The sequence below is a fragment of the Cherax quadricarinatus genome, chromosome 2, assembly GCF_038502225.1.
Source record: "Cherax quadricarinatus isolate ZL_2023a chromosome 2, ASM3850222v1, whole genome shotgun sequence".
NCBI lineage: Eukaryota > Metazoa > Arthropoda > Malacostraca > Decapoda > Parastacidae > Cherax > Cherax quadricarinatus.
Window position 1 is genome coordinate 14,505,728 of NC_091293.1, and position 66,137 is coordinate 14,571,864.

Below are 66,137 nucleotides of genomic sequence, written 5' to 3' on the forward strand. Positions count from 1 at the left end.
CACACACACACACACACACACACACACACACACACACACACACACACACACCATCAGTAAGGATTCGTTTAAGACTCTGTACACCATCTACGTCAGGCCCATACTGGAGTATGCAGCACCAGTTTGGAATCCACACCTAGTCAAGCACGTCAAGACATTAGAGAAAGTGCAAAGGTTTGCAACAAGACTAGTCCCAGAGCTACGGGGATTGTCCTATGAAGAAAGGTTGAGGGAAATCGGCCTGACGACACTGGAGGCCAGGAGGGTCAGGGGAGACATGATAACGACATATAAAATACTGCGCGGAATAGACGAGGTGGACAAAGACGGGATGTTCCAGAGATGGAACACAGACACAAGAGGTCACAATTGGAAGTTGAAGACTCAGATGAATCAAAGGGATGTTAGGAAGTATTTCTTCAGTCATAGAGTAGTCAGGCCATGGAATAGCCTAGAAAGTGATGTGGTGGAGGCAGGAACCATACATAGTTTTAAGGCGAGGTATGATAGAGCTCATGGGGCAGGGAGAGAGAGGACCTAGTAGCAATCAGCGAAGAGGCGGGGCCAGGAGCTGTGAATCGACCCCTGCAACCACAAATAGGTGAGTACAAATAGGTGAGTACCATACACATTAAAAAATTAGTCATCATACGGGATAAAGCATCAAGATGGGATAGTGTAACTAACAGAGTTCCACAAGGAATACTCTTGGGACTCAACTGACCTATATAACCTTGTTGACGCATGATACCTACATAACGAGGGAAACCACACACTGACTATTTGAAAGAGTCCTTCAAAAACAGTTGTATTCACGCGTCTGAACACACCTCAGAAACAGACGTATTCACTCGTCTGTACAAACTTCAGAAACAGATGTATTCACGCGTCTGAAGAGACTTCAGAAACAATCGTGCTTAGGAGTCCTTTCAAAAAAGCCTAACACCATCGTTTTACTTCTTCTAACCACATCATAACACCATCTAGCACCACAGTTTGATAGCATTTTAAAACTGCTTGGAACACGCTACCAAAATTTAACACATCTGGAGTTCGACCAGACTAATCCTAGCCTAATATCAAAATCTTCTCTCTTACAGGCACAGTGATCTTCCCTTTTGGTATCAAACGCAAATTAATTCGCTATTATAACATGTAATATTATCTTGATAACCTATATTAATTACTGTCCTGTTATGATTTAGAATGTTAGTTAATGTTCTATCTTCTTATGTAACATTATTTTTAACAGTTATGTCAATAACGTAATGTTATGTTACGTCCAGTAACCTCATGTTACCGAATCTACGAGCATCTCTCATGACACTCAGACTATGAGCATCTAACACCAGGTTACACTCTCTAACTTCTCCCCAACATTTCCGATTCTTTTCTAACACTATTCAGCTCGTCTCCGACTCTTTTTATCGCACCATCCTTCCTTTTTTCTAACACCTAATACCATGTAACATATTGTAGAACTCTCTTATACCTTTCAACACTCTATAGCATCCCTTTCTAACACATTCTAATGCAGATATACCTTATAATACATTCCAAGCCTCTTTGTAGCACCTGTTACTGCCTAAAACTTCATTACGCCACTTGAAGCCCTTTCAAACTCTTTCTAATTCCATCTCCATTTTAGGAGAAATGTAAGCTCCTTTCTAGTACCTTCCAATGTCATCTAAAACTACCTAACATGCTAAAGCATTTCTAACACCATACACTATCACTGTCTAACACCATCTAATAAAATTTTGCTTTCTAATTTCATATAACACATTACAGCATCCTCTAACCCAGGGCGTTCGTCCTTTGCAGGGAACGTGTTCGTGATAGCTGCTATACTGCTTGAGAGGAACCTTCAGTCAGTGGCCAACTACCTAATCCTGAGTCTGGCAGTGGCTGACCTCCTGGTGGCGGCGCTGGTCATGCCCCTGGGGGCTGTTTACGAGGTAAGGGAGAAGGGGAGGAGGGATGGTGAAGAGAGGAGAAGAGAGGAGAGGTGTGGAGAGGGTTAATAAGAGGAAACGAATAGAGGAGCACTTCAGTAGCCCTGGTAGATCACGCTAGCCAAGGGTTTCATATCCCACATCCCTTCTCATGTACGTAGTTGTCCAGTTTATTTGTAAAGTTAACAAGGACCTTGATCTAACTTCCCACTCTGTTCGACTTTTACTACTACCCAAGGCATTAGCTTTCTATAACTCCCAGGGTATTAGTTTTGTACATTGACCCAAGGTATTAGTATTTAAAGCTTCTCAGGGTATTAGCCTTGTAAAGCTATTCAGCGTGTTAGTTTTTCAAGCTACCAGGGGTGATAGTTTTTTTTTTTAAGTCTATCAGTGGAGCCACCTGGTAGCTTCTTCCACTCATCTACAACACTACTGACAAATCGATATTTTCCTATATCTTTTCAGAGTCTGAATATATACGCTACTTGAACCCACTATTTCGAGGTTTTTATTGCTTAGATATGCTCAGTATCTTATTTAAATCTACTTTATTTATACCTTCCCTTTAAATTCCTGAATCATATCTGCACCTATGTAACGCATGGGGAGGTATTATTTAGGAAACATTTCGCTCACCACAATTTTTTAAATCCCAAAACAAAAGCTGAGAATACATAATAGAGAGAGGGTCAGATGTGGTGAATAATGTGTATTATGATGAGTGAGGTAACCTGGCGGCTGTGTTTTTTAAGGATTATTGTGAATGGTAATGAAACGCTTCAAAGTATCGGAGTCAGTTCATTCCATTTCCTTGAAACCAGTAAAGGAATGTATAATAAAATGCGAATATGGGCAACTGGAAATAATAAAGTGGATTCGAAAAGTTTAAAACTTATTAAAATTATTATATAAATGGCTTCAATAACCGTCAAGTTGATGAATGAGAGACTTGTACGACATTTGGATATATTTACTGTGGAAACATTTCACCAGACTGTGAATTTATCAGTCCGATAGAAAGAAGAACGGTGGCAATATTGCCTAGCTATATAAGTGAAAAAGAAAAACATAAAAAGAATATGAATTAAAGCTAAGACATACAAAACATTTCTTAGGTTTCTCCAGCAAGAAGTATTGTACTGTAGTCTGATTCTGACTTATCATGGTCCAGTGTAACCTGAATAGAATCACCATGAAAACAGAAGCAAAAGATTCGGTCACCTCAAACTAAAGACTGAAATATTCACACCCATGACAGAATATGCCTCAATCCCAATGAAAAGCACACGTCAGTCAATACTGTTGTGTAGTAGAACACAAGCGCAGATCTGAGTTATGAGTTGGTGGAGCATCTGGCCGAGGTCTCAGGCATAAGCAGGTGACGAGTAGATAGACGGTCTCCAGAATGGCAGGGGCACGCGTACATGGGGGTCGATTTCCACAGATGAATATCAAGTTGAGACGAAAATGAACAAGATTCTTTTGGTAAAGTTATCACAGCTCTTTCAGTCACTTGAAATTTTCCTGGCTCGCTCAAAACATTCGAGTTCACTGTGTGGGAGAAACGTTGTCAATAAAGGATCGCATTATGTTGTATTTGTGCTTATTTTTCCAAGCTAGAGCTTTACGTCAAAAAGCTAAGGCACAAAATCAAGACTGGTAATAGCTGCAAGAAAAACAGACACTCACAATAAATACACAGAGGAATGAATACTCACCATCGTCAGAGAACCAGATAGTTAAAAAAAACTCCCTTTGATTCCTATCCCAGCAAATTACTAATTATACCAGAGTGAAGTATGGAGAGAGGGTGGTAGGTGACACTGGAGTGAGTCGATATGCCTGTGAAACAAACACGTAACTCACACACGACCCGCGCCACAGTCGTGGTCCCATACGCACCAAATTTACGTATATTCAAGTATACTTTCCCTCATCCTGTTGATGTGATCAAGCGTTTAGTGTTTTGAGCAACTGTATTGCTAAGACATATTAAGGTGGATTCTAGGTAACGACGACTGTAAAGGTCTTTGCCTTTTATGATGAGTTTAACCTCTTTATACTTCATAAGACGTCTCTTAGGGTTTCTGAATGACGCTTGCATTAATATTGTTGTCAGTTCGTCATGTATGTTGATGCGCATTGATCTCCGGGAGAATGTATCTGGCTCTTTTTTTCCACATATATAACAGATACAACATTCTCAGCAGGATATATAGTAATGAGGACACAAACAGGAAATAGGGAGGGAATGGGTTACATTTTTAATCAAGAATCATTGGATTTTAGAAGCGGTGAAAGAGATAGACGTAGAAATTAATCAAATAACTACATGGTGAGGACAGTGAAGACTGGGGGACCCCAAGTAGTAGGAGCATTAGCAATAAGAGTTATCTAAAGCTTATAACAATATGTAAGAAACAAGTGCAGGAATATGATAACAGAATAATAGATGACACCATAGCTAAAGCAACAAGAAAGTCTATAAGACAAAAACAGAGCTATTGTTCGAGGAAGATTTTAACCACAATAACAAACACACACACACACACACACACACACACACACACACACACACACACACACACACACACACACACACACACACACACACACACACACAGAGCAAGACTGGATCTACTGTTAATCATAAATGTATCTGATATAGATGAATTATAATACAAGAGGCCTTTGTATGCTAGCGACCCTACAACACTAAATTCTTGAATACCTTCTGGAAGCCAACAATGAGAAAAGAACAGCAAGTGGGGGACAGGAGAAGCCAGACTTCAGAAGAGAATAATATGAATGAATGAAACCATTCCTGAATCTAGTGCAAATGAAACTGGGACTGAAACATCATTAATGAGATAATGGAGCCAGAAAATGCTGGGAGAAGTTGGAGAACTTCATGCCCAGAAGAAGAAATAAATATTAAACCAAATGGAGCCCCTAGTTCAAGTACAGATGCAAAGAGGAAAAATAAAAAGTGCAAGGGCAGAAATAAATGTAGAAAGTGAAGATGAGAAATTAACAGATAAATGAATATAAGGACCAGAAATAGATATGCAAGGGTAGGAGAACCTGAACGACAGTTTGAGAATGACGTAACAGCAGAAGCCAAGTTTGAACCGAAATTTCATAGCCATATCAGAAGAAAGACGGCAGCAAAGGACCAGATAAAAAGACTGAGGATGAAAAAAGAGCTCACGAGAAGCGACAAGGAAGTCTTTAAGGAGTTAAACAAACGAATGAAAGAGGCACTCTCAGTGGAAATTGGGGCAATATCAGAGATTCAAAGAGAAAAGGTTCACTACCAGGTACTAGACACCATACATACAACATGGGGAGAGGTGAAAAGAAGCACTTTTGAGTTATATCTACACATCAAAAACAACTGGACCCGACAATATGAAAGGCAGCGAATATAGTCCCAATATTTAAGAGAAAAGACAGATAAGAATGGTTACACTACAGGTAGCATTGACACGCATACTATATAGGGCAACGGAGATGATATTCAGAGAGTGGTAGAGCCCTTGTAGGTAAGTGGTTTCATATCCAATAACTAGTACTGGTTTAGATATAACAAATCTTGCTTCACGGATTTGCTGAAGTTCAGTGGAAAAGTAAAAGAAGTCAGGCAGGTGAGAGAGTGATGGGCGCAATGCCAATTCTTAATCTCGCCCCCCCCCCCCCCCCCCGAGAAAAAGCATTCGATACTGTACCTTACAAGATCCTATGACAAAATTCTTAATGAGCTTGTAGGAATAACAGGGAATATGCTGCAGTGGATCGGAAAGTACCTAAAAGGAAACAGACAAAGAGGGAAATCCCGAGTTGCGAAGCCATCCTGAGAAGGCGTCAAAAGAGGGGGTACCACAAGAATCGATATTAGCACCAGTTCTGTTTCTGATATATTTGAATGAGATAGATGAGAGATAGTCAGATGTATCCCTGTTGGCAGATGGTGTAAAATCAATGAGGAGAATAAGAACCAATGAGGACAAGTAAAGGCTACAAATGGACGTAGACAATCTATAAGCTTGGTCGGATAAATGGCTACTTGAATTCAATTCCCTCCTAAGGCAAAATTATGAACAATGGAAAAGGGACACGAAGACGAGAAACTGACTAGAGACTCGTGGAACAGAAGCTGCAAACGAGGGCATATATCAACCAAATGTCACGACCTTATATACGACCTATGTTAGGCTTGTCTTAGAATATGCAGCACCATAGTGGAACTCTCACCTTATAAATCATGTTAAGATACTGAAGCAAATTCTTAAGCGTTCAAGAAGACTAAATTAGAGGATAGAAGAACTAGATTACGCAGATCAATGTCACAGTGCTCGTGGAGTGTAAAAAAAATGTATCAGGACAAAGAAGGAACAATCTTGATTGATTTAAATGATATTATTGTCGTCCGTGATCCGGGGTTATTGCATATATGAGACCCACAAGAAACATGGTAAAATAAATACAAAATTTTCTGTTACATTAATTGGGTGAGCAGGACGACTGGTTGAGACAAAACAGGTATAGATGAATCATGGAGATATCAGGAAGTATTTTATTCGTCTCAGGGTGATCAAGAAACGGAATGACGTAGAAAAAGGAGTACTGGAGCCAGGCTCCATACGCAGTTTTAAAAACAAATATGACGGAGTCCATGAGGGTACTGGGAAGTAAAGACGGTAAGCTAAGACGGCAGACCCAGAGGCAGTGAAAAAAAAATAGGTGAGTACACACACACACACACACACACACACAAACACACACACACACACACACATGAGGAGTGGCACGAAAGAATCAAAGAGACATCCCCAGACATAATAGCACTCACAGAAACAAAACTCACCAGAATAATAACAGATTCAATCTTTCCATCCGGATACCAAATCCTCAGGAAAGATAGAGGGAGGAGAGGGGGAGGAGGAGTTGCACTGCTCATTAAAAACCAGTGGGATTTTGAGAAAATGGAAGGAATGGATGGCATGGACCCTGTACACCGTGTACGTTAGGCCCATATTGGAGTATGCGGCACCAGTTTGGAACCCACACCTAGCCAAGCATGTAAAGAAACTAGAGAAAGTGCAAAGGTTTGCAACAAGACTAGTCCCAGAGCTAAGAGGTATGTCCTATGAGGAGAGGTTAAGGGAAATCAACCTGACGACACTGGAGGACAGGAGAGATAGGGGGGACATGATAACGACTTACAAAATACTGAGAGGAATTGACAAGGTGGACAAAGACAGGATGTTCCAGAGACTGGACACAGTAACAAGGGGACACAGTTGGAAGCTGAAGACACAGATGAATCAAAGGGATGTTAGGAAGTATTTCTTCAGCCACAGAGTAGTCAGGAAGTGGAATAGTTTGGGAAGCGATGTAGTGGAGTCAGGATCCATACATAGCTTTAAGCAGAGGTACGATAAAGCTCATGGTTCAGGGAGAGTGACCTAGTAGCGACCAGTGAAGAGGCGGGGCCAGGAGCTTGGACTCGACCCCTGCAACCTCAACTAGGTGAGTACACACATACACACACACACACACACTCACACACACACACACACACACACACACACACACACACACACACACACATACACACACACACACACACTCACACAGACACACAGACACACACACACACACACACACACACACACACACACACACACAGACACACACACACACACACACACACATATATATATATATATATATATATATATATATATACACGCACACACACAGGCGCACACACGCACACACACACAGGGGTTTGACACAGTTCCACACACGAGATTAGTGCAAAAGCTGGAGGACCAGGCAGGGATAACACGGATGGCGCTGCAATGGTTCACGGAATGCCTGTCAGGAAGACAACAGCGAGTCATGGTACGTGGCAAGGTGTCAGCGTGGGCGCCTGTGAAGAGCGGGGTTCCACAGGGATCAGTTCTAGGACTGGTGCTGTTTCTGTTATTTGTGAACGACATGACAGAAGGAATAGACTCAGAAGTGTCCCTGTTTGCAGATTATGTGAAGTTGATGAGAAGTCAATCGGACGAGGACCAGGCAGAACTACAAAGCGATCTGGATAGGCTTCAGGCCTAGTCCAGCATCTGGCTCCTGAAATTCAACCCCACCATGTGCAAAGTCATGAAGATTGGGGAAAGGCAAAGTTGACCACAGAAGGAGTACAATCTAGGGGGCCAGTGACTACAAACTTCGCTCAAGGAAAAGGATGTTGGGGTGAGTATAACACCGGGCACATCTCCTGAGGCACACATTAACCAAATAACTGCTGCAGCATATGGGCATCTAGCATACCTAAGAACAGCATTCCAACATCTTAATAACGAATCGTTCAGGACCCTTTACACTGTATACTTTATGGCCATATTGGAGCATGCATCACCATTTCGGAATCCATACCTAGCCAAGCATATTATAGAAAGTTGAGAAAAATCGAAGGTTTGCAACACGACTAGTCCCGGAGGCGATGGGCATATCCTATGAAAAGAGACCTGACGACACTAGAAGACAGGAGAGATGTGGGGGATGTGATAACGACATATAAGATTCTGAGAGGAATCGATAAGGTAACCAAAGACAGGATGTTCCAGAGATGGGACACAACAACAAGGGGACTCAGTTGAAAGTTGAATACTCAGTTGAATCACAGGGATTTTGAGAAGTTTTCTTCAGTCACAGAGTTGTCAGGAAGCGGAATAGTCTAGGAAGTGATGTAGGGGAGACAGGATGTATACATAGCATTATGAACAGGTATGATAAAGCTCATGGAGCAGGAAGAGTGACGTAGTAGCGACCAGTGAAGAAGCGGGGCCAGGAGCTGTGAATCGACCCCTGCAACCTCAATTAGGTGAGTACAGTGAGGCGAGTACACGCACAGAGTGGATTAAGAAAACTGTACAATTTATTTGTAAATTGAAGATAATGTATTTTTCTTGAACGGTTTCCTGCCTCAGCGTGAACTGCTAAGTGGATGAGAGATAAATATATAGATAGAGAGAGACAGAGAAACAGAGAGAGACAAACAGACAGACAGGAGAGAGAGACAGACAGACAGACGGATAACATGGCAAAGGAAAATATCTATCTGTTGAGGACTTTAAACTTCAATCGCGATTAAGGTCTATTAACTATTATGTTATATTTCATGCCGGCCATTACCGGCATGAAATATAGGATAAGTGGCTGGGATAAGTGGCTGGGATAAGTGACTGGGAGTTTATACGACAGGTTGGAGTGGGTGGAAGATAAGTTCTACTGTATATATTCCTACTGCACCAACTTGTGTTGGTCATTTACCACTCACTGAACTGTGTGTACCAGTGTTTCTTCTTGAAGAAACCCTCTAATTCTGCTTCTGCATCTAGATACCTCTAGTTATTCAGCTTCATACTTTTCAAGACTGAAGTTGAACACATCTTCAGGATGAGGGACTGATTCCTTAAGGCTACTTCTTCAAGGCTGATAGACTGATCACATCATCATTATATCTCCTCTGCTTCTGCTGGCTCTCCATTTTCGCTTCCTCTGTATTCGACTGATGGAGTCTGCTGTGTAGGCGAAAACTTTCGGAATAAAGATACCTAATTGCTGCACATTTGTATTACTTGTCCGTATTGAGTATAAATATTATATTGATACTAGTTCAACTTCTGGATACCACTAGTTCTGGATACCGCTTGTTCTATCTCTGGATACAATTAGCTCTTCTGGATACCACAAGTTCGTCTTCTAGGTACCACCACTAGTTCTACGTATGGTCATCACTAGCTCTACTACTAGATGTTGTGCTGCAGGAGGAGGCAAACAATTGGATATCCTAATCAGCATCGGAGGAAACACCAGGATACCAGTAGTCACTGTATGGAAAGAATTTTGACTAGAAGAATCCTAAGGATGCAAAGTGTATTTTCACGCTGCTCTTAAAGGCTGAAGTGATCTGGCAAGAACAACGTCCGTCGGGAGAGTTTTCTAGTGTTCCATATCTCCCTGAGAAAAACCCTTACCTCCCCCATATTTAAAGGAGTTTCATACCACTGTTTCGTGTAACTGTATCGCGCTACACTTTTAGGAGTTAGTGCTTCAGGATATCGAACATGGTCAGTATCATGAAGGTTTGCGTTAGGGGTTCCCCCGAAGCCTCTGTTTACTGACTAAGAACAAATTAAATTATTCAAGTCTTTCTTCATATGCTTTGGTCCTTAATGATGATAAAACTTTTAGTGCTTGCTTTTGTATTCTTTCGTGTTTATCTATGTTCTCATACAATCAGTGGACCTGAACTGGAAAGATCTGATGAGATCATTATATAATACATTGTTCTGTGCTCATAGTCTCCTATTGACGTTGGTTCTTACAGGAAGACATTGCTTGATTTATTGCAGTTCATTGCTTATGACTCTTCTCAGGCTTTCCTTTGTCATTGTGTGTGGATTTCCGTCTGTTATACGATATTGTAGATTATTATGTCCGTAGTGCATTGTCTGTGTTTATCAACATTGAAAATTTATCCGCCAACCTTCTGACCATTGTGGCAGCCTGGCCAGATCTTCTGACCACTGTGATGCTTGGCCAGGACTTCTGACCACTGTGATAGCCTGGCCAGGTCTTCTGACTACTATGAGAGCAAAGCTAGGTCTTCTGACCACTGTGACAGCTTAATATAAACATTTAAAATCCTCTTCCCTCCACTCGTCACGTTTTTCCAATCAGAAACTTGAACATTTAAATAATACTCGCTGTTACCTGCCAATACGCCAATCAGAGATCAAGTTCTGGAGATTGTTCAGATTCATGAGCCTTTACTGAGTAATCTTCGATGTGGTACTTGATAAAATGTCTTCCGCAAGCCTAGGCGCACTACGCCTGTAAGGAATTCTGTTGTCCAGCTTTTGCAGATGGAGGTGAAAGAAAACTTTTGTAAGTTTGTAAGGCAGGACCTTTTATTACGGTAACTGTGTTGGTACGAGGTTAAAAGTTTAATGCATTCCAGGAAGTTAACTACGTTGTCAATAATTATCGTTTCCAGTAGTTTACCAAAAACTGATTGGAGGGTAATTATGAGAGAGGAAGAGAGAGAGAGAGAGAGAGAGAGAGAGAGAGAGAGAGAGAGAGAGAGAGAGAGAGAGAGAGAGAGAGAGAGAGACAGACAGACAGACAGACAGACAGACAGACAAACAGACAGAGAGAATAGAACACGGGGAACATACCAAATGAAGTGCAGTAACTTATCCTGTACGTTTCCCAGAGATGAGACTCTGGTGAGGCAGTGAAGAGACGAGGAAGTGAACTGACGCAAGAGGAAGTGGAGGAGGAAATGAAGAGAGGAAGTAGATAAAGAATGGTGAAATGATTATGAGGGGACATCATAAGAAAGAGAGAGAGAGAGAGAGAGAGAGAGAGAGAGAGAGAGAGAGAGAGAGAGAGAGAGAAAGACAGACAGACAAACAGACAGACAGACAGACAAACAGATAAACAGACAGACAGACAGACAGACAGTGAGAAGTGAGTTTCTACACAAGACGGACAGCAAACAGCAGCTACAATCTGATTGTTCCCTTTTCCAGAACATCACTTCGTCTGAGACCATTTATTCCTTAGACAGCACGAGCCTGGAACATGTTAGTACAGCATTATGACATCAACGAAATAAAGTCGGTTGACCAAATGAAATCGCTGGCCCACAGATGGCTCCAACTTCAACCTGTTCCCTATTTGTGTCTCACAACAATGAAAATGCTTTCAAATGAGCTGATATAGGTAACAGCTCTTAGCTTGTAGCTAAAGTTAGGAACCTCAACCTAATCTTGTAAAGACTTGTGTAACAGAGAGAGAGAGAGAAAGAGAGAGAGAGAGAGAGAGAGAGAGAGAGAGAGAGAGAGAGAGAGAGAGAGAGAGAGAGAGAGAGAGAGAGAGAGAGAGAGAGAGAGAGAGAGAGAGAGAGAGAGAGAGAGAGAGAGAGGCGGAAGACGAATGGAGGAGGGAGAGGATGAGAAGGAAGCTGTTATGAGCACAATAAAGTGGAGATGGTAAAGAGAAGAAGGGATGAAGGAATAAAATGCGAAGATAAAAACAACTGAAAAAAGATGATATGAAAGAAGAAAACGAAGAGATACGAGATAAGAAGCGATGTCCAATGATAATACGAGAATGACATAGCAGCGAAAGCCAAATCTGACCCAAAGCTGTTGTACAGCGACATCAGGAGGAAGACAACAGTAAAGGACCAGGTAATCAGGCTGAGGAAGGAAGGAGGGGACGTCACAAGAAACGACCGCAAAGTATGTGAGGAGCTCAACATGAGATTCAAAGAAGTGTTCACAGAGGAGACAGAAGGGACTCCAGAAAGACTCAGAGGTGGGGTACATCATCCAGTGATGGACACAATACATAAATCCGAGGAACAAGTGGTGCTGAGAAAGCTAGATGCCTCAAAGGCGATGGGGCCGGATAACATCTCTCCATGAGTCCTGAGAGAGAGAGCAGAGGCGCTATGTGTACCCCTAACAACAATCTTCAACACATCTATCGAAACAGGGCGACTACCTGAGGCATGGAAGACAGCAAATGTAGTCGCAGTTTTTAAAAAAGGACACAGACACGAAGCAGTAAACTACAGACCAGTGTCACTGACATGCATAGTATGCAAAGTCAAGGAGAAGATTATCAGGAGAAAAGTGGTGCAGCACCAAGAAAGGAATGAGCTTATCAACGACAGACAGCGCGGTTTCAGGGACTGGAAGTCCTGTGTCACAAACCTGCTGGAGTTCTATGACAGGGTGACAGCAGTGAGACAACCGAGAGAGAGGGGTGGATAGATTGCATTTTCTTGGACTGTAAGAAGGCGTATGACACAGTTCCACACAAGAGATCAGTGCAAAATCTTGAGGACCAGGCAAGGATAACAGGGAAAACACTGCAATAGATCAGGGAATGCCTGTCAGGAAGACAACAGCGAGTTTTCAGAGACATGACGAGGAGTCAGAGAGAGCGCCTGTAATGAGCGGCGTGCCACAGGGGTCAATCCTAGAACAGTTACTGTTTCTGGTATTTGTGAACGACATGACGGAAGGAATAGATTCCGAAGTGTCCCTGTTTGCAGATGACGTGAATTTGATGTGAAGAATTCAATCGGACGAGGACCAGGCAAAACTACAAAAGTATCTGGACAGGCTGCAGGCCTGGTCCTGCAACTGGCTCCTGGAGTTCAACCCCACCAAGTGCAAAGTCATGAAGATTCGGGAAGGGCAAAGAAGACCACAGACGGAGTACAGTCTAGGGGACCAGAGACTACAAACCTTACCCAAGGAAAAGGATTTTGGGGTGAGTATAACACCAGGTACATCTGCTGAGGCGCATATCAACCAAATAACTGCTGAAGCATATGGGCGCCTAGCAAACCTAAGAACAGCATTCCGACATCTTAATAAGGAATCTCTCTCAGGACCCTGTACACTGTATACGTTAGGCCCATAGTGGAGTATGCAGCACCAGTTCGGAACCCACACCTAGCTAAGAATGAAAGGAAACTAGAGAAAGTGCAAAGGTTTACAACAAGACTAGTCCCGGAGCTAAGGGGTATGTTCAACGAGGAGAGATTAAGGGAAATCAACCTGACGACACTGGAGGACAGGAGAGATAGGGGGGATATGAAAACGACATATAAAATAATATGAGGAATGGCAAGGTGGACAGAAACAGGATGTTAAAGAGATAAGAAACAGCAACAACGGGTGACAGTCGATAATTGAAGACTCAGATGAATCACAGGGATGTTAGGAAGTATTTCTTCAGTCACAGGGTTGTTAAGACAAGAAGTGGAATAGTCTGGGCAGTGATGTAGTGGATGCAAGATCCATACATAGCTTTAGGAAGAGGTATGATAAAGTGCATGGAAGAGTGATCCAGTAGCGGCCAGTGAAGAGGCGGGGCCAGCAGCTATGATTCAACCCCTGCAACCACAACTAGGTGAGTACAACTAGGTGAGTACACACACACTTACAGACATACACATACACTCACACACACACACACAAACACACACACACACACACACACGCACACACACACACACACACACACACACACACACACACACACACACACACACACACACACACACACACACACACACACACACAAACACGCAGAGGTATGATAAAACTCACGGTACAGGGAGAGTGACCTAGTAGCGACCAGTGAAGAGGCGGGGCCAGGAGCTTGGACTCGGCCCCTGCAATCTCAACTAGGTGAGTACAACTAGGTGAGTACACACACACACACACACACATACATACACACACACACAGAAACACACACACAGAAACACACACACACACACACACACACACACACACACACATATACATACACACACAAACACACATATACACACATACACACACACACATACACACACACACACACACACACACACACACACACACACACACACGCACACACACACACACACACACACACACGCGCAAGGGGGGACTTCACAGGTATGAGGAACTTCCTGCAGGAGGTTCAGTGGGACAGAGAACTGGTAGGAAAACCAGTAAAAGAGATGATGGAATATGTAGAAACAAAGTGCAAGGAGGCAGAGGAAAGGTTTGTTTCCAAGGGAAATAGAAACAATAGGAAGACGAAGGTGTAGGGAAGCAAAAACAAAGTGCGCCAGAGAATGGAAAAGGTACAGGATGCAAAGGACCCAGGAAAATAAGGAGATTAGTAGAAGAGCCAGAAACGAGTATGCACAGATAAGGAGGGAGGCCCAGCGACAGTACGAAAACGACATAGCATCGAAAGTCAAGTCTGACCCGAAACTGCTGTATAGCCACATTAGGAGGAAGACAACAGTCAAAGACCAGGTGATAAGGCTGACGAAAGAAGGTGGAGAACTCACAAGAAACGATCAAGAGGTATGTGGGGAGCTCAACATGAGATTTAAGGAAGTATTTACAGTGGAGACAGGAAGGGCTCTTGGGGAACAGACCAGATGGGGACACCAGCAAGGAATATACCAACAAGTGTTGGATGACATAAATACAAATGAGGAGGAGGTGAAGAAGCTGCTAAGGGTCATCGATACCTCAAAGGCAATGGGACCGGACAACATCTCCCCGTGGGTCCTTAGAGAGGGAGCGGATATGCTGTGTATGCCACTTACCACAATCTTCAACACATCCCTGGAATGAACATTAAAATGGTATAAAATACCGACAGATTGTTGTTTCAGACAACGGAACAATGCTCTTCTCCAGACTGAGGGACTGACCACCTCAAAACTTTAAGGGTGATGGACTGATTACATCGTCTTCAAGTATCTTCTGCTTCTATCAACTTTTCTGTACTCGACTGAAGAAGCCTACTGTGTAGGCGAAACGTTTCAAAATAAAGATACCTAACTGTTGCATATGTGTCTTACCCACATCCCTGGAAACTGGGCAACTACCTGAGGTATGGAAAACGGCAAATGTAGTTCCCATTTTTAAACAGGAGACAGAAAAGAGGCACTAAACTATAGACCAGTGTCACTGATGTGTATAGTATGCAAAGTTAAGGGGAAGATTATCAGGAGGAGAGTAGTGGAGCACCTGCAAAGGAACATGAGTATAAACGCCAACCAGCACAGATTCATGGAAGGCAAATCCTGTGTCACAAACCTTCTGGAGTTTTATGATAAAGTAACAGAAGTAAGACACGAGAGAGAGGGGTGGGTTGATTGCATCTTCTTGGACTGCAAGAAGGCCTTTGACACAGTTCCTCACAAGAGATTAGTGCAGAAGCAAGACGATCAGGCGCATATAACAGAAAGGGCACTGCAATGGATCAGAGACAGAGGAAAGACAGAGGGAACAGACGGGGTGAAGGAGTGGTACTGCTGGTCAAAAACCGATGGGATTTTGATGAGCTGGAGACAGTGGAGAAGCAAGAGATTACATAGTAGGAACGCTTCAGTCTGGAGGTCCCAAGGTGGTAATTGCAGTGTTGTATAGCCCACCACAGAACAGCAGGAGGCCAAGGCAAGAGTATGATGAGAGTAATAGAGCGATCGTTGACACACTGGCTGAAGTGGCAAGAAGGGCTCATGCAAATAGGGCAAAGCTACTGATCGTGGGTGACTTCAACCACAAGGAAATCGATTTGGAGAACTTGGAGCCGCATGGGAGCCAAGAATCGTGGAGGTCTAAGATGATGGAGGTGGTACTGGAAAACTTCATGTACCAACATGTAAAGGACGCTTCCAGAGATAGAGGGGAGAGGATGAACCAGCGAGACTGGACCTAGTATTCACCTTGAGTAGTGCAGATATTGAGGACATCACATATGAAAGACTCCTTGGGGCCAGCAATCATGTGGTTTTAATTTCGAATACACAGTAGAGTTACAAGTGGAGGGGGAAACAGGAAGAGCTGGATGAATGAAGCCAAACTAAAAAAGGGGGAATATGCAGGAATGAAGAACTTCCTGAATGGGGTTCAGTGGGACAGAGAACTGGCAGGGAAAACATTAAACGAGGTGATGAAATATGTGACAACAGTATGCTAGGAAGCTGAGGAGAGGTTTGAACCCAAGGGTAACAGGAATAATGAAAAAGACAGGATGAACCCGTGGTTCACCCAAAGGTGCAGCGAGGTCAAAACCACGTGTGCTGGGGAATGGAAGAAGTATAGAAGGCAAAGGACCCAGGGAATAACGAGAGCAGACGTAGAGCCAGGAATGACTATGCACATGTAAGAAGGGAGGCCCAACGACAATATGAAAATGGCAAAACAGCGAAAGCTAAATCTGACCCGAAGCTGTTGTAGAGCCACAACAGGAGGAAAGCAACAGTCAAGAACCAGGTAATCAGGCTAAGGAAGGAAGGAGGAGAGATCACAAGAAACGACCACAAAGTATGTGAGGAACTCAACATGAGATTTACAGAAGTGTTCACAGAGGAGACAGAAGGGACTCCAGAAAGACAGAGAGGTGGGGTACACCACCAAGTGTTGGACACAATACATACCACAGAGGAAGAAGTAAAGATGTTTTTGAGCGAGCTAGACTCTTCAAAAAGGCGATGGGGCCGGATAATATCTCTCCGTGGGTCCTGAGAGTGGGTGCAGAGGCACTATGTGTGCACCTGACAACAATATTCAACACATCTATCGATACACGGAGATTACCTGAGGTATGGAAGACAAAAAATGCAGTCCCAATTTTTAAAAAAGGAGATGGACAAGAAGCATTAAACTTTAGACCAGTGTCACTGACATATATAGTATGTAAAGTCATGAAGAAGATTATCAGGAGAAGAGTGCTGGAAATGAGCTTATCAACAACAGCCAGCACGGTTTCAGGGATGGGAAATCCTGTGTCACAAACCTACTGGAGTTCTATGACATGGTGACAGCAGTAAGACAAGAGAGAGAGAGTTGGGTAGATTGCATTTTCTTGGGCTGTAAGGCGTTTGACACAGTTCCACACAGGAGATTAGTGCGAAAACTGGAGGACGAGGCAGGGATAACAAGGAAGGCACTACAATGGATCAGGGAATACCTCTGAGGAAGACAGCAGCGAATCATAGTATGCGGCGAGGTGTCAGAGTAGGCACTTGTGACAAGTGGGGTTCCACAAGGGTCAGTCCTAGGACCGGTGCTGCTTCTGGTATTTGTGAACGACATGGCGGAAGGAATAGACTCTGAAGTGTCCCTGTTTGCAGATCATGAGAAGTTGATGAGAAGAATTCAATCGGACGAGGACCAGGAAGAACTGCAAAGGGATCTGGACAGGTTGCAGACCTGGTCCAGCAATTGGCTCCTGGAGTTCAACCCCACCAGGTGCAAACTCATAAAGATTGGGGAAGGGCAAAGAAGATCGCAGACGGAGTGCAGTCTAGGGGACGAGAGACTACAAACCTCACTCAATGAAAAAGATCTTGGGATGAGTATAACGCCAGGCACATCTCCTGCGGCGCACATCAACCAAATAAATGCTGCAGCATACGAGCACCTAGCAACCGTAATAACAGCATTCCGCCATCTTAGTAAGGAATCGTTCAGGACCCTGTACACTGTGTACGTTAGGCCCATATTGGAGTATGCGGCACCAGTTTGGAACCCACATCTAGCCAAGCACATAAAGAAACTAGAGAAAGTGCAAACGTTTGGAACAAGACTAGTCCCAGAGCTAAAGGGTAGTATGTCCTACGAGGAGAGGTTAAGGGAAATCGACCTGACGACACTGTTGGAAAAGGTAGATGGGGGGGAGGGGCAGTGATTACGACATATAAAATACTGAGAGGAAATGACAAGGTTAACAGAGATAGAATGTTCCAGAGATGGGACACAGCAACAAGGGGACACAGTTGTAAACTGAAGACACAGATGAATCACAGGGATGTTAGGAAGTATTTCTTCAGTCACAGAGTCGTCAGAGAGTGGAAGTGTTTGGGAAGCGATGTAGTGGAGGCAGGATCCATACATAGCTTTAAGCAGAGATATGATAAATCTCATGGTTCAGGGACAGTGACCCAGTAGCGGCCAGTGAAGAGGCGGGACTAGGAGCTATGAATCGACCCCTGCAACCACAATTAGGTGAGTACAATTAGGTGAGCACACACACACACACACACACACACACACACACACACACACACACACACACACACACACACACTAGCCGACAATCTGAGGCTCACAATATAAACACAGGAAGACCATCTGTGACGGTGGTCAATCATCAAGGAGTGATAGCCCGAGGGATTGCCTTCAGTCTCAGCCATTTTTCCGAACCATTGTTCCACTCACGAGTGTACACAGCTGAGTGGAGTGTGAGGGGAAACGAGGGTGAGGGGAAAGTAGGGTGAGGGGAAAATAGGGTGAGGGGAAAATAGGGTGAGGGGAAACGAAAGCAAGAAGAAAGGAAGCAGAGACCGCGTTTTAACAGTGAACAAAAAGAGGTGTAGATGAATGACCCTAGGTGTACAATGAGTCTAGGTGTACAATGACCCTAGGTGTACAATGACCCTAGTTGTACAATGACCCGAGGTGTACAATGACACTAGGTGTACAATGACCCTAGGTGTGCAATGAGCCTAGGTGTACAATGACCCTAGGTGTACAATGACCCTAGGTGTACAATGACCCTAGGTGTACAATGACCCTATGTGTACAATGACCCTAGGTGTACAATGATCCTAGGTGTACAATGATCCTAGGTGTACAATGACCCTAGGTGTACAATGACCCTAGGTGTACAATAACCCTAGGTGTACAATGATCCTAGGTGTACAATTACCCTAAGTGTACAATGACCCTAGGTGTACAATGATCCTAGGTGTACAATGACCCTAGGTGTACAATGATCCTAGGTGTACAATGACCCTAGGTGTACAATGATCCTAGGTGTACAATGAACCTAGGTGTACAATGATCCTAGGTGTACAATGACCCTAGGTGTACAATGATCCTAGGTGTACAATGACCCTAGGTGTACAATGATCCTAGGTGTACAATGATCCTAGATGTACAATGATCCAAGGTATATAATGATCCTAGGTGTACAATGATCCTAGGTGTATAATGACTCTAGGTGTACAATGATCCTAGGTGTACAATGATCCTAGGTGTACAATGATCCTAGGTGTACAATGACCCTAGGTGTACAATGATCCAAGGTGTACAATGATCCTAGGTGTACAATGATTCTAGGTGTACAATGATCCTAGATGTACAATGATCCTAGGTGTACAATGATCCTAGGTGTACAATGATCCTAGGTGTACAATGATCCTAGGTGTGCAATGACCCTACGTGTACAATGATCCTAGGTGTACAATGATCCTAGGTGTACAATGACCCTAGGTATACAATGATCCTAGGTGTACAATGATCCTAGGTGTACAATGATCAAAGGTGTACAATGACCCTAGGTGTACAATGATCCTAGGTGTACAATGACCCTAGGTGTACAATGAGCCTGACCTCAATTGTAGGCAAATTACTAGAGTCAATTATAGCTGAGATTATAAGAAGCCATCTCGATAAGCATAGCTTGATTAATGATACTCAGCATGGATTCACAAGAGGCCGGTCTTGTCTAACTAATTTATTAACTTTCTTCAGTAAAGCTTTTGAGGCTGTTGACCACGATAAAGAATTTGATATTATTTACTTAGATTTTAGTAAGGCTTTTGATAGAGTTCTGCACCATAAACTGTTAAAGAAAGTGGCAGCTCATGGCATTGGGGGAAAAGTGCTCTCGTGGATCGAGTCATGGCTCACTGACAGGAAGCAGAGAGTGTCCATAAATGGGGTTAAATCCGAGTGGGGATTTGTAACAAGTGGCGTTCCACAGGGATCAGTCTTGGGCCAGTTGTTGTTTATAATATATATCAATGATCTTGATGAGGGAATTACTAGTGATATGAGCAAATTCGCCGATGACACAAAGATAGGTAGGATAATTGATTCAAACGTAGATGTTATGGAACTTCAGGAGGATTTAAACAAACTCTATTCTTGGTCAGAAAAGTGGCAGATGCAGTTCAATGTAGATAAATGCAATGTTCTGAAGCTTGGGAGTGCCCATAACCCGAGTAATTATAAGTTAAATGATGTAGAACTTAGCCATACAGATTGCGAAAAGGACTTGGGGGTTATGGTGAGCAGCAACCTTAAACCAAGACAGCAATGGTAAGACACATATGCAACAGTTAGGTATCTTTATTTCGAAACGTTTCGCCTACACAGTAGGCTTCTTCAGTCGAGTACAGAAAAGTTGATAGAAGCAGAAGATACTTGAAGACGATGTAATCAGTCCATCACCCTTAAAGTTTTGAGGTGGTCAGTCCCTCAGTCTGGAGAAGAGCATTGTTCCATGGAATGAAACAATATGGAGATGAAGTGACAGGATGGAGCCTTTTATAGCGCCAGGAGGTGAGACGTAGGTCACTAGGAGAGGTAAGATCTCAGATGTTGGGAGGACAGGTCCCTCTCAAATCCAGCCGTTCTCACTAGTAGAGGTTGTCGAAGTTGATTGTAGGTCTGTACCAAGATACCCTTGTGTTGCAGTGTCTGACAGATTGAATAATAAAATGGTATAAAATACCGACAGGTTGTTAGGTAAGACACATATGCAACAGTTAGGTATCTTTATTTCGAAACGTTTCGCCTACACAGTAGGCTTCTTCAGTCGAGTACAGAAAAGTTGATAGAAGCAGAAGATACTTGAAGACGATGTAATCAGTCTTACCTAACAACCTGTCGGTATTTTATACCATTTTATTATTCAATCTGTCTGACACTGCAACACAAGGGTATCTAGGTACAGACCTACAATCAACTTCGACAACCTCTACTAGTGAGAACGGCTGGATTTGAGAGGGACCTGTCCTCCCAACATCTGAGATCTTACCTCTCCTAGTGACCTACGTCTCACCTCCTGGCGCTATAAAAGGCTCCATCCTGTCACTTCATCTCCATATTGTTTCATTCCATGGAACAATGCTCTTCTCCAGACTGAGGGACTGACCACCTCAAAACTTTAAGGGTGATGGACTGATTACATCGTCTTCAAATATCTTCTGCTTCTATCAACTTTTCTGCACTCGACTGAAGAAGCCTACTGTGTAGGCGAAACGTTTCGAAATAAAGATACCTAACTGTTGCATATGTGTCTTACCTAACAACCTGTCGGTATTTTATACCATTTTATTATTCAAGACAGCAATGCCTAAGCGTACGTAATAAGGCAAATAGATTACTGGGATTTATATCAAGAAGTGTAAGCAACAGAAGTCCAGAGGTCATACTGCAGCTTTATACATCATTAGTAAGGCCTCGCCTAGATTATGCAGCTCAGTTCTGGTCTCCATATTACAGAATGGACATAAATTCGTTAGAAAACATTCAGCGTAGGATGACTAAATTAATACATAGCATTAGAAATCTTCCTTATGAAGAAAGATTGAAGATTCTTAAGTTACATTCACTTGTTAGACGAAGAATGAGGGGAGACCTGATCGAAGTGTATAAGTGGAAGATAGGTATTAATAAAGGGGATATTAATAAGGTCTTGAGGATGTCTCTCCAAGAGAGAACCCGCAGTAATGGATTTAAATTAGATAAGTTTAGATTTAGAAGGAGGGGTGTTAATGTTGCAGTTTAAAAACTGTAGTGTAAAGCACCCTTCTGGCAAGACAGTGATGGAGTGAATGATGGTGAAAGTTTTTCTTTTTCGGGCCACCCTGCCTTGGTGGGAATCGGCCGGTGTGATAATAAAAAAAAATAATAAAAAATAGATTTAGAAAGGACATAGGAAAGTATTGGTTTGGAAATAGGGTAGTAGGTGAGTGGAACAGTCTACCTAGTTGGGTTATTGAGGCTGGGACTTTGGGTACTTTCAGATTTAGGTTGGATAAGTACTTGAGTGGGAGGGGTTGGATTTGAGTGGGACTTTGACATCAGAGCTTATTTCTTGGGTGGCATTGAAAATTGGGTTGGACAAATGTTTTATTAGTGGGATGAATTGTAGAGGACCTGCCTAGTATGGGCCAACAGGCCTCCTGCAGTGTTCCTCCTTTCTTATGTTTTTATGTTCTTATGTACAATGATCCTAGGTGTACAACGATCCTAGGTGTACAATGAGACTAGGTGTACAATGATCCTAGGTGTACAATGTTCCTAGGTGTACAATGATCCTAGGTGTACAATGATCCTAGGTGTACAATGATCCTAGGTGTACAATGATCCTAGGTGTACAATGACCCTAGGTGTACAATGATCCTAGGTGTACAATGATCAAAGGTGTACAATAACCCTAGGTGTACAATGACCTAGGCGTACAATGATCCTAGGTGAAAAATGATCCTAGGTGTACAATGATCCTAGATGTACAATGATCCTAGGTGTACAATGATCCTAGGTGTACAATGATCCTAGGTGTACAATGAGCCTAGGTGTACAATGAGCCTAGGTGTACAATGATCCTAGGTGTACAATGATCCTAGGTGTACAACGATCCTAGGTGTACAATGAGCCTAGGTGTACAATGAACCTAGATGCACAATGAACCTAGGTGTACAATGATCCTAGGTGTACAATGATCCTAGGTGTACAATGATCCTAGGTGTACAATGATCTTAGGTGTACAATGATCCTAGGTGTACAATGATCCTAGGTGTACAATGATCCTAGGTGTACAATGATCCTAGGTGTGGTAAGACACATATGCAACAGTTAGGTATCTTTATTGTGAAACGTTTCGCCTACACAGTAGGCTTCTTCAGTCAAGTACAGAAAAGTTGATAGAAGCAGAAGATACTTGAAGACGATGTAATCAGTCCATCACCCTTAAAGTTTTGAGGTGGTCAGTCCCTCAGTCTGGAGAAGAGCATTGTTCCATAGTATGAAACAATATGGAGAAGAAGTGACAGGATGGAGCTTTTTATAGCGCCAAGAGGTGAGACGTAGGCCACTAGGAGAGGTAAGAACTCAGATGTTGAGAAGTCAGGTCCCTCTCAAATCCAGCCCCTCTTCACTAGTGGAAGTTGTCGAAGTTGATTGCAGGTCTGTACCAAGATACCCTTGTGTTGCAGTGTCTGACAGATTGAACATTAAAATGGTATAAAATACCGACAGGTTGTTAGGTAAGACACATATGCAACAGTTAGGTATCTTTATTGTGAAACGTTTCGCCTACACAGTAGGCTTCTTCAGTCATGTACAGAAAAGTTGATAGAAGCAGAAGATATCTTTTGATTCTATCAACTTTTCTGTACTTGACTGAAGAAGCCTACTGTGTAGGCGAAACGTTTCACAATAAAGATACCTAACTGTTGCATATGTGTCTTACCTAACAACCTGTCGGTATTTTATACCATTTTAATGTTCGATCCTAGGTGTACAATGAGCCTAGGTGTACAATGACCCAAGGTGCACAATCAGCTTATGTGTACAATGATCCTAGGTGTACAATGATCCTAGGTGTACAATGATCCCAGGTGAACAATGAGAGTTGTAGATGAATGATATTTGGGAAATTATTGGATACACAAATTTTCGCTTGCCTTATTCGGCAAGAAGAGCGTTGCTATTTAACCCAAAATTGCAAGTTTTACCCTGAACATTAAAATGGTATAAAATACCAACAGATTTTTAGGTAAGACACATGTGCAACAGTTAGGTATCTTTATTTCGAAACGTTTCGCCTACACAGTAGGCTTCTTCAGTCGAGTACAGAAAAGTTGATAGAAGCAGAAGATACTTGAAGACGATGTAATCAGTCCATCACCCTTAAAGTTTTGAGGTGGTCAGTCGCTCAGTCTGGAGAAGAGCATTGTTCCGTTGTTGCACATGTGTCTTACCTAACAATCTGTCGGTATTTTATACCATTTTAATGTTCATTCTGTCAGACACTGCAACACAAGGGTATCTTGGTACAGACCATCAACTTCGACAACCTCTACTAGTGAGAACGGCTGGGTTTGAGAGGGACCTGCCCTCCCAAAGCAACCTACGTCTCACCTCCTGGCACTATTTAAGGCTCCATCCTGTCATTTCAACTTCATATTGTTTCAGACAACGGAACAATGCTCTTCTCCAGACTGAGGGACTGACCACCTCAAAACTTTAAGGGTGATGGACTGATTACATCGTCTTCAAGTATCTTCTGCTTCTATCAACTTTTCTGTACTCGACTGAAGAAGCCTACTGTGTAGGCGAAACGTTTCGAAATAAAGATACCTAACTGTTGCACATGTGTCTTACCTAACAAGTTTTACCCTTTCGTCACGATATATATATATATATATATATATATATATATATATATATATATATATATATATATATATATATATATATATATATATATATAAATATATATATATATATATATATATATATATATTTATATGTATATACATACATACATGTATATATATAATTATATATATATATATATATATATATATATATATATATATATATATATATATATATATATATATATATATATATATATATATATGTACTTAACTCAATGGTGACCTGTACTTAACTCTGTGAAGAAGTGTCTTATGTGCTCCCCGTGGACTGAACCAAGATGCCCTCCATCAAGCAACTTTACCAGCAACTTAAGGAAGAATTGAGGGTAGCGAAGATGGAGACACAGCGATTGACCAAGGAAAACAAGAGGATTTGTAGCAGTCCTCCTGTTTCGAGTCCTCAGGTCAAGAAGGGATCGTGGTCTGTGGCTGGACAGCAGGGGACGAAGTTGACGATCAAGAAGACGAATGGAAAGCCAGAAACGATGAAGAAGAAAGAGACTGCTCTGGAAACTCCTGTGGAAACCTCCAACGCATTCTCGGTGCTACCCAACGAATGTGAGTCGACTACTGGGATCGTCACGACGAACGACAACAAGGAAGGTAAGAATATTGTTGTTGTTGGGGATAGCCAGGTTAGATACATGGATAGGGCATTCTTCCTGAAGGACAGGAGTAGGAGACAGAGGGTATGCTTTCCTGGGGCTGGGATGGAGGACATTGTTAGCCGGCTTGACAACATCATGAACGGTAATGGGATCAATCCTATTATTTGCCTCAGTGCTGGAGGCAATGATGTAGGCAAGCGTAGAAGTGAGAATTTTGTTAGAAAGTTCAGGATGGCTATAGACATAATTAGAAAGTAGGGGGGTCGCCCTGTTATATGTGGCATTTTGCCAAGAAGAGGTGTTGGTAATGAATGGTTGTCCAGAGCAATTGGTATTAATTGTTGACTGGATAAACACTGTAAGGATAATGCAGTACCATTCATTGACAACTGGGACAACTTCTATGGCCGAAATGACATGTATGCCAGGGATGGGGTTCACTTATCCAGGGCAGGTGTGGGTTTTCTTGCTAACTCAGTTGAGGGGGTTGTTAGGACTTTAAACTAGTATTAGTTAGAGGTATGGGTTTAGAAATGATAAATAATGAGTATGGATATATTGACTTATGCTCTGATATTAAGAATCTTAATAGTAACTATCATGGAGTAACTCTGGGTAATGATAATTTCAGAAATTGTGTAAAAACAAAGATGAATAGGAAAAATATGCAGAAGAAAAAACATATGATGGTATTTTATGCTAACAGTCGAAGTGCAAGAAATAAAATTAATGAACTACGTTTGGTAGCATGTGCTGGGAACTTTGATATCATTGCATTAACTGAAACGTGGTATGATTTAAAGAGTCGGGATATGACTGCTGAATGTAATATTCAGGGATTTAAGTTGTTCAATGTGGATAGATGTAATGGGAAGGGGGGAGGAGTTGCATTATATGTTCGAGAAAATATTAATTGTTGTATAAAAACAGGTATAAAAAATAGATGGAGCAGTAACAGAATCTGAATGGGAAGAGTTTGTAGATGGTCAAGAAAAGCTAATTCTAGGTGTAATATACCGACCTCCAGGCTTGGATCACGATAGAGGGAGACTTCTTTGGGACGAAATTGTTAGGGCTTCTAGACACAATAACATAGTCATAGTAGGGGACTTTAACTTTAGTCAAATTGACTGGAATTCTTTGACAGGTAATCTAGAGTCCAGTGACTTTATGGAAACAGTTCAGGACTGTTTTCTGAAACAGACCGTAACTGAGTCTACCAGGGGTAATAATTTGCTAGACCTAGTCTTGTCAAATAAGGAAACACTCGTGAATAATCTGGAGATCACTGAAGAGCTTGGCGCAAGTGAACACTAGTCCATCACTTTTAGCATTAACTGGGAATGCAAGAATAATGATAATACAGTAAAAATCCCTAATTTCCGTTCTGCCGACTATAATGGACTTAGGGAACATCTGTCTAATCTTGATTGGGGTTATCTAGCTAATGATTTTATTGGCGATGAACATACTTATGAGTATGAAGGGATCTGCTTTTATAATTTTTTCCTTAATAATATACACCGTGCCCAGAGTATATATACATTCCCCAGAGAGAAATTAGGTCTAATAATAACGATCCCAAATGGGTAAGCAGTAGGTTAAAGCATCTATTTGGGGAGAAAAGGGGAATTTATAGGCACATCAGAAGAGGAGAGGTTAACCTTACTGACCAATATGTTCAGCTTAAAAGAGAAGTAAAAAAGGTAATTAGAAAGTTGCTAGTGAATCAAAGACTAAGCCAAAGGGGTTCTTTCAAGTGTATAGGACGAATGTGAAAGAAGAAGTAGGACCTCTGAAAATTGGGAATGGACAGCTGACGGATAACGAAGTGGAAATGTGTTCCTTATTTAATGACTATTTTTTGTCAGTTTTTACACAGGAAGATGTAAATGAGATTCCAGTAATTAGACCCTTATGAATTTAAATTAACTAATATTACTGTCACGAGGGACATGGTTATTAAACAGATAGACAAACTGAAGCAAAATAAGTCCCCGGGACCCGATGAGTTGTTTTCCAGGGTAGTTAAAGAATGCAAGATGGAGCTTAGTCAGCCATTAACGAGTGTGTTTAATGCGTCCATCCATACCGGTGTTGTGCCAGAGTTGTGGAAGATGGCTAATGTGGTTCCTATATTCAAATCAGGGGATAAGTCCACTCCTTCAAATTACCGTCCAATAAGCCTGACATCTATAGTGGGCAAGTTATTAGAATCAATTATAGCTGACATTATTAGAAGCCATCTCGAAGAGCATAACTTGATAAATGAATCTCAGCATGGATTCACAAGAGGTTGCTCCTGCCTGACAAACTTACTGACGTTCTTCAATAAAACATTTGAGGCAGTTGACAGTGATAAGGAATATGATATTGTTTATTTGGATTTTAGTAAAGCCTTCGACAGAGTACCTCACAAGAGACTCTTAAGAAAAGTGGCAGCTCATGGTATAGGAGGTAAAGTTCTAGCATGGATTGAGGCATGGCTTACCAATAGAAAGCAGAGAGTTACCATTAATGGAGTGAAATCTGAATGGGGATTAGTCACTAGTGGCGTTCCACAAGGATCAGTTTTAGGCCCTCTCCTGTTCATAATTTACATTAATGACCTTGATGAAGGGATTACTAGTGACATGAGTAAGTTTGCTGATAATACAAAGATAGGCCGTATAATTCACTCTGAGGAGGATATCAATGAACTCCAGGACGATTTGAACAAATTAATGTCTTGGTCTGAACGCAGGCATTCCTTGTATCGTCAGACCTGCTTGTACTGAAATACGTGTTTGGAGGTCCCTTGCAGTGGTGAAGAAGAATGCGTGTACTTAGCTCTGTGAGACGACCATGTTTGTGTCAGTGGTGGCGTCTTAGCTCAGTGAAGCAGTCTGAAGCTCTGTGAAGACCTGTTTGTGTGCTCTCTGTGAATCTGAACCAGGATGCCCTCTCTTGAGCAGCTTTACCAGCAGCTGAGAGAAGAACTCAGAGTTGCTAAACTGGAGATACGGCGATTAACGGAGGAGAACAAGAGGATTCGTAGTAATCCACCTGTTGTGAGTCCCCAGGTTAAGAGGGGAGCTTGGTCAGTGGCCGGGCAACATGGAACCAAGCTGAAGATTAAGAAAACGGTTGGAGAGGCAGAAACAACGAGAAACCAGAAGACTGCCGTGGAAACTTCCAACTCATTCTCGGTGCTACCTGACGAATGTGAGTGTTCTACTGGGAATGCCACAACGAGCACCAAGGAAGCATTGGCAGACGTGAGTGAGACATCCCTAGAAACCCCAACGAAGACCATCGAGAACGTCATGACGAATTCTACAAGTGGTGTAATGCTACCTGGCGAATGTGAGTCGACTACTCGGAGCATCACTACGGACGACGCCAAGGAAGGTAAAAACATTGTTGTTGTTGGGGATAGCCAGATTAGGTACATGGATAGGGCATTCTGTTTGAAGGATAGGAGTAGGAGGCAGAGAGTATGTTTTCCTGGGGCTGGGATGAAGGATATTGTTAGCCGTCTGGATGACATCATGAGAGGTAATGGGAGCAATCCTATTATCTGTCTCAGTGCTGGAGGCAACGATGTTGGCAGACGTAGGAGTGAGGACCTGATTAGCAGGTATAGGTCAGCAATAGAGATAATTAGGAAGAAGGGTGGGAAACCTGTCATATGTGGCATTTTGCCAAGGAGAGGAGTTGGAAATGAATGGTTGTCCAGAGCAATTGGTGTCAATTGCTGGCTGGACAAATACTGTAAGGAAAATGCGGTAACATTCATTGACAACTGGGACCTCTTCTATGGCAGAAATGACATGTATGCCAGGGATGGGGTTCACTTGTCTAGGTGTGGGGTGGGAGCACTGGCCAACGCAGTGGAGGGAGCTGTTAGGTCTTTAAACTAGGAATAGTTAGTGGTATGGGTTTTGGCGGGAAAACTGTGAAGTCGCAGGGTAGTAACATGAGTACTAGGAGAACTAGTAATAGGCAAAATGAGGAGGATATTGGAAAGCCAGTGGCACTAATTGACAATGACAGTAATAGGTTTAGTGGAATAACAGAAAGGAGCAGGAAGGGTAAAGAGATAGGAGGGTCATTAAATATTTATTACACAAATAGTCGCAGTGCTAGGAATAAGATGGACGAGTTGAGACTAGTTGCTAGTGCAGGTAACATAGATGTATTTGCCATTACTGAGACGTGGTTTAATTCAAAAAGTCGGGACATGCCTGCAGAATGTCACATTCAGGGTTTTAAATTGTTCCAAGTAGATAGAAGTATCGGGAAGGGGGGTGGGGTGGCATTGTATGTCCGAGATCGCTTGAACTGTTGCATAAAAACGGGTATTAAGTCTGAAGTAACACATACAGAGTCTGTTTGGATAGAATTTTCAGAGTGAAAAATTAATTTTAGGTGTGATATACTGTTTGGATAGAATTTTCAGAGGGACATGAAAAATTAATTTTAGGTGTGATATACCCCCAAATTTAGATAGGGACCAGGGGAGACTACTATGGGAGGAAATTGTTAGGGCCACAAGGCACGATAATGTAGTAATTCTAGGAGACTTTAACTTTAGTCATATTGATTGGAATTTCTTGACTGGGAATTTAGAATCATACGATTTCTTAGAAGTAGTTCAGGATTGTTTTTTGAAGCAGTTTGTGACAGAACCTACAAGGGGTAATAACCTGCTTGACTTAGTTCTGGCAAACAATGAATCCCTTGTTAATAATTTAGAAGTTTCAGAGGAACTGGGTGCTAGCGACCACAAATCAATTACATGTAGAATTGAATGGAAGTATGATAGTAGGGATAACTCAGTAACAGTCCCAGATTTTCGCTTAGCAGATTACGATGGGCTTAGAGAACACTTATCATCTGTTGACTGGGGTAACGAAGAGAGCTATCAATATGACAGTTTTCTGAACACAATACATGCTGCTCAAAGAACGTTTATCCCTTATAAGGAAATTAGATCAAATAGAAATGACCCAAAATGGATGAATAATAGGCTGAAATATCTACTAGGGCATAAGAAAGGAATTTATAGGCGTATCAAAAGAGGCGAGGGTCATCTTATGAATCAGTATATTGACATTAAGAGGGACATTAAAAAGGGGATAAGAAAAGCTAAAAGGGACTATGAAATTAAAGTTGCTAGGGATTCTAAAACTAACCCAAAAAGTTTTTTCCAGGTCTATAGAACAAAAGTCAGAGATAAGATAGGTCCCCTTAAAAATAACTATGGGCATCTTACTGACAAAGAGAATGAAATGTGCTCGATTTTAAATAATTATTTTCTCTCGGTTTTTACACAGGAAGACACTAATAATATTCCGGTAATTAATTTTTATAGTGGATCAGAAGAAGATAAATTATGTAACATCACAGTCACTAGTGAAATGGTTGTGAAGCAGATAGACAGACTGAAGCAAAATAAGTCACCGGGTCCTGATGAGGTTTTTTCAAGGGTTCTAAAGGAATGCAAAATGGAAGTCTGTGAACCATTAACTAATATTTTTAATTTATCTCTTCAAACAGGTGCAGTGTCTGATATGTGGAAGATGGCTAATGTAATTCCTATTTTTAAAACAGGGGACAAGTCGTTACCGTCAAATTACCGCCCAATAAGCCTGACCTCAATTGTAGGCAAATTACTAGAGTCAATTATAGCTGAGATTATAAGAAGCCATCTCGATAAGCATAGCTTGATTAATGATACTCAGCATGGATTCACAAGAGGCCGGTCTTGTCTAACTAATTTATTAACTTTCTTCAGTAAAGCTTTTGAGGCTGTTGACCACGATAAAGAATTTGATATTATTTACTTAGATTTTAGTAAGGCATTTGATAGAGTTCCGCACCAAAGACTGTTGAAGAAAGTAGCAGCTCATGGCATTGGGGGAAGGGTGCTCTCGTGGATCGAATCATGGCTCACAGACAGGAAGCAAAGAGTGTCCATAAATGGGGTTAAATCCGAGTGGGGATCAGTAACAAGTGGCGTTCCACAGGGATCAGTCTTGGGCCCGTTGTTGTTTATAATATATATCAATGATCTTGATGAAGGAATTACTAGTGATATGAGCAAATTCGCCGATGACACGAAGATAGGTAGGATAATTGATTCAAACGTAGATGTTAGGGAACTTCAGGAGGATTTAGACAAACTCTACTCTTGGTCAGAAAAGTGGCAGATGCAGTTCAATGTAGATAAATGCAAGGTTCTGAAGCTCGGGAGTGTCCATAACCCTAGCACTTATAAGTTAAATAATGTAGAACTTAACCATACAGATTGCGAAAAGGACTTGGGGGTTATGGTAAGCAGCAACCTTAAACCAAGACAGCAATGCCTAAGCGTACGTAATAAGGCAAATAGATTACTGGGATTTATATCAAGAAGTGTAAGCAACAGAAGTCCAGAGGTCATACTGCAGCTTTATACATCATTAGTAAGGCCTCACCTAGATTATGCAGCTCAATTCTGGTCTCCATATTACAGAATGGACATAAATTCGTTAGAAAACATTCAGCGTAGGATGACTAAATTAATACATAGCATTAGAAATCTTCCTTATGAAGAAAGATTGAAGACTCTTAAGTTACATTCACTTGTTAGACGAAGAATGAGGGGAGACCTGATCGAAGTGTATAAGTGGAAGATAGGTATTAATAAAGGGGATATTAACAAGGTCTTGAGGATATCTCTCCAAGAGAGAACCCGCAGTAATGGATTTAAATTAGATAAGTTTAGATTTAGAAAGGACATAGGAAAGTATTGGTTTGGAAATAGGGTAGTAGATGAGTGGAACAGTCTACCTAGTTGGGTTATTGAGGCTAGGACTTTGGGTAGTTTCAAATTTAGGTTGGATAAATACATGAGTGGGATGGGTTGGATTTGAGTGGGACTTGCACATCAGAGCTTATTTCTTGGGTAGCATTGAAAATTGGGTAGGTCAAATGTTTGTTAGTGGGATGAATTGTAAAGGACCTGCCTAGTATGGGCCAACAGGCCTGCTGCAGTGTTCCTCCTTTCTTATGTTCTTATGTTCTATATTTGGGGTTCGGGTTGTGATTGGTTGTCATAAGAACATAAGAACATAAGAAAGGAGGAACACTGCAGCAGGCCTGTTGGCCCATACTAGGCAGGTCCTTTACAATTCATCCCACTAACAAACATTTGACCTACCCAATTTTCAATGCTACCCAAGAAATAAGCTCTGATGTGCAAGTCCCACTCAAATCCAACCCATCCCACTCATGTATTTATCCAACCTAAATTTGAAACTACCCAAAGTCCTAGCCTCAATAACCCAACTAGGTAGACTGTTCCACTCATCTACTACCCTATTTCCAAACCAATACTTTCCTATGTCCTTTCTAAATCTAAACTTATCTAATTTAAATCCATTACTGCGGGTTCTCTCTTGGAGAGATATCCTCAAGACCTTGTTAATATCCCCTTTATTAATACCTATCTTCCACTTATACACTTCGATCAGGTCTCCCCTCATTCTTCGTCTAACAAGTGAATGTAACTTAAGAGTCTTCAATCTTTCTTCATAAGGAAGATTTCTAATGCTATGTATTAATTTAGTCATCCTACGCTGAATGTTTTCTAACGAATTTATGTCCATTCTGTAATATGGAGACCAGAATTGAGCTGCATAATCTAGGTGAGGCCTTACTAATGATGTATAAAGCTGCAGTATGACCTCTGGACTTCTGTTGCTTACACTTCTTGATATAAATCCCAGTAATCTATTTGCCTTATTACGTACGCTTAGGCATTGCTGTCTTGGTTTAAGGTTGCTGCTTACCATAACCCCCAAGTCCTTTTCGCAATCTGTATGGTTAAGTTCTACATTATTTAACTTATAAGTGCTAGGGTTATGGACACTCCCGAGCTTCAGAACCTTGCATTTATCTACATTGAACTGCATCTGCCACTTTTCTGACCAAGAGTAGAGTTTGTCTAAATCCTCCTGAAGTTCCCTAACATCTACGTTTGAATCAATTATCCTACCTATCTTCGTGTCATCGGCGAATTTGCTCATATCACTAGTAATTCCTTCATCAAGATCATTGATATATATTATAAACAACAACGGGCCCAAGACTGATCCCTGTGGAACGCCACTTGTTACTGATCCCCACTCGGATTTAACCCCATTTATGGACACTCTTTGCTTCCTGTCTGTGAGCCATGATTCGATCCACGAGAGCACCCTTCCCCCAATGCCATGAGCTGCTACTTTCTTCAACAGTCTTTGGTGCGGAACTCTATCAAATGCCTTACTAAAATCTAAGTAAATAATATCAAATTCTTTATCGTGGTCAACAGCCTCAAAAGCTTTACTGAAGAAAGTTAATAAATTAGTTAGACAAGACCGGCCTCTTGTGAATCCATGCTGAGTATCATTAATCAAGCTATGCTTATCGAGATGGCTTCTTATAATCTCAGCTATAATTGACTCTAGTAATTTGCCTACAATTGAGGTCAGGCTTATTGGGCGGTAATTTGACGGTAACGACTTGTCCCCTGTTTTAAAAATAGGAATTACATTAGCCATCTTCCACATATCAGACACTGCACCTGTTTGAAGAGATAAATTAAAAATATTAGTTAATGGTTCACAGACTTCCATTTTGCATTCCTTTAGAACCCTTGAAAAAACCTCATCAGGACCCGGTGACTTATTTTGCTTCAGTCTGTCTATCTGCTTCACAACCATTTCACTAGTGACTGTGATGTTACATAATTTATCTTCTTCTGATCCACTATAAAAATTAATTACCGGAATATTATTAGTGTCTTCCTGTGTAAAAACCGAGAGAAAATAATTATTTAAAATCGAGCACATTTCATTCTCTTTGTCAGTAAGATGCCCATAGTTATTTTTAAGGGGACCTATCTTATCTCTGACTTTTGTTCTATAGACCTGGAAAAAACTTTTTGGGTTAGTTTTAGAATCCCTAGCAACTTTAATTTCATAGTCCCTTTTAGCTTTTCTTATCCCCTTTTTAATGTCCCTCTTAATGTCAATATACTGATTCATAAGATGACCCTCGCCTCTTTTGATACGCCTATAAATTCCTTTCTTATGCCCTAGTAGATATTTCAGCCTATTATTCATCCATTTTGGGTCATTTCTATTTGATCTAATTTCCTTATAAGGGATAAACGTTCTTTGAGCAGCATGTATTGTGTTCAGAAAACTGTCATATTGATAGCTCTCTTCGTTACCCCAGTCAACAGATGATAAGTGTTCTCTAAGCCCATCGTAATCTGCTAAGCGAAAATCTGGGACTGTTACTGAGTTATCCCTACTATCATACTTCCATTCAATTCTACATGTAATTGATTTGTGGTCGCTAGCACCCAGTTCCTCTGAAACTTCTAAATTATTAACAAGGGATTCATTGTTTGCCAGAACTAAGTCAAGCAGGTTATTACCCCTTGTAGGTTCTGTCACAAACTGCTTCAAAAAACAATCCTGAACTACTTCTAAGAAATCGTATGATTCTAAATTCCCAGTCAAGAAATTCCAATCAATATGACTAAAGTTAAAGTCTCCTAGAATTACTACATTATCGTGCCTTGTGGCCCTAACAATTTCCTCCCATAGTAGTCTCCCCTGGTCCCTATCTAAATTTGGGGGACGGTATATCACACCTAAAATTAATTTTTCATGCCCCTCTGAAAATTCTATCCAAACAGACTCTGTATGTGTTACTTCAGACTTAATACCCGTTTTTATGCAACAGTTCAAGCGATCTCGGACATACAATGCCACCCCACCCCCCTTCCCGATACTTCTATCTACTTGGAACAATTTAAAACCCTGAATGTGACATTCTGCAGGCATGTCCCGACTTTTTGAATTAAACCACGTCTCAGTAATGGCAAATACATCTATGTTACCTGCACTAGCAACTAGTCTCAACTCGTCCATCTTATTCCTAGCACTGCGACTATTTGTGTAATATATACTTAATGACCCTCCTATCTCTTTACCCTTCCTGCTCCTTTCTGTTATTCCACTAAACCTATTACTGTCATTGTCAATTAGTGCCACTGGCTTTCCAATATCCTCCTCATTTTGCCTATTACTAGTTCTCCTAGTACTCATGTTACTACCCTGCGACTTCACAGTTTTCCCGCCAAAACCCATACCACTAACTATTCCTAGTTTAAAGACCTAACAGCTCCCTCCACTGCGTTGGCCAGTGCTCCCACCCCACACCTAGACAAGTGAACCCCATCCCTGGCATACATGTCATTTCTGCCATAGAAGAGGTCCCAGTTGTCAATGAATGTTACCGCATTTTCCTTACAGTATTTGTCCAGCCAGCAATTGACACCAATTGCTCTGGACAACCATTCATTTCCAACTCCTCTCCTTGGCAAAATGCCACATATGACAGGTTTCCCACCCTTCTTCCTAATTATCTCTATTGCTGACCTATACCTGCTAATCAGGTCCTCACTCCTACGTCTGCCAACATCGTTGCCTCCAGCACTGAGACAGATAATAGGATTGCTCCCATTACCTCTCATGATGTCATCCAGACGGCTAACAATATCCTTCATCCCAGCCCCAGGAAAACACACTCTCTGCCTCCTACTCCTATCCTTCAAACAGAATGCCCTATCCATGTACCTAATCTGGCTATCCCCAACAACAACAATGTTTTTACCTTCCTTGGCGTCGTCCGTAGTGATGCTCCGAGTAGTCGACTCACATTCGCCAGGTAGCATTACACCACTTGTAGAATTCGTCATGACGTTCTCGATGGTCTTCGTTGGGGTTTCTAGGGATGTCTCACTCACGTCTGCCAATGCTTCCTTGGTGCTCGTTGTGGCATTCCCAGTAGAACACTCACATTCGTCAGGTAGCACCGAGAATGAGTTGGAAGTTTCCACGGCAGTCTTCTGGTTTCTCGTTGTTTCTGCCTCTCCAACCGTTTTCTTAATCTTCAGCTTGGTTCCATGTTGCCCGGCCACTGACCAAGCTCCCCTCTTAACCTGGGGACTCACAACAGGAGGATTACTACGAATCCTCTTGTTCTCCTCCGTTAATCGCCGTATCTCCAGTTTAGCAACTCTGAGTTCTTCTCTCAGCTGCTGGTAAAGCTGCTCAAGAGAGGGCATCCTGGTTCAGATTCACAGAGAGCACACAAACAGGTCTTCACAGAGCTAAGTACACGTCACCACAGAGCTAAGTACACGTCACCACTAGTCGAAGTAGGTCTTCGTCCAAAGGTTGAACAAATGTTGAAGAATTCTTTGTAACAAGATCCCATGATGCTGCAGTGTCTGACAGTTGTGATGAATGGTTTGAAAAACCGACAAGTTGAAGATTGAGACACTTATGCAGCATATGGAATCTTTATTCAGGAAACGTTTCGCCACACAGTGGCTTCATCAGTCCAATACAAAAAGGAAGGCGTAAGGAGAGGAGGAGTATGAGGTAATCAGTCTCTCAGCCTGGAGTCGATGTGTTCAGTCCATCAGTCTTGTAGAATGTACAGCATAGGGCCGTAGACGTGGCTTATATACTGTAGTGAGGTGAGGTGAAGCAGGCGGAGGCGGGGTCATAGTGGTACCATCCACTAGTCGAAGTAGGTCTTCGTCCAAAGGTTGAACAAGTGTTGAAGAATTCTTTGTAACAAGATCCCATGATGCTGCAGTGTCTGACAGTTGTGATGAATGGTTTGAAAAACCGACAAGTTGAAGATTGAGACACTTATGCAGCATATGGAATCTTTATTCAGGAAACGTTTCGCCACACAGTGGCTTCATCAGTCCAATACAAAGAGGAAGGCGTAAGGAGAGGAGGAGTATGAGATAATCAGTCCCTCAGCCTGGAGTCGATGTGTTCAGTCCATCAATCTTGTAGAATGTACAGCATAGGGCCGTAGACGTGGCTTATATACTGTAGTGAGGTGACGTGAAGCAGGCGGAGGCGGGGTCATAGTGGTACCATCCACTAGTCGAAGTAGGTCTTCGTCCAAAGGTTGAACAAGTGTTGAAGAATTCTTTGTAACAAGATCCCATGATGCTGCAGTGTCTGACTGCAACACATGATGGACTGAACACATCGACTCCAGGCTGAGGGACTGATTACCTCATACTCCTCCTCTCCTTACGCCTTCCTCTTTGTATTGGACTGATGAAGCCACTGTGTGGCGAAACGTTTCCTGAATAAAGATTCCATATGCTGCATAAGTGTCTCAATCTTCAACTGTAGAAGGTCTGCTCACAAACTTATCCAATCTCCTTTCCAAGCTCCCCAAGTTTTTAGACTCTATAACCCCACTCTGTACATCATCAGATGCAGCATTCTCCACCTGACCTCAGCATTCTGAACCGGACTATAAATACTCGCGTTCCTTCCACCCAAGGTAGTTCTGTTTGTGACTTGAAAAAGCCCACTGTGTGGGCGAAACGTAGTCAATAAAGGATCACATTATACTGCATATGTGTTTATATTTCCATTGTGTCGGTATTTTATACCATTTATTTCCATAAGCTGAACAAATTGGTCAGTAAGGTTAACCTCTCCTCTTCTGATGCGCCTATAAATTCCCCTTTTCTCCCCTAATAGATGCTTTAGCCTCCTGTTAACTCATTTGGGATCGTTATTATTAGACCTAATTTCTCTCTGGGGAATGTATATACTCTGGGCACTGTGTACATTATTAAGAAAACAATCATAAAAGCAGATCCCTTCATATTCATAAGTATGATTATCGTCAATAAAATCATTAGCTAGATAACCTCAATCAAGATTAGACAGATGTTCCCTAAGTCCATTATAGTCGGCAGAACGAAAATCAGGGATTTTTACTGTATTATCATTATTCTTGCATTCCCAATTAATGCTAAAAGTGATGGATTTGTGATCACTTGCGCCAAGCTCTTCAGTGATCTCCAGATTATTCACGAGTGTTTCCTTATTTGACAAGACTAGGTCTAGCAAATTATTACCCCTGGTAGGCTCAGTTACGCTCTGTTTCAGAAAACAGTCCTGAACTGTTTCCATAAAGTCACTGGATTCTAGATTACCTGTCAAAGAATTCCAGTCAATTTGACTAAAGTTAAAGTCCCCTACTTTGACTATGTTACTGTGTCCAGAAGCCCTAACAATTTCGTCCCAAAGAAGTCTCCCTCTATCGTGATCCAAGCCTGGAGGTCGGTATATTACACCTAGAATTAGTTTTTCTTGACGCTCCATGAACTCTACCCAAACAGACTCTGTTACTGCTCCATCTATTTTTATACCTGTTTTTATGCAACAATTAATATTTTCTCGAACATACAATGCAACTCGTCCCCCCTTCCGATTACATCTATCCACATTGAACAACTTAAATCCCTGAATATTGCACTCAGCAGTCATATCCCGACTCTTTAAATCATACCACGTTTCAGTTAATGCAATGATATCAAAGTTCCCAGCACATGCTACCAAACGTAGTTCATTAATTTTATTTCTTGCACTTCGACTGTTAGCATAAAATACCATCATATGTTTTTTCTTCTGCACATTTTTCCTATTCATCTTTGTTTTTACACAATTTCTAAAATTATCATTACCCAGAGTTACTCCATTACAGTTACTATTAAGATTCTTAATATCAGAGCATAAGTCAATATATCCATACTCATTATTTATCATTTCTAAACCCATACCTCTAACTAATCCTAGTTTAAAGTCCTAACAACCCCCTCAACTGAGTTAGCAAGAAAACCCACACCTTCCCTGGATAAGTGAACCCCATCCCTGGCATACATGTCATTTCGGCCATAGAAGTTGTCCCAGTTGTCAATGAATGGTACTGCATTATCCTTATAGTGTTTATCCAACCAACAATTAACACCAATTGCTCTGGACAACCATTCATTACCAACACCTCTTCTTGGCAAAATGCCACATGTAACAGGGTGCCCCCCCTTCTTCCTAATTTTGTCTATAGCTGTCCTGAACTTTCTAACTAAATCCTCACTTCTACGCTTGCCTACATCATTGCCTCCAGCACTGAGGCAAATAATAGGATTGATCCCATTACCGTTCATGATGTCAAGCCGGCTAACAATGTCCTCCATGCCAGCCCTAGGAAAGCATACCCTCTGTCTCCTACTCCTGTCCTTCAAGCAGAATGCCCTATCCATGTATCTAACCTGGCTATCCCCAACAACAACAATATTCTTACCTTCCTTGTTGTCGTTCGTCGTGACGATCCCAGTAGTCGACTCACATTTGTCGGGTAGCACCGAGAATGCGTTGAAGGTTTCCACAGGAGTTTCCACAGCAGTCTCTTTCTTCTTCATCGTTTCTGGCTTTCCATTCGTCTTCTTGATCGTCAACTTCGTCATCCCCTGCTGTCCAGCCACTGACCACGATCCCTTCTTGACCTGAGGAGTCGAAACAGGAGGACTACTACGAATCCTCTTGTTTTCCTCGGTCAATCGCCGTATCTCCATCTTCGCTGCCCTCAATTCTTCCTTAAGTTGCTGGAAAAATTGCTCGATGGAGGGCATCTTGGTTCAGTCCACGGAGCACACAAGACACTTCTTCACAGAGTTAAGTGGTATAAACCTTGGTAATAAATACCGACAAGTTGGTTTAGAAAGACACGTAAGCAAACACTATAACATATTTATTAGAAAACGTTTCGGTCCTGGAACCTTGATCAAGGTTCCAGGACCGAAACGTTTTCTAATAAATATGTTATAGTGTTTGCTTACGTGTCTTTCTAAACCAACAGAGTTAAGTACAGGTCACCACTGAGTTAAGTACAGGTCTAGGTGAAGTAGAGCTTGGTCATACAGAATGTGAAAAAGACTTGCGCACACTAAGGCACTGGCCTTTGTGTGCACAACAAGGCCAACAGATTACTTGGATTTATCTCAAGAAGTATAAGTAACAGAAGTCCAAAAGTTATTTTACAGCTCAGTTCTGGTCTCCATATTATAGAATGGACATAAATTCGTTAGAAAACATTCAGCGTAGGATGACTAAATTAATACATAGCATTAGAAATCTTCCTTATGAAGAAAGATTGAAGACTCTTAAGTTACATTCACTTGTTAGACGAAGAATGAGGGGAGACCTGATCGAAGTGTATAAGTGGAAGATAGGTATTAATAAAGGGGATATTAATAAGGTCTTGAGGATGTCTCTCCAAGAGAGAACCCGCAGTAATGGATTTAAATTAGATAAGTTTAGATTTAGAAAGGACATAGGAAAGTATTGGTTTGGAAATAGGGTAGTTGATGAGTGGAACAGTCTACCTAGTTGGGTTATTGAAGCTAGGACTTTGGGTAGTTTCAAATTTAGGTTGGATAAGTACATGAGTGGGAGGGGTTGGATTTGAGAGGGACTTGCACATCGGAGCTTATTTCTTGGGTGGCATTGAAAATTGGGTTGGGCAAATGTTTTGTTAGTGGGATGAATTGTAAAGGACCTGCCTAGTATGGGCCAACAGGCCTGCTGCAGTGTTCCTCCTTTCTTATGTTCTTATGTTCTTATACATCACTAGTGAGGCCTCATTTAGATTATGCTGCTCAGTTTTGGTCCCCTTACTACAGGATGGACATAGACTCATTAGAGAACATACAGAGAAGAATGACTAAAATGATTTACTGTGTAAGGAACCTCCCGTATGAAAATAGACTTAAAGCCTTAACATTTCTATCTTTATTCCATCAATCCCAGCTGCCTTACCCCCTTTCATTCTACCCACTCCCTCACGAACTTCCCCCACACTCACAACTGGCTCATCCTCACTCCTACAAGATGTTATTCCTCCTTGTCCTAAACACGAAATCACAGCTTCCCTATCTTCATCAACATTTAACAATTCCTCAAAATATTCCATCCATCTTCCCAATACCTCTAACTGTCCATTTAATAACTCTCCTCTCCTATTTTTACCTGTCAAATCCATGTGTTCTCTAGGCTTCCTCAACTTATTAATCTCACTTCAAAACTTTTTCTTATTTTCAACAAAATTTGTTGATAATATCTCACCCACTCTCTCATTTGCTTTATTTTTATATTGCTTCACCACTCTCTTAGCTTCTCTTTTTTTCCACCATATACTCTTCCCTCCTTGCATCACTTCCATTTTGTAAAAACCTCTCATATGCTAACTTTTTGTCCTTTACTACTCTCTTTACATCATCATTCCACCTATCACTCTTTTTCCCTCCTGCACCTACTTTCCTGTAACCACAAAAGTCTGCTGAACACTCTAACACTACATTCTTTAACCTACCCTATACATCTTCGATCCCATTGCCTATACTCTCACTATCCCATCTATCCTCCAATAGTTGTTTATATCTTACCTTAACTGCCTCCTCGTTTAGTTTATACACCTTCACCTATCTTTTACTTACTGCTTCTATTTTCCTTGTATCCCATCTACCTTTTACCCTCACTGTAGCTTCAATTAGAAAATGATCTGATATATCTGTGGCCCCTCTATAAACATGTACATCCCGAAGTCTACTCAATAGTCTTTTATCTACCAATACATAGTCCAACAAACTACTGCCATTATGTCCTACATCATACCTTGTATACTTATTTATCCTCTTTTTTTTAAATACTCATTACCTATAACTAAACCCCTTTCTATACACAGTTCAATCAAACTGCTCCCGTTATCATTTACACCTAGCACCCAAAACTTATCTATCACACCCTCTCTAAATGTTTCTCCAACTTTAGCATTTAGGTCCCCTACCACAATTACTCTCTCACTTGACATCTCCCAAAATCTCTCTCTCTCCTCTACATTCCAGGTGCATACACGCTTATTATGACCCACTTTTCACATCCGACCCTTATTTTAATCCACATAATCCTTGAATTTACACATTTATATTCACTCTTCTCCTTCCATAACTGGTCCTACAACATTATTGCTACCCCTTCCTTAGCTCTAACTCTCTCAGATACTCCTGACTTAATCGCATTTATTTCTCCCCACTGAAACTCGCCTACCTCCTTCAGCTTTGTTTCGCTTAGGGCCAGGACATCCAACTTCTTTTCATTCATAACATAAGCAATCATCTCTTTCTTATCTTCCGCACTACATCCACGCACATTCAAGCATCCCAGTTTTACAAAGTTTTTCTTCTTCTCATTTTTAATAAGTGTGTCGTATGGGGCATTTTAGTCGCCTCATACGACACGCATGGCTTATGGAGGAAAGATTCTTTTCCACTTCCCCATGGACAATAGAGAGAGAGAAAAAAAAAAACAAGAACAAGAGCTATTAAGAAAAAGAAGAAAAACCCTAGATGTGTGTATGTATATATATGAATGTGCATGCCTGTGTAGTGTGACGTAAGTGTAAGTAGAAGTAGCAAGATATAGTTGTTATCCAGCGTGTTTGTGAGACAGATAAAAGACACCTGCAATCCTATCATCATGTAAAACAGTTACAGATTTCTCTTTCACAGTCATCTGGCAGGACGGTAGTACCTCCCTGGGTGGTTGCTGTCTACCAACCTACTACCTTCATCTAATAACTCTCCTCTCCTCTCCTATTTTTAACTGTCACATCCATTCGTTCCCTAGGCTTCTCAATCTTATTAATCTCCTTCCAAAACTTTTTTCTTATTTTCATCAAAATTTGTTGATTGCATCTCACCCACTGTCTCATTTTCTTTTTCCAGACACTTCTTCCCCCTTGTATCATTTCTAATTTTTAAAAACCTCTCGTATACTAGATTTTCTCTTACTACTGTCTTTACCTCATAATTCAGACAATCGCTCTTCTTCCCTCCCGCGCCCACTTTTCTGCAACCACAAACTTCTGATGAACACTCTCAACACTGCAATCTTAAATCCATCTTTGTTCCAATAGTTGTTTACATCTTACCCTAACTGCCTCCTCCTTTAATTTATAAACCTTCTTCTCTCTCTCTTACCTTTTACTCTCACTGTAGCTACAATTAAAAAATTTCATGATATATTTGTGCCCCCTCCATAAACATGCACATCATGAAGTCTATTCACCATTCTTTTATCTACAAACATACTGCTGTCATTACGCCCTATATCATATATTATATACTTATTTATCCTTTATTTTATTTGTATCCTTTTTATACAAAGTTCACTCAAAGCTTCCCCCCCCCTCCCTTATCATTTACAACTAGCACCCCAGACTTACCTACCACACCCTCTCTAACTGTTTCTCCCACTTTAGAATATACTTCCTCTACCACAATTACTCTCTCACTTGGTTTGAAACTTCCTAAACACTCGCTTAACATCTCCCAAATTCTCTGTTTCCTTTACTCTCCTCTGTTCTCCAGGTGCGTACTCACTATAACTCATTTTTCGCATCCAACCCTCAATTTTTATCGACATAATGCTTGAATTTATACATTAAGATTCCCACATCTCCTTAGATAACTGATCCTTCAGTATTATTGCTACCCCTAAATATATATATATATATATATATATATATATATATATATATATATATATCTATATATATATATATGTGTGTGTGTGTGTGTGTGTGTGTGTGTGTGTGTGTGTGTGTGTGTGTGTGTGTGTGTGTGTGTCGTGCTGAATATGTAAAACTGGTCAATTTTCTCTTATACGTTTAAAGATATATTTTTTTCATTAATGTTAATGTAAAAAATTTTAATTTTGCAACAAAAGAATCATAGAAAACTTACCTAACCTTATTATAACAAGCGTAATTTATTTTAGTATAATGCAACTAGATATATTTTAGATACGTTTCCAATAATTTAATACTAAACAAACACAGTGAAATATATTTTTTTCGTTAGGTTCAGAATGGTTTTGGCGAAATTATTGCATACACAAATTTTCACTTGTCCTATATGGCAAGATGAACGTTGCTATTTAAGCCAAGATCGCAAGTTCTGCCTATTCGGCACGATATATATATATATATATATATATATATATATATATATATATATATATATATATATATATATATATATATATATATATATATATATATATATATATGTCGTGCCGAATAGGCAGAACTTGCGATCTTGGCTTAAATAGCAACGTTCATCTTGCCATATAGGACAAGTGAAAATTTGTTATTGCAATAATTTCGCCAAAATCATTCTGAACCTAACGAAAAAAATATATTTCACTGTGTTTGTTTAGTATTAAATTACTGTAAACAAATCTAAAATATATTTAGTTGGGTTAGGCTAAAATAAATTGTTCTTGTTATAATAAGGTTAGGTAAGTTTTCTAAGATTCTTTTGGAGTAAAATTAAATTTTTTTACATTAATATTAATGAAAAAATATATCTTTAAACGTAAAAGAGAAAATTTTAGAAAGGACTTAATTTTAAATGAGTTCTTGCTAATTGACCAGTTTTACATATTCGGCACAACATATATATATATATATATTTATATATATAAAGAGAGAGAGAGAGACAGAGAGAGAGAGAGAGAGAGAGAGAGAGAGACAGACAGACAGACAGACAGACAGACAGACAGACAGACAGAGGGAGAGAGAGACAGAGTTGACGTGAGCAGCATCACCTACATCACTTGCGTCTTTCACAGGTGAGCAAGGAGTGGACGCTTGGACCAGAGCTCTGTGATATGTGGACAGCTTCAGACGTTCTCTGCTGTACAGCGTCTATCCTTCACCTGGTGGCCATTGCCTTAGATAGGTGAGTCTGTCTAGCCTTTTACCCCTGTCATAATAATAATAATAATAATAATAATAATAATAATAATAATAATAATAATAATAATAATGACAATAATAAATCTTAGCAAATGTTGAAAAGCAATGGACATTCGGTTTTAATTATCGATGTTAAATTAGCCAGTGACAACCTTAACCATTCATCCTTAATAAAGTTAACAGAGATTATCTGACATTTTCAGCTTAACAAAGTTAACATAAAGAGAACATCTAACCTCCGCAGCTTAAAATAGTTAACAGAGAGATTATCTTTCACTAAGAACTTAATCAGGTTGACAGTGCGGAGTAGGAAGCAGACTATCGGACAGACAGCCAAGAGACATAAACACAAGTGTTTTTGCTGCCGGATAACAAATACACTCAAGCGCTTCTCTGAAAGTTAATCGCTCAGTGGTTCAAGTGTTTCGATATTCTGAGTTAAAGACCAAAGACATCTTTTATTTGTTTCGATTGGTTAAGGAATAAAGACAGTTTTAATCTGCTTCGATACGCTGAGTTAAAGAATAAAGGCAGCTTTAATTTTCTTCGATACACTGAGTTAAATAATAAAGACAGCTTTAATTTGCTTCGACACACTGAGTTAAAGAAAAAAGACAGCTTTAATTTGCTTCGATACATTGAGTTAAAGAATAAAAAGGAGTTTATATTTTAGCTAGATTGAGTTAAAGACCATAAACAGATTTTATTTGTTTCATTACACTGAGTTAAAAAATAAAGACAGTTGTTATTTACATTGTTACACTGATTTTCGTGATAAAGAGAGCTTGTATTCTTTTGATTCAGTCCCTTATTGCTTCCTATATATTGCTCACACTCTGCAACACTGAGTTTCGATACTACTGAATCAAATTCAGTACATATATGAGCTTCTTAAGGCCATTCAACAGCCATTCCACCAGTGGTGGAAATAAATGGTATAAAATACCGACACAATGGAAAAGTAAAGACAGAAGCAGTATAATGTGATCCTTTACTGGCAATGTTTCGCCCACACAGCGGGCTTTATCAAGTCACAAACAGATCTACCTGGGTGAAAGGTACGTGAGAATTTATTGGATGGAGCTAGGTGGAGAATGCTGGATAGGTTGGATCTGAACCTGCATGTGACAGTCATCCGAGTAGGGTGATAGAGGCCAGGACTTTGGGTACCTTTAAAAAGATACTGGACAATATATGAGTAGAACTTGGCAATATAAACACAAATGCAGTATAATGTGATCCTTTATTGACTACGTTTCGCCCACACAGTGGGCTTTTTCAAGTCACAAACAGTTCTGTTTGTGACTTGAAAAAGCCCACTGTGTGGGCGAAACGTAGTCAATAAAGGATCACATTATACTGCATTTGTGTTTATATTGCCATTGTGTCGGTATTTTATACCATTTATTTCCATGAGTAGAACTTCTGCAGTGTTCCTCCGTTCTTATGTTGAACATTAAAATGGTATAAAATACCGACAGGTTGTTAGGTAAGACACATATGCAACAGTTAGGTATCTTTATTATGAAACGTTTCGCCTACACAGTAGGCTTCTTCAGTCAAGTACAGAAAAGTTGATAGAAGCAGAAGATACTTGAAGACGATGTAATCAGTCCATCACTGGCTGGATTTGAGAGGGACCTGACCTTTCAACATCTGAGTTCATACCTCTCCTAGTGGCCTACGTCTCACCTCTTGGCGCTATAAAAAGCTCCATTCTGTCACTTCATCTCCATATTGTTTCATACTATGGAACAATGCTCTTCTCCAGACTGAGGGACTGACCACCTCAAAACTTTAAGGGTGATGGACTGATTACATCGTCTTCAAGTATCTTCTGCTTCTATCAACTTTTCTGTACTTGACTGAAGAAGCCTACTGTGTAGGCGAAACGTTTCATAATAAAGATACCTAACTGTTGCATATGTGTCTTACCTAACAACCGTTCTTATGTTCTTATGTTGGATAACGATGAAGAAGTTTCTTGGCAAGGGGTTCAGCTATGTTATAGAAGCCTTTCTTTTTTCTATCAAAACAACAGCTTTCAACCAAAACAACGGCTTTTATAACATAGCTGAACCCTTTGCCAAGAAACGTCTTCATTGTTATCCCACCTAAGAATATAAGAATGGAGGATCACTGCAAAACGTCTACTAATATATTAGTCCAATCTCTTTTTAAAGCTACCCAAGATCCTGGCCTCTATCACCTTACATAAGAACATAAGAAAGGAGGAACACTGCAGGAGGCCTGTAGGCCCATACTAGGCAGGTCCTTTACAATTCATCCCACTAACAAAACATTTGCCCAACCCAATTTTCAATGCCACCCAAGAAATAAGCTCTGATGTGAAAGTTCCACTCAAATCCAACCCCTCCCACTCATGTACTTATCCAACCTAAATTTGAAACTACCCAAAGTCCCTGCCTCAATAACCCAACTAGGTAGACCGTTCCACTCATCAACTACCCGTTATGGAAAACTGGAGGAGATAATAACTAGAACAGAGTATACTACTGACTCCGGCCATACAATAGAGCGGAAAAATAATGTAAGGGACCTGGGAGTAGTAATGTCTGAGGATCTCACTTTCAAGGATCACAACAGTGCCACGATCGCACGTGCAAAGAAAATGATAGGATGGATAATGAGAACTTTCAAAACGAGAGATGCCAAGCCCATGATGATCCTTTTCAAATCACTTGTTCTCTCTAGGCTGGAATACTGCTGTACATTAACATCTCCATTCAAAGCAGGTGAAATCGCAGATCTAGAGAGTGTACAGAGATCCTTTACTGCACGTATAAGTTCTGTCAAGCACCTTAACTACTGGGAACGCTTGGAAGCACTTGACTTGTACTCGTTGGAACGCAGGAGGGAGAGATATATCATAATCTACACTTGGAAAATCTTGGAAGGAATGGTCCCAAATCTGCAAACAGAAATCTCTCCCTACGAAAGTAAAAGACTGGGCAGGCGATGCAAAATGCCCCCAATAAAAAGTAGGGGCGCCATTGGTACACTAAGGGAAAACACCATAAGTGTCCGGGCCCCAAAACTGTTCAACAGCCTCCCATCAAGCATTAGGGGAATTGCCAATAAACCCCTGGCTGCCTTCAAGAGAGAGCTGGACAGATACCTAAAGTCAGTGCCGGATCAGCCGGGCTGTGGCTCGTACGTTGGACTGCGTGCGGCCAGCAGTAACAGCCTAGTTGATCAGGCCCTGATCCATCGGGAGGCCTGCTCATGGACCGGGCCGCGGGGGCGTTGATCCCCGGAATAACCTCCAGGTAACCAGGTAACCCTATTTCCAAACCAATACTTTCCTATGTCCTTTCTAAATCTAAACTTATCTAATTTAAATCCATTACTGCGGGTTCTCTCTTGGAGAGACATCCTCAAGACCTTATTAATATCCCCTTTATTAATACCTATCTTTCACTTATACACTTCGATCAGGTCTCCCCTCAATCTTCGTCTAACAAGTGAATGTAACTTAAGAGTCTTCAATCTTTCTTCATAAGGAAGATTTCTAATGCTATGTATTAATTTAGTCATCCTACGCTGAATGTTTTCTAACGAATTTATGTCCATTCTGTAATATGGAGACCAGAATTGAGCTGCATAATCTAGGTGAGGCCTTACTAATGATGTATAAAGCTGAGATTAAGACACATGTGCAACATCTGGGTATCTTTATTGTAGACGTTTCGCCATCCAGTGGCTTTATCAATACAAATTCTAGGACATAAATTGAAGACAGTAGAACTATGTACAGAAGATGAGGTAATCAGTCCCTCAACGTAGGAGTAGGTGCGAAGAGCACCATAGTCGTGGAGATTCTGAAGCAGAAGACAGGAGCCTGGCGCTTATATAGTAACGTCAGGTGTAGCAGACGAGGGCATATTCACTGGTAGGCGGGATTCCCCAGTGGAAGTAGGTCCTTCCCAAAGAGATGGGTTAGTTGTAGTAGTAGTTGTCGTAGTCGTGAAGGTTATGTACATGTCCTCAGAATTAAGATTCCATGAGGACATGTACATAACCTTCACGACTACGACAACTACTACTACAACTAACCCATCTCTTTGGGAAGGACCTACTTCCACTGGGAATCCCGCCTACCAGTGAATATGCCCTCGTCTGCTACACCTGACGTTACTATATAAGCGCCAGGCTCCTGTCTTTTGCTTCAGAATCTCCACGACTATGGTGCTCTTCGCACCTACTCCTAGGTTGAGGGACTGATTACCTCATCTTGTGTACATAGTTCTACTGTCTTCAAGTTATGTCCTAGAATTTGTATTGATAAAGCCACTGGATGGCGAAACGTCTACAATAAAGATACCCAGATGTTGCACATGTGTCTTAATCTCATCTTGTCGGTATTATATACCATTCGTACACAAGTATAAAGCTGCAGTATGACCTCTGGACTTCTGTTGCTTTCACTTCTTGATATAAATCCCAGTAATCTATTTGCCATATTACGTACGCTTAGGCATGGCTGTCTTGGTTTAAGGTTGCTGCTCACCATAACCCCCAAGTCCTTTTCGCAATCTGTATGGCTAAGTTCTACATCGTTTAACTTATAAGTACTAGGGTTATGGACACTCCCAAGCTTCAGAACCTTGCATTTATCTACATTGAACTGCATCTGCCACTTTTCTGACCAAGAATAGAGTTTGTTTAAATCCTCCTGAAGTTCCATAACATCTACGTTTGAATCAATTATCCTACCTATCTTTGTGTCATAGGCGAATTTGCTCATATCACTAGTAATTCCCTCATCAAGATCATTGATATATATTATAAACAACAACGGGCCCAAGACTGATCCCTGTGGAACGCCACTTGTTACAGATCCCCACTCGGATTAAACCCCATTTATGGACACTCTCTGCTTCCTGTCAGTGAGCCATGACTCGATCCACGAGAGCACTTTTCCCCCAATGCCATGAGCTGCCACTTTCTTTAACAGTCTATGGTGCGGAACTCTATCAAAAGCCTTACTAAAATCTAAGTAAATAATATCAAATTCTTTATCGTGGTCAACAGCCTCAAAAGCTTTACTGAAGAGAGTTAATAAATTAGTTAGACAAGACCGGCCTCTTGTGAATCCATGCTGAGTATCATTAATCAAGCTATGCTTATCGAGATGGCTTCTTATAATCTCAGCTATAATTGACTCTAGTAATTTGCCTACAATTGAGGTCAGGCTTATTGGGCGGTAATTTGACGGTAACGACTTGTCCCCTGTTTTAAAAACAGGAATTACATTAGCCATATTCCACATATCAGACACTACACCTGTTTGAAGAGATAAATTAAAAATATTAGTTAATGGTTCACAGAGTTCCATTTTGCATTCCTTAAGAACCCTTGAAAAAACCTCATCGGGACCCGGCGACTTATTTTGCTTCAGTCTGTCTATCTGCTTCACAGCCATTTCACTAGTGACTGTGATGTTACATAATTTATCTTCTAGCCCACTATAAATATTAATTGCTGGAATATTGTTAGTGTAAAAACTGTGTGTGTAAAAACTGAGAAAATAATTATTAAAAATCGAGCACATTTCATTCTCTTTGTCAGTAAGGTGCCCATAGTTACTTTTAAGGGGACCTATCTTATCTCTAACTTTTGTTCTATAGACCTGGAAAAAACTTTTTGGGTTAGTTTTAGAATCCCTAGCAACTTTAATTTCATAGTCCCTTTTAGCTTTTCTTATCCACTTTTTAATGTCCCTCTTAATGTAAATATACCGATTCATAAGGTGACCCTCACCTCTTTTGATACGCCTATAAATTCCTTTTTTATGCCCTAGTAGATATTTCAGCCTATTATTCATCCATTTTGGGTCATTTCTATTTGATCTAATTTCTTTATATGGGATAAACGTTCTTTGAGCAGCATGTATAGTGTTCAGAAAACTGTCATATTGATAGCTCACTTCGTTACCCCAGTCAACAGATGATAAGTGTTCTCTAAGCCCATCATAATCTGCTAAGCGAAAATCTGGGACTGTTACTGAGTTATCGCTACTATCGTACTTCCATTCAATGCTAAATGTAATTGATTTGTGGTCGCTAGCACCCAGTACCTCTGAAATTTCTAAATTATTAACAAGGGATTCATTGTTTGCCATAACTAAGTCAAGCAGGTTATTTCCCCTTGTAGGTTCTGTCACAAACTGCTTCAAAAAACAATCCTGAACTACTTCTAAGAAGTCGTATGATTCTAAATTCCCAGTCAAGAAATTCCAATCAATATGACTAAAGTTAAAGTCTCCTAGAATTACTACATCATCGTGCCTTGTGGCCTTAACAATTTCCTCCCATAAGAGTCTCCCTTGGTCCCTATCTAAGTTTGGGGGACGGTATATCACTCCTAAAATCAGTTTTTCATGCCCCTCTGAAAATTCTATCCAAACAGACTCTGTATGTGTTACTTTAGACTTAATACCCGTTTTTATGCAACAGTTCAAGCGATCTCGGACATACAATGCCACCCCACCCCCCTTCCCGATACTTCTATCTACTTGGAACAATTTAAAACCCTGAATATGACATTCCGCAGGCATGTCCCGACTTTTTGAATTAAACCACGTCTCAGTTAAGGCAAATACATCAATGTTACCTGCACTAGCATCTAATCTCAACTCGTCCATCTTATTCCTATCACTACGGCAATTAGCATAATAAACATTGAAAGACTCTCCTTTCTCTTTACCCTTCCTGCTCATTTCTGTTTTTCTACTAAACCTATTACTGTCCTTATCACCCAAAGTCCCTGGCTTTTCAATATCTACCTCGTTCTGCTTATTACTAGTTCCCCTAGAACTCGTAATATTACTACACTGGGACTTCACTGTTTTCCTGCCAAAACTCATACCACTAACTATTCCTAGTTTAAAGTCCTAACTGCTCCCTCCACTGCAGTTGCCAGTGCTACCACCCCAGACCTAGATAAGTGAACCCCATCCCTGGCATACATGTCATTTTTGCCATAGAACAGGTCCCAGTTTTCAATGTTACCGCATTTTCCTTACAGTATTTGTCCAGCCAGCAATTGACACCAATTGCCCTGGACAACCATTCATTTCCAACTCCTCTCCTTGGCAAAATACCACATATGACAGGGTTCCCACCCTTACTCCTAATTAATTCTATTGCTGACCTATACCTGCTAATCAGGTCTTCACTCCTACGTCTGCCAACATCGTTGCCTCCAGCACTGAGACAGATAATAGGATTGCTCCCATTACCTCTCATGATGTCATCCAGACGGCTAACAATATCCTCCATCCCTGCCCCAGGAAAGCAAACTCTCTGTCTCCTACTCCTGTCCTTCAAGCAGAACGCCCTATCCATATACCTAACTTGGCTATCCCCAACAACAACAATATTCTTACCTTCCTTGGTGTCGTTCGTCGTGATGTTCCCAGTATTCGACTCACATTCGTCGGGTAGCACTGAGAATGTATTAGATGTTTCCACAACAGTTTCCACGGCAGTCTCTTTCTTCTTCATCGTTTCTACTTTTCCATTCGTCTTCTTGATCGTCAACTTCGTTCCCTGCTGTCCAGTCACTGACCAGTTTCCCTTCTTGACCTGAGGACTCAAAACAGGAGGACTACTACGAATCTTCTTGTTTTCCTCGGTCAGTCGCCGAATCTCCATCTTTGCCATCCTCAATTCTTCCTTAAGCTGTTAGTAAAGTTGCTCGATGGAGGGCATCTTGCTTCAATTCGTAGAGAGCGCGCAAACAGGTCTTCACAGGGCTAAGTACACGTCACCACTGGCTAAGTACACGTCACCACTGAGCTAAGTACACGTCACCACTGAGCTAAGTACACGTCACCACTGAGCTAAGTACACGTCACATGCAGGTTCAGATTCAATCAACCCAGCATTCTCCACCTGACTCCATCCTGTAAATTCTCACTTACGTTTCATCCAGGTAAATCTGTTTGTGACTTGATAAAGCTCACTGTATGAGCGAAACGTTGTCAATAAAGGATCACATTATACTGCTTCTGTGTTTATTTTTGCAACTACCATTCGTCAACTATAGATATAACAATTACCGTTGGTAAGCAATAGATATATGCAGCAAGGGTCATAAATATTGTCGCTACAGCTTGACCTTTATGTTGTTAATTCTACATGCAAATACAGAAGTTCTTTTAATATTCTTTTGCATAAGGTTTCAGAAAGATATCCAAATGCTTCATCTTCCTCTCGTTGTTCAATCTTTTCACGGAACTTTCTTAGTTCTTTGTCTGTGTTTCATCGCTTTCGCTGATATCAAGACTAAATGAAACTGGGTGGTCGTTTAAATGGCAATATGTGATTTGACGATAGACACGCCCTTGTTGTAAAGGTCATTCTACCTCCTCATAGTGATGTGAAAGTGGAATGAGTTTGAGAACGAAGCGGTAGACGCACGACCTGTACACTGCTTTTAGAAAAGTTATGATAGGGTTCCCGAAGAGACTGAACTCAGTAGCGACCAGTAGCAGGAACCAAGAATCCACACACATCCACACACAAATCAGCGAGCACCAGATGTTGGGCCGATGGAGGCAAATAGTAAATACAATTTTGAGAGTAGGAAGCATGGGGTCATTTTAGCCACTAAAACCGGTCAATACAGACTGAGAAATGGGGCTAGAGGTTACGAGATGACGTCCTACAATTACATACATACACAATCACACACACACAAACGCGCCTATAATACATCCTCTCCCCCTAAACACACACTCACCTGAAACGCACAGAAACCATATTCACTCACACGCACAAGCGCAAAATATTCACTCACCTACACACACACACACACACACACACACACACACACACACACACACACACACACACACACACACACACACACACACACACATACACACAGCAGCGAGTCATGGTACGTAGCGAGGTGTCAGAGTGGGCACCAGTGACCAGCGGGGTCCCACCAGTGCTGTTTCTGGTATTTGTGAACGACATGACGGAAGGAATAGACTCCGAGGTGTCCCTGTTTGCAGATGACGTGAAGTTGATGAGAAGAATTCATTCGATCGAAAACCAGGCAGAACTACAAAGGGATCTGGACAGGCTGCAGACCTGGTCCAGCAATTGGCTCCTGGAGTTCAATCCCACCAAGTGCAAAGTCATGAAGATTGGGGAAGGTCAAAGAAGACCGCAGACGGAGTACAGTCTAGGGGGCTAGAGACTACAAACCTCACTCAAGGAAAAAGATCTTGGGTGAGTATAACACCAGGTACATCTCCTGAAGCGCACATTGTTACAAAAAACGCGATTCTAAAAGCTTAGAGATCTCCAGTGAATACTAGAAAGGACTGCCCTTCTAGCATCCAGCCTGTTACTGGGTTTTCGTAACAAGTAGTCAGTATCCTTGTCCAATTATCCATTAAAATTCAGTATTATTCAATAGTGCTTCAGGATTACAACTGGTAGGCTACTAACTAGAGAAATTAAAATTTAATAAATTTATTAAGTCTAGAGGTATATTATCAAATTAAATTAATCACAGCAATCAAAATAAAATCAATCTCTCGAGTTCAATATTATTGTGCTGAAAGCACATATCACATTTATAATTCTTAAGTACCGTCAGGTACATTAACATTTAATAAGATATTACAAATATGTACAAGTAAGTGTGTATGTGTGTAAGTGCTCTTAAGTAGTTCGCTATGTCTCACGACTCGACTAGACTTAAACAAGTGACTGACAAAGTCCTCACAAACTAACTTCTTGACCGACAGGCAACCAGAACAGTCTGCTTGAACCACAAAAAGAATGCTAAAGCCCAATAGCAATACAACAAGCGACTGCGACACAGAATCAGGAACAAGGAGATAATATAACGACACTAAGTAGGGACCATCTGCAGATCCTCCACAAAAGTCACAAAACTCCCATACTACTGAATCTAAGTTCAGCATAAGAAAATCCCTGACTGTGATAATACACAGATACCAGTACAAGTTAAGTGAGAAGTTACAGCTCAGGACCTGAGATGTTTCGAGTGTCTATGTGACACACAGCCTCAGTACAACGTCGAAAATCACGAAGTCGATACAATGTTCTGTGAACAGAGTTCTACAGAACTAACAAGAATAATGAGACAGACAATCTGTCCAACCACCAAGAGAGTCTAGAGCAGACTGAATACTTTAGGCGAGGTGAGGACACCCCCCCTCGATCACGTGATAGCAACGTGGACAGCACAGCTCAGAAGCCGGCAGTATAACGAGCGACAAGCGATAATTACAGTAGTTTGACAATCAAGACTTGAACTGAGCACATATTATGTAACATCCTAACAATATGTAATATGTAACATCCTAACAACATAAGTCAAATAAGAATATAAAGCAATATATTTACGATTTAGCTATTATCGCAAATATAAGCAATATAAAATTATATGAAAAGATAATATACATTATATATATACATAATAATCATTGTAACCCATTCAGGGGTTGCAACACATATCAACCAAATAACTGCTGCAGCATATGGGCGCCTAGCAAACCTCAGAACAGCATTCCGACATCTTAATAAGGAATCGTTCAGGACCCTGTACACCGTGTACGTTAGGCCCATATTGGAGTATGCGGCACCAATTTGGAACCCACACCTAGCCAAGCACGTAAAGAAACTAGAGAAAGTGCAAAGGTTTGCAACAAGACTAGTCCCAGAGCTCAGAGGCATGTCCTACGAGGAGAGGTTAAGGGAAATCAACCTGACGACACTGGAGGACAGGAGAGATAGGGGTGACATGATAACGACTTTCAAAATACTTAGAGGAATTGACAAGGTGGACAAAGACAGGATGTTCCAGAGACTGGACACAGCAACACGGGGACACAGTTGGAAGCTGAAGACACAGATGAATCATGATAACGACATACAAAATACTGAGAGGAATTGACAAGGTGGACAAAGACAGGATGTTCCAGAGATTGGACACAGTAACAAGGGGACACAGTTGGAAGTTGAAGACACAGATGAATCACAGGGATGTTAGGAACTATTTCTTCAGCCACAGAGTAGTCAGTAAGTGGAATAGTTTGGGAAGCGATGTAGTGGAGGCAGGATCCATACATAGCTTTAAGCAGATATATGATAAAGCTCACGATACAGGGAGAGTGACCTAGTAGCGATCAGTGAAGAGGCGGGGCCATGAGGTTGGACTCGACCCCTGCAACCTCAACTAGGTGAGTACAACTAGGTGAGTACACACACACACACACACACACACACACACACACACACACACACACACACACACACACACACACACACACACACACACACACACACTCACACAATCACACACATACACACACATACACACACAACATTCATCTGCAACACACTCACAACACACACTCGTTTACCATACAGTCACTCTCATCCATCTGGCAACACTATGACCCATCTCAAACTGACTCACTCACCCTCACCCAACCCGCCGACAAAACCAGTCCGAATTAATTCAACGTAATTATATTTCTAATAATGCAATTTTGTGACAGATTTTGTGATATATTCCCATGTTTTTCATTCCATTTATTGAAGTTAATACATTTTACCAGAGTCATGGATGGTAAACAAGTGGAGCAGCCGGATAATAACACATGCACACTTTAGTGTGCGAAATGGGAGAAAGAAAGCCTTTGTACACTACTCTTCAGCATCTTCGATGAAGACCTAACTCTCACACACGCAGTAAGATGCACACACATTAAAAAATAGACACACACATGCACTCAAAGAACAAACACTCAAATGCACTCAGAAATATGTATACACATTCAGATGGGTAATTATGAGGAGGAGGTTACACACACACACACCAACAGGTAATTACAAATGCCATGGGTAATTACACCCACTTACACAGTGTAAGTTTACAATTACTTCTTTCCCACATAAATAGGGTTCCAGGCAGTGACCTGACTTCTAGTGACCTGATGTCTTGCAGGTTCTGGGCGGTGACCAACGTAGACTACATACACCAGAGGTCACCCCAGCGGGTGGGCGGCATGATTGCGGTCATCTGGGTGGTGTCCTTCCTGATCTCTGCTGCGCCTATGATGGGCTGGAAGGACCCTGAATGGCATGAGCGCCTACGCAACAAAATGTGCATCATCTCTCAGGACGTGGGCTACCAGATCTTCGCTACTATCACCTCCTTCTACCTCCCGCTGGCGGTGATCCTCGTCCTCTATTGGCGGGTCTACCAGGCGGCCAGGAAGCGCATAAGACGGAAGATCGGCACCAACGCGCAGTCTGCACTGTGTCGCGGCCCCGTCACCATCAGCGAGACGACCACTTTCACCAGGATGTCATCGCAGCCCTCGCCGGAAAAGACCTCGAACGGCAGCACCCTCAATGGCCATCCCGTGGACGGCAGCCGGGAAGACTCGACGTCCGGGGTGGCTGCTGTAGCTTCCCAGGTCGTCCCGCGACACATGCGGCGGCGGGAGTTCGAGTCACGGAAGGAGCGGAAGGCAGCCAAGACGCTGGGTATCATCACGGGCGCCTTCGTCATGTGCTGGCTTCCCTTCTTCATCCTGGCGGTGCTGATGCCTCTCTGCACCGTTTCCTGCCATTTTAATCCCTACCTGATCGCTACTTTCCTATGGCTGGGCTACTTCAACTCCACACTCAACCCCATCATTTACACCGTCTTCAGCCCAGAGTTCCGCAACGCCTTCAAGAGGATCCTATGCGGGAGGAAAAGAGCGTTCCAGCGCCAGTCTTCGAGGTTTTCGTCAGTGAGGTTTACGCGATCATAGCACAGCGGGGTGCCTGGGGGGCGCAGGTCGGGCAGGGGGCTGGCCCCCTGCAGCACCACCACCCTGGGTCTGGCTGCAGCTACACGGCTAGCCAGCCTACCACCCATCACGGAGTCCACCCTGTGAACAGCCTACTGTCTCAACATGCCGTAGGCCGTGCATGGTGGATACCCTACAGCCCCCCACGGCACCAAACTCAACACACATCCCTAACTATTCTGCTACTGTGTAGTTCTGTACAGTTTCTGGCGTCTGTGTTCTGTTATACTGATGTTTATCTATGGTGCTGTAATTCTGTAAGTGATGCCGTGTGTGATTACTCTCGTACTTCCCTCATGCGACACACTTGACAGCTGTAAATACGTCTCATACCTGGAAGTTTGGCGTCTGGTGTGTTAGACTCACTTATGTACACACCTGGTGCAAATTATCCACGTAACTGGTGCAAAGCCAGTATCAGACCTATGGTCATTTGATGTAAGGCATAAATACACCTGGTGCGAGTCAGTCTCAAACCTGTACACTATAGGTGCAAGTGAGCCTCATATCTGCACATAAGAGGTGCAAGTCAGCCTCACACCAGGTGCAAATCAATCTCACACCTATTCACAATAGGTGCAAGTCGGCCTCAGACCTATACACACATGTATGCTTCAGCTGGTGCCTCGACAATCACACCTGCATCCTCGATACACCTGCCATCCCTCTCTATCACTGCTACACATGTGTCTTTGCCAAAGAACTGAGTCAGCAACACAGGTAATGATAATCACCTGGTCAGGTACAACACCTGTACCTCACAATAAACTTACTGTGTAGCTGCTCTAGTAGCTATTCACTGCTGTGCTAAATTCATCACCACATCTGCCCTACCTCGCTCACACCTGTTGTGATACATACGTGCTTCATTGTTCTCACTCTACACTGTAGGTGGGTGGAAACATTTCGACTTTTATCACAACTCAACAGTTGTGGAATGTGAATAACTGAGAAGTATAAATCTCTCTCTCTCTCTCTCTCTCTCTCTCTCTCTCTCTCTCTCTCTCTCTCTCTCTCTCTCTCTCTCTCTCTCTCTCTCTCTCTCTGTCTCTCTCTCTCTCTCTCTTTATATATATATATATATATATATATATATATATATATATATATATATATATATATATATATATATATATATATATATATATCACATTCGTCTCAGGGAAGACAATTCTCACTAGGTATTTTTTTCACAATCTCATTTGACATATTTCTCTCTCTTCTCTCTCTCTCTCTCTTTCTCTGTCTCTCTCTGTCTCTCTCTCCTGCTCTCTCTCTCTCACGGCTATATCATTGCACTACAGTTCACTTGCATATTTCATCTTATTAAAGTAAGATAGTATGATATAGTCATTCTCATATTTTACACATCATATTATCATCTCAAATCATTTTTATTAACATTTTCAGCACTGCATCATCTTCATTTCTCACTCATTATCACTCATTTTCAAGCCTTGGTGAACACAAACACACATTCCCCTACTTTCATAATCAAGCGACTTATTGTGTTATTAATAATTGTTCATGATGTTCCATTTATATTCGTCACCGTTCAATATGTAATTTTTTACGTCACGCAACGCCTGATGGAATGGGTAAATAAATGTGTGTGTGTGTGTGTATGTGTGTGTGTGTGTGTGTGTGTGTGTGTGTGTGTGTGTGTGTGTGTGTATGTGTGTGTGTGTGTAAATGACTCAGTGTTTGCTATTAGGTGTTTACGAATATTCTGGTGCATAAAGACAACTCCCAACCCCAGAGCCTCCTGCAATAATATGATGTAGAGTTTGTAGTAAGTGTATTGTTCACTACTGTCAGTTTTATATGAATGAACTTATGCCTTTTGAAAATGTGTGTGTAGTAGTAGTAATAGTAGTAGTAATATAATATTTTGTTTACTAGCGACCTGTGTCTACATAGTATCATGGATCCTATTTTTAATATTCCACGCAAGTGACATAGAATATTATATATATATATATATATATATATATATATATATATATATATATATATATATATATATATATATATATATATATATATATACATGTATATACATGTATATATATATACATAAATAAATAATATATCAGTATTATAATATAATGTATATGTTTTTATCAATATTATGTATATGGCTGACTTGTTCCTCCACTCACTCACGTCTATTTATATATATATATATATATATATATATATATATATATATATATATATATATATATATATATATATATATATATACATATGTATATATAAGCATATTCATACACAATGACATACTTAGGTTATCAACTCTGATGAATTTAGAGTAAGCGTCAGGGTTGGTCAACCTGACGGCTAGAATATAAAGCAACTTTAGTAAAGTTAGATACAACTTATGTCAACTTAGGATTAAGGAAGCTGAGCCCCCTTCTTCGTCTACTATAACTTATATGTTAATAAATAAGAAATATATTGTTAAGAGGGAGTTTTATTTGCTTATTTCGTAACACCTGTCTTCACTGTGCCAAAATTAAAAGGTCGCTCTAATTTTGCATAATTTTTATATTTCAGCTTAATTAAGTACTTTGGGGTAACGATTTTTAAAACCCATAAACATAACCCAGATTTTTTGTACTTTTACAACCACGGCATTGTGATTTGCTGGTCTTTAATGATTTATATGTTATATAATAATGTCATGTATCATGAGACACATGGCGGTGCATCATCAGCTTACCGCCAGCCAACGTTTACGACATCAGCTAAAAAGGGAATGAACCAGGATATAACAAAAATAATACAGAAGGAAAGCTATCTGAAGCTCAGTTAAATTCTGAAGCAAGTGAAGACGGAACTTAAAATGCCCAAAATAAACAAGTGAAAAAGCGACAATGTGTCATAATCATAGGAAGTCGTGAGTAAGTAATTGCTTCGAGAGTTCACGGAATGGCAGATGGATTAAAGACATATTGCCTTACAGAATAGAGGAAATATTACAACACAGGGAAGCGATAATATTTCTTCACAGAAAAGCGATAGTATTATCTCACAGGAAGGAGATAATATTATTTCACAGAAAAGCGGTAATATTATTTCACAATAATGTGGAAATGTTACCTCACAGAAAAGGTAATATTGCCTCACAGAGAAGGTAATATTACCTCACAGAAAAGGTAATATTACCTCACAGAAAAGGTAATATTGCCTCACAGAGAAGGTAATATTACCTCACAGAGAAGGTAATATTACCTCACAGAAAAGGTAATATTACCTCACAGAAAAGGTAATATTGCCTCACAGAGAAGGTAATATTACCTCACAGAGAAGGTAATATTACCTCACAGAGAAGGTAATATTACCTCACAGAGAAGGTAATATTACCTCACAGAGAAGGTAATATTACCTCACAGAGAAGGTAATATTACCTCACAGAGAAGGTAATATTACCTCACAGAGAAGGTAATATTACCTCACAGAGAAGGTAATATTACCTCACAGAGAAGAGGTGTTATTATAGACAAAGCTTTGCCTTGGATGATCTTTACCAAGTTTACTGAGAGAGGCATTAAAACTCGTATCAGTAGAAATGAACAGGAAGGAGATGGGAAAGAAGTTGATGGAAACCTTGGTGATGTAGGGTACTAGGAGGCGGAGGAGAAGATGAACGGGGAATAAGAAGGGACGTAGGAAGTGAAGGAAGCCTATTTTCTATACACATATTTTTTTTACAACAGTTTTGAGGGCGCACGCATATTATTAGCATAAGTAAAAGTTTGTGAAATTTATCCAAAGATATAGCAATAAAGTTAAGCAATGTGATGTATTTTAACTGTTAGAGTTGTTAGTCTGGATTCTGAGGACAAGTGAGCACCTGAGTGTGACTCATGCGCAGCACCTGAGGACAAGTGAGCACTTGAGTGTGACTCATGCGCAGCACCTGAGGACAAGTGAGCCCTTGAGTGTGACTCATGCACAGCACGTGAGGACAAGTGAGCACTTGAATGTGACTCAAACACAGCATCTGAGGACAAGTGAGCACTTGACTGTGACTCATGCACAGCACCTGAGGACAAGTGAGCACTTGACTGTGACTCATGCACAGCACCTGAGGACAAGTGAGCACTTGACTGTGACTCATGCACAGCACCTGAGGACAAGTGAGCACTTGAGTATGACTCATGCGCAGCACCTGAGAAGCCTCACTGAAAAATATTTCGTCTGCGCATCATGCTTGTCTAATGTGTAATAAGGGCATGATGGTTGAGAATTTTACAGCGGATCCAGTGGATGAAGTGTAGAGATGAAGCAGTTGTAGACGTGAACAGCAGGAAGCAGTATCACAAATATTGATGACATTGGTAAATTTTTCTGTGTTCCTGGATGTTTTAATCACAGGATCAACTATATATTTCACTCCCCAACCGCTTTGAGAGACTAAATTCTACTGACGGCTGTTACCATCCCTGTGTCTTTCATCGCTACATATTGTTTCGTCTACATCTTCCATGGAAATGCAGAGTGAAGGAAGAAGGAAAATAACATGAGATGTACGCAATGAGATATAATGTAGCGAAGCAGAAGAACAGAAACAGATATTGAGTGGAAAAAAAGATGCACAATTGGTCATATAGAGACATACATGAAGGAAACGCAAGAGTCACAAAAGTATAAACGAAGAGTAAGCTAAAATAAAAAACAAAAAAGCTAAAGAATGGGTGAGGATATGCAGAGGTAATTGGATGTAAATGAACTTGAGCGGCAGAAACCCGTAGAATTTAGCAGTTGCCTCACTGACCACCTCTTGAGGTCAAAAGTTTGTGAGGTTCGTGAATATTTGTGAGGTTTTTGTTTCTATGCTGTACCAGCTAGTATGATATACAAACACTTCCCGCAGAGTAAAAGCTCATAATTTTCAACATCTCGCTCTGAGTAGAACTTCATCTGTCTCTAAAATTCTACCCAGCGAGAGACATCGACTTCAAGTTTTGCTCTACTTCAAGTGTTTTTTAAGAGCGTATGCTATGCTTCCCTCATCTGCTGATTTATTCACTGTCACTTGAAAAATAAGTTTACACATGTGAAATCAAATAACTTTCTTCGCGTCATAATTTCTGAGGACCATATTCTTTATTTCGCACTACAGTACAGTGACACAAAGACGGAAACACATTGGCCGTAGCACACTGAGGAACTGTCTGGTCAGAAGTGATCCCATATCATGATCCAAGTGATCCTCCCTGGAACCACAGAATACAAGCACTCTACTTCCCAGCTCAAGGACTCAACTTTTACTAAACACGGAGCACGGTTCCTCATTTGAGATTTCATGAAGGAAATAAAGGAATATGAAATAGAGTCTGGTAAGTGAAAAGATGCAAATATTGACTGGGAAGATTGATAAGATAAATTCTCCTATAACTACCATAGATACAATGAATTACTCGTAAATCTTTAAAAAAATATGTATAAAATTAAATTCGGCATTCATAGAAAACAAATTATTATTTGTTCTAATGATGTTTTTTTTTCACATCATAACAGGAAGAAACATTCAAAGTTTTCTTGCATATCCTAGAGAGTTCATTGACTGGATTAGATAGCCTCACACTTAAGGTATACAAAACCTCTAATTAACAAGTCCTTGACAATTCCTAGGATATGATCTTCAGTTCAGAGGTTAAGGACTCGAAGGTAATAAAATACGCTATAACTACCTAATCATACAAACATTCGTGAGGAACTCTCAACCAGTCCATTAGTTTAGTAATTTTACCAATGTCAAAAATGCCTTAAACTCAAATATTATGAACTTCTCAAAAATATGTTAACAAATAAGTGTATGAAATTCCCTGAACATGCTGTAATGTATGCAGCATAGAAAAGAGCTGAGATTTATAAACTGCTATGTATAAACTCCTAAATGGCTTATGAGAGGTCTTTACAAAGCAGAAGTGTTATAAGAAGAGCAGAGTATATGAAGAGTAAAAGAAAGGTTTTGAGAGTGGTGAGAGAGTGCAGAAGGAGAGCAGATGATAGAGTGGGAGAGGTAATGTCAAGAAATTTCAATGAAAACAAGAAAAAAAATTGGAGTGAGATAAGCAAGTTAAGAAAGCCTAGGGAACGAAAGGATCTGTCAGTTAAAAACAGAGTAGGGGAGTTAGATGGGGAGATGGAGGCATTGGGTAGATGGCGGGAATATTTTGAGGAACTTTTAAATGTCGATGGAGAAAGGGAGGCGGTCATTTCATGCACTGGCCAGGGAGGTATACCATCTTTTAGGAGTGAAGAAGAACAGGACGTGAGTGTGGGGGAGGTGCGTGAGGCATTATGTAGAATGAAAAGGGGTAAAGCAGCTGGAACTGATGGGATCATGACAGAAATGTTAAAAGCAAGGGGGATATAGTGTTGGAGTGGTTGGTATTTTTGTTTAATAAATGTATGAAAGAGGGGAAGGTACCTAGGGATTGGCAGAGAGCATGTATAGTCCCTTTATATAAAGGGAAGGTGGACAAAAAGATTGTAAAAATTATAGAGGAATAGGTTTACTGAGTGTATCAGGAAAAGTGAACGGAAGGGTTATTATTGAAAGAATTAGAGGTAAGACAGAGAGTAGGATTGCGGATGAGCAAGGAGGGTTTAGAGTGGGTAGGGGATGTGTAGATCAAGTGTTTACATTGAAGCATATATGTGAACAGTATTTAGATAAAGGTAGGGAAGTTTTCATTGCATTTATGGATTCAGAAAAGGTACATGGTATAGTGAATAGGGGAGCATTGTGGCAGATGTTGCAAGTGTATGCAATAGGTAGTAAGTTACTGAATGCTGTAAAGAGTTTTTATGAGGATAGTGAGGCTCAGGTTAGGGTGTGTAGAAGAGAGGGAGACTACTCCCTGGTAAAAATAGATCTTAGACAGGGATGTGTAATGTCAACATGGTTGTTTAATATATTTCTAGATGGGGTTTAAAAGAAGTAAATGCTAGGGAGTTGAGGATTAAATTATGGGGAATCAAATACAAAATGGGAGTTGATGCAGTTAATTTTTGCTGATGATACTGTGCTTATGGGTGATTCTAAAAAAAGGCTGTAAAGGTTAGTGGACGAGTTTGGGAGTGTGTGTAAAGGTAGAAAGTTGAAAGTGAACATAGATGAGTAAGGTGATGAGCTTATCAAATGATTTAGATAAAGAAAAATTGGATATCACATTGGAGAGAAGGAGTATGGAAGAAGTGAACGTTTTCAGATATTTGGGAGTTGATATGCCAGCGGATGAGTTTATGAAGGATGAGGTTAACCATAGAATTGATGAGGGAAAAAAGGTGAGTGGTGCGTTGAAGTATATGTGGAGACAAAAAAAAAAACGTTGTCCATGGAGGCAAAGAAGGGAATGTATGAAAGTATAGTAGTACCGACACTCATATATGAGTGTGAAGCCTTGGGTGTAAATGCATCAGCGAGGAGGCGATTGGAGGGAGTGGAGATGTCCTGTCTAAGGGCAATATGTGGTGTAAATGTTATGCAGAGAATTCGAAGTGTGGAAATTAGGAAGTGTGGAGTTAATAAAAGTATTAGTCAGGTGGCTGAACAGGGATTGTTGAGGTGGTTTGGTCATTTAGAGAGAATAGATCAAAGTAGAATGAAAAGAGGAGGGGGTAGGGGTCGTCCTCGAAAAGGTTGTAGGGGGTAAAGGAGGTTTCGTAGGCGAGGGGCTTGGACTTTCAGCAAGGGTGCATGAGCGTGTTAGATAGGGGTAAATGAAGACGAATGGTTTTTGGGACCTGACGAGCTGTTGGAGTGTGAGCAGGGTAATATTTAGTGAAGGGATTCAGGGAAACCGGTTATTTTATATAACCGTACTTGAGTCCTGGAAATGGGAAGTATAATGCCTCCACTCTAAAGAAGGGTTTGGGATATTAGCAGTTTGGAGGGAAGTGAAATAGGACGGCATATATATAATTGGGGCCCGGTATTGTATTCTATAGGAGTTTATTATATTATTTCAAGTCACTTTTCACGTTGTATCTTTATATATGTTACTAAACTGTTGTATCTGGGCGCCTCTGCAAAAACAGTGATTATATGTGAGTGAGGTTAAAGTGTTGATTTCAAAATATGC

General features: G+C 41.0%; 1 protein-coding gene across 1 annotated transcript; it reads left to right on the top strand.

Moving 5' to 3' along the window:
* The first annotated feature begins 1,785 nt into the window (after window positions 1-1,785).
* On the top strand, window positions 1,786-59,048 carry 5-HT1B (5-hydroxytryptamine (serotonin) receptor 1B). The gene is made up of 3 exons (XM_070087423.1): window positions 1,786-1,958; window positions 45,032-45,141; window positions 57,180-59,048. Exons 1-3 carry the CDS (start codon window positions 1,935-1,937, stop codon window positions 57,994-57,996), a joined length of 951 nt encoding a protein of 316 aa, XP_069943524.1. The 5' UTR covers window positions 1,786-1,934; the 3' UTR covers window positions 57,997-59,048.
* The last annotated feature ends 7,089 nt before the right edge of the window (window positions 59,049-66,137 follow it).

Coding starts and splice junctions, on each gene's coding strand:
- 5-HT1B (XM_070087423.1), top strand. CDS start 1,935: ATGCCCCTGGGGGCTGTTTACGAG. Junction 1,959..45,031: donor CCCTGGGGGCTGTTTACGAG/GTAAGGGAGAAG, acceptor CGTCTTTCACAG/GTGAGCAAGGAGTGGACGCT. Junction 45,142..57,179: donor GTGGCCATTGCCTTAGATAG/GTGAGTCTGTCT, acceptor GATGTCTTGCAG/GTTCTGGGCGGTGACCAACG.